This window comes from Diadema antillarum, unplaced genomic scaffold (genome assembly GCF_040938485.1).
Source record: "Diadema antillarum isolate AM-2024a unplaced genomic scaffold, OU_Dant_1.0 scf00000017, whole genome shotgun sequence".
Taxonomy (NCBI): Eukaryota; Metazoa; Echinodermata; class Echinoidea; order Diadematoida; family Diadematidae; genus Diadema; species Diadema antillarum.
The window spans coordinates 5931658-6003746 of NW_027270906.1; the positions used below are offsets into that span (position 1 = coordinate 5931658).

At 38.1% G+C, this 72089-nt stretch overlaps 2 protein-coding genes across 2 annotated transcripts; both read left to right on the forward strand.

Moving 5' to 3' along the window:
• Positions 1–20190: 20190 nt before the first annotated feature.
• On the forward strand, positions 20191–24726 carry LOC139725991 (uncharacterized). The gene is made up of 4 exons (XM_071637076.1): positions 20191–20380; positions 21246–21565; positions 22184–22319; positions 24554–24726. Exons 1-4 carry the CDS (start codon positions 20191–20193, stop codon positions 24724–24726), a joined length of 819 nt encoding a protein of 272 aa, XP_071493177.1.
• An 11379-nt stretch (positions 24727–36105) lies between these two features.
• LOC139726001 (uncharacterized) lies at positions 36106–48479 on the forward strand. Its single transcript, XM_071637086.1, has 4 exons — positions 36106–36295; positions 36854–37089; positions 43675–43755; positions 48339–48479. Exons 1-4 carry the CDS (start codon positions 36106–36108, stop codon positions 48477–48479), a joined length of 648 nt encoding a protein of 215 aa, XP_071493187.1.
• Positions 48480–72089: the final 23610 nt, after the last annotated feature.

The window sequence follows — 72089 nt, forward strand, 5'->3', positions numbered from 1 at the left end:
GTTTGGCAGAGACACTTAAACCTATTGCGTGACATCCATCAGAACAACACTGGCAGATTGATTATCAATAGCCGGTATTTACATAATACATTAACAATTAATTGGAACCGGTTCATGAAACCGCATTGCCTCCCTCCCATTCACACATACACTTTAATTTCTTGGTTGCCAGAAGAGACAGCCGTGCTTATCAGACTTCATAATAGTAATTTCCGTTTCTTTCAGGAATGTATAGATAAACATTTTTTTTTCTCTCTCTCATTGTAATCACATTCCATTCGTAATTCGTCTTCGTGAAATTTTGAAATTCCCTCTCTGGCAAAACATAACATTTTATTATTGATGTTCCCATCAGCCTGAGCTAAACTTACATGACAGCACAGGTTAGCTGTCTTCTTCTTTTAAAAACTACACAAATCCATGGACCAAGTGTGTATAGGTCTATTCAAACCTGTTTGCTTCTAGATGTAAGTGTGAAAGGGGTAAATATTTTAATTTGTTCCTTTTCTATAAAAGCAATAATGTCGGATTACCACGCGAGTGTCAGATTCTCTCGGACTATTCTCAACCAAAATTTGAGAAGACAGTGTGGGCGGGAAACCTGACCTTAATTAGTGCTAAATTTGTCATGTCACTTAAGTTTGGTAGATAGTTGAGAGCAGCTAGTATTTGGTGTTTTTTTTTTCTAGTATACGTGTGAAAATAAACCCCCACTTTTGCAGTTTCTTTCTTACTATACAATGTATGATTACTATAGGTCCTCAATTGTTATAGTCTTTTCATTTCACTATGTTCTACTTACCTTATTCTCTGTTATTAAATGAAGTGAAACGTATGTTTTGTCGAAAAATGTAATAAACTTTGAATTGAATTGAATTGAATTGAATTGAATTGAATTGAATTGAACTGAAGTAATGCATGCTAGTCATACAAATCTGACCGCAAGTGCATATCCACTGCGCGTTTTAATTGACTCAAATAAATAAGAATAATGTAACAAACAAAACAGTTGCAGGTTGATTTAAACCTGGCCAGATAACCATTTTGGAATTTATGAAGTTCCATGCAGGTGTCTTCATGACAGAAATGTAAATTAGATGAGTTGACGATGAAGTCTTCTTCTGACCTGCACAAAACTCTTCACTTCGGTTTCTTTTCTTTCAACTTTTCAACTTTCAACTTTATTTTTCAATCCCATTGAATAAACAGGAGAAAATATATATAATGCATAAACAAAACAAATTTGTAGTAATTTCAAAAAACGTACATTAACAAAATAAATGTGATGATGAGTAACAACGTAATTGCATTTATAAGGTATATACATAAGCATTTTACACGGATGGGAATGGAAATGGAGGGTCCCACTAAAAAGCCAAGCTTGTACGATATGGGACCCTCAGAAATACATAAAAAACGAATAATGACTTCATGAAACTACAGACAAATATATGAAACAAAATCAAAGAAACCAATGTCAACTGACATGAAATGAAGTAACAGGTAAGAACGAAAAAAAAAAGAAAAAAGGGAAACAAGAAAAAGAAAATGAAATTCTCTGCAACACACGCCATCCTTCTTGAAGGAGAACAAAGTACGTCCATGATATCAGATGGTTGTATGTAATATCAACCTCTGCTATAACGACCTCTAAATGTGGACGACGGACTGTATAGTTGCCAAATTATCGATCAAAAGCTTGCTTTCGCACAACAACGTGTGTTCTTGGCACCTGGACTCTGATATATCAGAACAGCACAATCATATCCTCGGCCATCTACACGTTCTGATATGGCAAAACACCGTAAGACTTCATGCAAGTTTCGCGATTATGTAGTCATTTGCAGGACAGCTGCAGTAACAGCATTAACCAAACATAAAATCATCAACATTTTTTAAAAGTTACAATTTAAAGTACCTCTGTATCCTCTGAACATGATCCTAAAGCAAAAATGCACGTTATATTAGATAAGTAACAAAAAAATCATAACAACCAACAAGACAAATGACCTTTGTTACACTTACACAAACAAGGGGGAAAAGAGACATTTCACACTCACACTCAAACGTACACGAGTTGCACATTTATACACAATCATGTTTTCTGCATACCTATATTCATTTGGTCTGGTTTTATGATTTTATTTATTAAATCTAATTCGTATTCATTCCCACTTCCACTTGTAAACATGACTCAAACTAAACGCATTGAAGTGTGTAAGGTAACTGGTAATGAATAACACATAAGAATACAGTTAGAAACCAAACAAATACAAGTTGATATTACTATTTTTAAAGAAAGTAAAAATACAGACTCAAAAACAAAATTATTTTTTGACAGCAATTCACATAAATCGCAGATATGTGCTGTTCTCCGAAATTCGAAAAGTGGGGTGTTTCTTAATAAGAAAAAAAAATCACGAAATTGGCAACTGAGGAGCAGCCATTTAACAACAGAAGTCCCTAAAACAAAGTATAACATCTTGTGAACTAACCTGGTGGATGTCGATCACACCATTTTGTACACTTCAACAGGCAACTTTTTAATAGTCGCAAAAAAAAATGAGACAAAGCTTACCCAGCGGTTGATTTGTGATAAGATGGATTAATGACATCACAGCAACAGCGAATTCCCCCAAACTGGCCATTTTCCGTGATCGGTTAGCTTAGGTTCGCCACTTGCACAGCTGTCTCAGCTGACGCAATTGAGCGCTGTTGGCGGAGGAGTCGTTTCACGTGACGACTAGTCGGACGTTCCCGGGACCTTTGGCGAACGGCTCTCGCAGCAACCAGGAACGACTATATCAAACTCCCGCGCGCTTGCGCATTTTGGGAAATTCGAGCCTGGTATACAACATTCCTGAGTTTCGGTGTGACTATTAAACTACATTTTGTATCTAATTTCGCTGTTTCCTTCACTTGGGTTCGATCTTGAACTTCCTCTTATCAGTGTCTTCTAAATTGCAGTTGTTCTGGCATGTTATGTTTCATTTTGGGGGGCAAAATTAATATGAAACAACGTATTCGGTTACTTGCTGTGAATGATAACATCAACATCAGTCACAATATATCTGAAGCATCCGGGAATTGACACAGCACAACTTGAAGTACCTCGGTGCACACACACACACACACACACACACACACACACACCAAACAGTTTGCTTGAACCATGAAATTGATTCCATTTTCCCCAGTAGGACTTAACTATTAGAATGGCTAGCTTATTTGTGTTCGAAGCTCAACGTGTGGTAACGTCCAATACTATTGTGACGGTTTCATTGACTGCGTGTTAACTGAAGCTTTCATATTGGTCAATCTTTGATAATCCTATATATAGTGCATGACATTCAAGTGCGCCATTTTTGACAGAGCAGATGCTCATCATCTGGAAATGACATGCCATATATACTTCAATTAACAAGACAACAACCTTAGGTGGAAACTTTGGTTGTGTATCTAAAATACACTTATTGTATGAAATTCAAAAGAAGAAAAAGGCACTATGCAAAATATTCGCAAACTCTTCAATTCCCATATCTCTATAGCGTACTCGTCTGGACAGCAACACAAAAACATTTGATAAGGTATTTGGGAAATTACGTGGGGCATTTCATGAAGCAATTTGTCCGACAAACTTGTCAGACAAATTTGCTCTCAGCCAATCAGATGCAAGGGTTTCAGCATATGCTTATAACAGTTTGTCAAAACGCTTCATGAAATGCCCCCCCCCCCCCCCGGAAAGGACAAGTGATGATGGGCTATAACAACAGTCATTGTACACTGTAGACCCCTCCCCTCCCCCCCCCCTACCTCACAAAAAAAGAAAATGAAAGAAACATCATATACCATTCATAAATATTTCTGTCAAGGCATGCAATTTTACAGCGACACAAGCGAAAGGTAGAAACGTTGAAATTGGGAGAGATCTTTTTCAGAGTAGATCTTGTAGGCCTATGTTACCTGCAACGACGATATGGACAGGATACAAGAACAAATAAAGATTTTTTTTTAAATAATAGATTATGATTTGACTTCCATGCGATTGCATAGATGGTATTCTATGAACCCATTGTTGTATCGTTACAAATGTTAACTACTGTGCTGTCTTTTCATTCGGACCTGATGTTACACAGCCTGGCCTTGGTCAGTCTATCTAACTTTAATTCTGTCCTTGTCCGTCCTCGTTCCATCCTTGCTATCGACCTCGCTTCCGACCCCGTCTCTGTCCTGAGAGCAGACCGCTGCATTGGCACTGATCGGTCTAGGGATTAGCCAGGATCTTCGTAGGCTCCTTGGCTTGGCCAGACCAGGGAGGTGGATCAACCTCTGCATAGTGTGTATCTTGATGACATGATCGCTTGCGACGTCAGTTACAAAAGCTTGTGGCCTTCGAATCCACTACTAACACGGGTGGTTTGTTCACCTGATGGGGTTGAAAAGAGCTAGGGATTCCAAAATTCTTCCACATGGGAGACTTTTATATTTCGTTGAACTCGCGCTTTCCCCAATAGAATACTAAAGTTTAGAGCAGCGCATAATACCCCCTAAAGGACCTATGATATTAGACATATTTTCAGCCTTTAGCAAAATGAACTATACGAATCGCACACTTAAGTCTGTTACTGTTGCCCCTTCTGTATACGCTTCCTCCCCCTCTCCTCACACTACAGTATACTCTAACTCCCTGAGCTTCGACTGACGTTACAGTATAACCACTTCTCAAACACGTTGTGTTCTATCACCAGAATCCTCTCTCATACCCTTGTCGGATCTTGTTATGCACTCCATGTGAATTTTCCTCTTTATTCTTTCCATACATGAAGTTTGAGTTAAAAAAAGGGGGGAGGAACATGCGAAGGGCTGACCTCGGTCGGGCGAGTGTTTTATTCAAGTCTCCGATTTGAGCTGTAATGGGGTCGAAACTCCCATTGAATAAGATCATTCACTCATGGCAGTAAATGATCTCGGCCATAGTAGGGTCTGCAGAGTTTAGTGGGATCGCAGGAAGGTGTTTTGATAATGCCAATCTGTACAGTCAAATCATCACGAGTCTTGTTAATCTTGGACCTACAGAGACATTCGTTTGCTCCAGTTCGAACGAGTAATAGTCAAGTTTGGCCGTGGAACTGCCATAAAGGCAGAGTGGCAGCTGTTTGCAAAGCCGCAAACTGTGACATCGCCATGTTACTAGTATTCAGATCGCTGACTTTGTAAGGATTTTTTTAAATCATACGGTGAACAGATTAATAAGACTAACCCTTATACTTGCACAAAAGTAACTGTTTCAGTAACTTTGCTTCTAATGTCAGTAGGCCTATACGTTGTTTGCGCAGACAAACTTATAGGCCTATATCAACTTTCAAAAGAGAAGGCTGTCCACGCATCACAAGTCGCGATGAACTCTTGGGATGCCGTCGGTGCCCGAACGTACTTGGATATCAGCGAGCAGAGAGGTGCTCAGGGTGATATAAGGAAGCTAGTGCTCAAAGATTTCGACTTCAGCCCCAACGACGAGATACTCGATGTCGGATGCGGACCAGGAAAGGCATGCGGGGAGATCGCACCACGTGTCAAATCTGTTACAGGTAGGTACACATCCACACATGCCGACGTCTATTGACTTCAGGGATGAAGAGTATAAACGCCATAACATTGATGCTGTCGTGATAACTCTGTCTTGAGCACATTGCCCTCTTTGGTTTAGAATGTGATTGATCCTAACAGTCGCATATGATCTGGTGCCGTTCAGGAGAGGCGAGGATGCATAGTATCCCAAATTTTTATGTTAGCTTCATATAATGTTCATAGAATACGTATTGATGTCTCTTGGATGTCCTATTTCTTGGATAGAACATAATTGATGACCCAGGTGTGACAGAGTTCTATGCAAATCATGTGCGTAAACGAACCCGCCTCATTCATTCATCGCGAAGAGCAGGGTGCATAACGATACCCCTTGAAGTGGTCACAACTCAAATTCAGTTGGACTCCATCATGGCAGTCCGGCTGTGATAGTGCAGCTGACTATAGGCCATTCAACTATCCTCTCAGTTGAAAAAAGTAAGCAAGCAAACAAACAAATAAACCTATACATGTAATACATATATATATATATGGTGCGCCAAAGTAAATAATGTTCGGTACTATAAAAACAATATGAAAATCAGGAATTCAGAACAAAATCAATGCAAACTGTTACTCTTATGTCAAAATCAAGGGCATCAGCGTCATTATATGAAGCCTTCGGGCTTTTTAAACAAAATTATTAGCGGGGAAGTGATATTGTAGCAGAACCAGACACGGTTACTTTTGGCGCACCATAACAAAATACAACAACACAGTGAGCTCCGTTGCCTCTCCCTCGCTTTTTCTACCACCCAGATTTTGCCACTGTCACTATCAGTGTCATTGTCACTTCCATTACTCAATTCAATCTCGATGTCAAACTCACAGTCTTTCCGTACAATATAAGGTAAAAATTAGACGTTTTATTGTTTCAGCCAAGAAAGCAGATGCGACTAAAGACAGGCCAGATATTGCATCCGCTCACCAAGAAATACGTGCTTTATGAATGGCGGCCTCGATGTCCCGCTGCGCACTCGTAAAGGGTTTTGTTCATTTCGTGACGTCATATTTTAGGGCTCAAAAAGACGACTGTTCTGGAGCGAAAATCGGTGAAGTAAATCGGTCAGTTTTAGCTCGCGATTTCTCAGTGGTGCGAATATCTTTTAATAAGTCACATTAGATATCTGTTTTAGGAGACATTTCCCTCTGCTTTGACACCTTCTTTTGTATGATTTTCTTGATTTTAATGTCTCGTTCACCATACTTTAAGTCATTCCTATATCAGCATACGATATAGTTACAATGTTTTAAGGGCTATGGTCGTAGCATCACACTGTATCTTATATTTTCTGATATCCTTTTTCATCCCTAAGGAATCGACCTATCTCCGGGTATGATTTCTGTGGCTAACCAGAAACACGCAGCCCCGAATGTCGACTTTGTCGTCGCTGACGCACATTACTTCGGTCAGGGATGGGAAGAGAAATTCGACAAGATCATCTGCCTCTGCGTGCTACACTGGTGCACAGATCAGCAAAAAGTTCTGCAGAATGTCTTCCGCTGCCTGAAACCAGGAGGGCGGTTCCTCCTCTGGTTTAACCTCCAGTGCCAACTGCTCAGCAAGAGGTGTAAATACGGAGAGACGGCCGATACGTGGTTGCGAGCTCATCCTAAATGGGGGCCATATCTCACGGTATATTTTGTCCAAGCTTATATCATGTGTTATTTCACACACAGACACAAATTCATCTATAGTATGTATACATAAAAATATACAGAGAGAGAGAGAGAGAGAGAGAGAGAGAGAGATGTATACAGTATGTACTACGTCTCTCAAATTCTTCGCTTGCGCAGAGATTTAGTTTACTGTCTTTTTGAAGAATTTTTCAGGCCTCCAATCTTGCCGGTACGTATCTGTCTGCAATTCATTGTGCTCTAACTGAATGAAACACAACCGCAAGTTCCTCTTTCTCAGCAAAAATAAGCAAGTCTTAACGATCTTTGTTTGCGCAGGTAAGTTAGAATACATTGGCCAGCTAAGATCCCATCTTCAACAAGAATGTGCGTTCAATGTGTAAATCGATACTCACAGATGATAATAAGCGTCAGATAGGAACATGTTATATAAAGGTATACCATGTTTGATATTATGTACAATGTTTGTCAAAATAAGATTTGATAAACGCTTTATCAATAAGTTCAAAGGAATCATTTGAATCTCAATACAATCACTGTATATGATTGTACACTCTCCAAGTAGAGAATAATGTATTTCTATCATCTTATCGATTTTTTTTTCCATAGGACTATGTCTACGAACAAACTGACTGGGCATGCGCAGACGATTTCTTGAAAATGTTTCAGTCAGTTGGATTCAAAGTTGTTTTCTCTCGAGGTGGTGACATCACGTGGCTCAAGTGGAATGCTGCTTTAATAAAAGGTATAATTCAAAGCATGCAGTTCATCAGTACTAATTAATTGGGATGTGTTGCTCCATACTACACTCAGCAAAAAAAAAAAGAAAGAAAGGAAACACTTTTTCAACTTCATCTTTCTCATAGATCATTTGGCTAATTTTAATGTTTTATATACCATGACAAAGGGGATTTAATTGGCTATCAACTTAGTAGGTCAGTAAAAAAGAGAAAATTTACGCATGAGTAAACACATTCATTTTTCTCTTCCAAGGCACAAATGTAAAAATTGCAAAAATGGACAAGTTGTTGTTCGAGCATAATTATGTGCTCTTCCATATAACAATGAGACGAAAAACAGATTCAACAAAATAAGAAATGCAAATTAATTAACAAAAATCAACGTATGATCTCTATAATGTCTTTGTATTCCTCCAAAGATAAGGAGAGGCAAAAATGATAGAGGAAAATAAAGACTCTTCCCTTAAATCCATATTCAAAAGACATAGAGAAGAATTAATGGTAACAAAGATGGTAGAAATTTGAAATGTTATTCCAAATTAAGAACATTTGAAATATTATTTGGTTCTTGAATTTTTCTAATGAATTATTAAAATTTCTTAATTAAAAAAAGGAAATGAAGATATATTTATGCTGTCTATTTTATCACCTTTGTGGCTTACTCCCTATATGTCATTTAAACTTTGAGTTGACAGAAAATTCCCATGTTCCCCCTTCAGAGTCCCCACTATGTTTTGTTTGAGAATAATTATAAAGAGAAATAAGAGAACGAAAACTTATTTCTGCTATTTCATTCATGTCTCTCATTGCGATAAATTGGTCTTTTGTTATTACTGCTATCTTGAAGGGCATTTGCATATTAATTTCATTATGTGAATTTGTGCAATGTTTACTTTTGTGCCTTGGAGGACAAAAACGAATGTATTCACTCATGCGTAAAACTTCCTTGTATAAACCTACCAGGGTGATAGCCAATTAAATAACCTTTAGTATGACCTTTAGTATGACAATGATTTTCCTCAAAATCTATGAAAAATATGAACTGAAAAAGGTGTTTACTTTCTTTTTCTTGCTGAGTGTATTCTTCTCTCGTTGTGTTTCGAGAGTGTTGTCTTTGATCGAACATAGAATCAATACGTACCTTACCAAAGAACGCAATATTTTGCCTTTTTTTTTTTTTTTTTTGAGTAGCACAGCGTTTATCATAATATGGGGTGCTGAGGTAAAGTGGATAAGACTCCCAACGTGCACAATCGGAGGACCCGAGTTATATCATTTCTGCCCAAATGCTTACGTCCATGGAGAAGATGTTTTTACCCACCACATTCCTCTCGACCCAGATGTATAAATAGGTACCTGGCAATACTGGGGTAATAATGGCAATGCCCTCTGGTAGAGCATATGAAAAACTGAAGAGGCTGCCCTGGATAAAGATAACGATATCGATAACATGTCACATCAATAATCACGTAATAGCGTCATAAAAGATTCATCATAGTGATGATAGCAGAGATTTTATCATCCTTTCCTTCTCCACAACCTCCACCACTACCATCACCATCAGCTTTATCATTTACCATGAATTTTGTTTCCTTTGTCTGCGCGGTCTGTTTGCTAAAAATAGAGAACACATCTTTTACATATAATCATGACGACATATACCCATGGGCGTCACCAGGGGAGGGGGGGTGCGTTGGGTGAGAACGCACCCCCCTTCAGATCCTTCAAAAAAAAAAAAAAAAAAAAAAAAAAAAAAACTTCAGTCTGCGAGCGACCTCAACTCCGGACGCTAAATATCTATTCTTTTCTATCTATCTTTCTTTTCTTTTCTTTTTTGCACCAAAATTTTCAAGAAATTTTCAAGCTCACTCGGTCTGCTCGCTCGCATTTAATTGTTATGCCATTCTCCTTATGTTACTGACAGTAATTACCAGCAGTTGCGCCCTGCGCGCCCTCCCTTAATTTCCAAAGCGAAGAAATATAGCTACAAACGGAAGTTCTTTTGACTGTAAAATGTCAAAAATTTTCAAGGTCGCTCGCTCCGCTCGCTTGCATTTAATCATTAACCCATTCTAGTGATGTTGTTGCCAGTAATTGCCAGCAGTTGCGCCCGGTGCGCCCTGCTTAATTTCCAAAGCGAAAAAAATATAGCTACAAACGGTAATTTTTTTACTGTAAAATTTCAACATTTTCAAGCTCGCTCGCATTTAATCGCTTTGCCATTCTCCTGGGGGGCGTTTCATCAACGAGTTCGTCTGATTTGCTATCAGCCAATCAGACGCAAGGATTTCAGTAGCTTTTAACAGTTGTCAGTGTTCACCGACCATGCAGTGATGTTACTGCCAGTAATTGCCAGCAGTTGCGCCCGGTGCGCCCCCCCCCCCCTTAATTTTCAAAGCGAAAAGATGTAGCTAAAAACGGCATTTTTTAAAACTGTGAAATGCCAAAATTTTCGAGGTCGCTCGCTTCGCTCGCTCGCATTTAATCCTTGTGCCATTCTCCTGACGTTGCTCCCAGTAATTGCCAGCAGTTGCGCCACCCCCCTTTAATCTCCATTTCATGAAGCGAAAAGATAGAGCTAAAACGGCAGTTTTTGGACTGTAATGTCAAAATTTTCAAGCTCGTTCGCTCCGCTCGCTCGCATTTAATCGTTATGCCATTATCCTCGTGTTGCTGCCAGTAATTGCCAGCAGTTGCGCCCGGTGCGCCCCTCTTCATTTCCAAAGCGAAAAAAATATAGCTACAAACCGCAGTTTGGGATTGTGAAATATCGAAATTTTCAAGCTCGCTCGCTCCATTCGCTCGCATTTCATTGTTTTGCAATTCTTCTTTTTTTTCTTTTTACAAAAAGTTATTCCGTGGGAGGGGTATCCCCCTCCTACACCCTCTCCCGCTTGGTGCTTCGCTCCGTCGCCGAGGATCTCACACCGTCACATAATGTACTCCCGTAATAGTCCTTCATAGTATTCTTATTTTCACTATGCTCTAATAACGCAACTTTTACACTCTTGTTTTTACAAAAAGTTCCTACCGTGGGGGGGGGGGGGGGGTATCCCCCTCCCACACCCTCCGCACTGAAGGAGTGGAATGGATCATCACCAAGGATCTCACACCGTCACATAATGTACCCCCGTATAGTCCTTCATATCGAAAGATTCGTGTATGTATACAATCACAAGTATAGTAATAATTATGTACAATATATAGAGTATGTGTAAATGTACATGATGACACAGGAGCCAATAAATCAAATAAAAAAAAAATCTCACAGTTTACATTTACTGTCAAAACGTTCCCTCCTTGAAAAAAAAAGCTGGTGACGCCCCTGATACCTCACTTTAGTACCTTACTAATTTCTTTTCTTTAGTACTTTTATGTTCCCGCATACCATTCCCAGTACAAGCACAATGAGCGCTGATTTGCCCTAACACCTTTGTGTATAATTATTGATATAACGATGTTACTCTGCAATGATAAAGTTTTTTTTTCCTTTTTACATCCAAAGAGATAACGATAATTTGGAGCTCATTTGCGTTCAGTTGCGTAGTCTTCAAATATGGCATTTCTCTTTCAATTATGATCAAACGGTTTCGTTGTGGTTGCATCTCTTTCTAAAACGTTCTCTACATATAAATTCTGTCTTCAGTATTTGCCTGTCAGAATTAGCTTGCTGCTATGCTGTTACCATTCATTCAATCAATGCCGTAAAGCTGGATACAAATGAATAGACAATATCCGCAATAGAATTACCATAAAAAAACAGGTCTGTATAAGGAGGATATAATTATGTACATACATATACTGTTTTTTTTTTTTAGGATCGAGGTCCAACTTAAAAAGGGTGAACCTTTCTAAGGGACTATCACTCTTCAGTTCCATTTGGACCTTCGGAAAGAAGTCTTACCTCTTTTTTCGGTTTTCGGTTTTCTGTTGTATTTCTCAAGCGGACATTGCTCACTAGCCCTCTCCTTTTCTATGCCACGTTCACACTTATTCCGAATCAGCACGAATCAAGCAGAACCGGTTGGAATGAAAGATTTTCAAAATTCTCGCCAAAATCGGGAGAGAATTTCAAATTCCTATAAATTTGCTGAGAATTCCGTTCTAGAACTAGCAATACGCTTCGAACCCGTCTCAAATCATTCCTGCACATTCCGGGTGCTTTGTCTCTTGAATGTAGCTAGGTGGAATGTACTTGGACCACAGTTAGAATATTATTAATGTTATTAAGATGCAGTCAGAATATTTAGAATGCACTTCGAATGCCATACGAGTGTCGATTGATTGTGGCTGTTTGAAGTCTGGTTTTAAGGCGTCTCGAACAATCTGAATTCACCTCAAATGCATTCAGGAGGCTCCCGGAATGCCTACCAAATGCGATTTGAATGTTCAAGAATTCCAACAGAAAACAAAGCAAATGTTTTATACTAAAAATGTACTGAGAATGTAACATGAATGTCCAGTTTGAATAGAGAATGCCACTGATAGGATCTGTGATATGAATGCTGATGAATCCAGCATTTTCATAAGTCAACCATGATAAAGTATGGACCCCTTGGACCATGTTGCTTTGCTACAGATTGCTGTATTCAGCACGACCTACGAGAGAGAGAGAGAGAGAGAGAGAGAGGTGGAGAAGGTCAGAAGAAGAAACATGTGGAGAATACCCAGAAGATAATTATCAGACTTGACCATGGCTGGAAGAGGGGAGGAGGAGGCTATCTAACATGGACATTATCCCAGGCTAATGGAGGAGCTCTAGAGGAGGTAATCCGCAATCCTTCGATCTTTAAATACCTCAGGAGGGAGCCTGCTATGTTCGATGAGTGGGTGCAGAGAGTGGGTTCAAGGATACAGAAGCAGGATACCAAGATGAGAAAGGCACTGTCTCCAGGCTTGAAGCTGGCAGGTGACAAAGTACCCCAGCCTCATGAGCAGCTCCATGTGGGAAGGAACATAATCAGCCTCACCATCCCTGTGGTCTGAAAAGCAATTGTGGAGAAATGCAGGGATGAGCTAGGTCATCACCTGCCCCACCACTACAGAATAAGGGACACCCATATGGGAGGTCTTCAGAAACAGATCAGGAAACCTGCCAAGAGCGGCTCCTTGTACGCAACTACAAGGGCCTTTTCTCTGTGGTCCTCATGGCCCTTGTGGATGGAGACAATACGTTCCTGCAGGTGGAAATCAGTGCACATTGGGGTTTGCCTGATCTTCAGATCTTCAACGGCTCAGAATTCAGGGACTGCCTTGAAGATGGAAACAGAATTTCCTAGTCCACCCCTTACCCCACGATGACATGCCTACAGGCCACGTTTCATCCTCAACTCTGATGCCTTCTGAATAAAGACCTTCTTGATGAAGCCATACGGTCACAGGAGTCTTCAGAGGGATGCGAAGATCTACAACTACTTGATCCCCAGGGGCTGATGTTTGGTGGATAATGCATTTTGAATCCTTCCCCAGAGATGGAAATCCTCCTCGCCACTATGCAGTAAAGCTCTTCCATTATGAAGGTCATAATTGAATACTGTGTCTGCCTTCTCAACTTAACGATGGTATACTTCCCAAGCCATGCAATGGAATGGTGGATAAAGAAGATGGTGCCAAGAGCTTGGAGAAAGCTTGCTCAGCTGGAAGATCTACAGCATGCTACAAGAGTTACTGAACACATTATACTATGGCCGGAAAGAGGAAGCTGCAGATCCTCAAGTCTCCTTCATACCCTTCTTCTTGTAGTTTGGGTTATTCTTGTTGAGAAGGCAATCTTGCTCCAGGGCTTGGAGCCAGTCAACCATCTCCTGCTCCTGCTCCTCGGTTATGTAACCTCTCGTGCCTCGTATTGGATGAAGCTCGTCATCACTATCTGAGGGTGACTGGGTTGCCTGTTGGACATCACCTACATTGGGAAGCGGGCAGCGGGCAGTGGATTCGTATTCATACTCTGGAGGTGGTGGGGTACCTTCAGAAATCGTAGCTCGTTCTTCAGAGGTGTCTTGAGATGCACCTCTGCCTGTCCATGACGGCTGCCAGTGGTGATTTCAGTGACCTTGGCTCCATTTTCCTGGCCGGCATTACGTGATGTTGACCTGGCAACTCCTCGATGTCAACCGATATTGCCACGTGTTTATGCGAATCGGCAGTATTCGAAATTACGTCCGGTCTTATTCGAGAGCTAATCGGAACGTTCCGTGGATATTCGAGGCGTATTTGAGCGGCAGTCGAAAGATTTGAAGTGCATTTCACCTAAATTCTTTCGATTTTTAGATTCCAACAGTAACTGAGATGTCTTCTAGGTGCATTGTGGCTCATTCAAGGATCATTTCAGATATTCTGGCAGGTTTTGAATTAGCATGGCATTCCGGTTTTCCCTGAAATGAGGTCAGAATGTTTCGAATGCTGTTGGGATGCCGTACGAATATTTAGAATAGAGTCAGAACACTATCAGAACACTCTTCGAATGCCGTTTGATATTTTTGCGCTTCGAATCCACCTCGAATGTTTAAAGCATGAGCATAACAATCGGACCAGCCACAAGAATGGGTCCGAATGTTTGGAACGCACTCAGAATGTAGTCAGAATTTTTAGAATGCTCTTCGAATGTCCAGGAATACAGGAAGAATTTTTTCATTCCGCCGGCATTCCGGCTCATATCATCTCTATAGTGTGCTGGGGTATTAGTTACGGATTGAATATAATGACGTCAAATATATCAATATATCGCCTCTGATATAATGTCGTGTCTTTTGCTGCATGCAGATCATATCGGAATTCTTGTCGGGCACCTTCGATGTATTCCGGACGATCTGAAGGACGAGTGCATCGACGACATCCACAGGTGGTTGGTCGATGTGACGCCGAAAACTTCCGAAGGAGATCCGATGGGCCCAGCTGGAAGAGTAGAGGAACTCCACATCGTAGCGACTAAATAGAGCCATAGCGCAAGACGGGAGTGGACCCTCTGATATACATGCAGCTCATGGGCCTATATTTTACTTTGGAGCAAGAGTTTAAAGTTTTCTACAGAGGGTTAAAATTTGACCAAAATCTGGAACTTAACATTAAAATTAACCACGGATTTAACAAAACTAATCCATGATTTCATATTCAAATCACCGCCAACTAAATTGTACACTATTCAGCTATTACTCACATCAATGACAGAGTTGTTTGTTTGTTTGTTTGATAGATACTTTATTTTCTGCAAATCAATATACATAAGTTACATAATCATGAAGATGCAGGAAATATACAAGGTAAATTCAACGCAGAGTCGTTTGACTTGCATAAACCACGATACATATAAGTACATAATCATGAACATGTAGGAAATATATAAAGTAAATTTAACACAGTCTTTTGACTTGCATAAACAACGATATGAAAGAGATTTAATATACAATATGCATGTCTATGCAGCAGTGATAAGAATAACATTTATAGTTAAGAAACGATTATGCAGAGGGCCGCCATTATAAGCATTGCTTGAAAAGATGGCCGGCCCGAGTGAAAAGATGGCCGGCCAGAGTGCTGACTGATGTATAGTTTTCGAACTATGAAAAGGATGAAAAGTGGGAAATGTTTTTGTAACACCTAGTAGTAGGTAATATGTTATTGATATTGTTGCATCATCCCTACTGGAAAGAACACAGTGTTCCACAATATGTCCACAGTGTGTCCACATACTAGTAGTCGATTAAGTGAAAACGCTCGAATTAAACAGAATTAAAAAGGTGCGACAGGGCCTAAACATGGCTGCGGGTAAAAAGGATTTGCGTACTGTCATGTGCAGGCCATCTGCGGGGACCTCCGGGTAGTAAAAATTGTTCTTCGCAAGTCGCACGCAAGGCTTGCCCGGAAAGGTGTGACCAAGCAGGTTCAAGAGAATGGAGTCACAACTGTCTTATTTCCTTTGCTAGATGTTCGATGCCGCCGCTCAAAAATATTTGAAGCATGTGCCAAACAGAACTGCCACGCAGAGTTGATGAAGACAATATGGCTCGTGTCTCATTGCATAATTACCAGCCACTTTCTAAGGAAGATATGTCTTTGTGCTGGTAATTACTTTCCGCTATCCCTTCTTATAAAAGGTAGGTGGTACAGACACGAGGTTGTGCGAATAGAAATTGCGCAAAAAATGCTGAAATAAACATGAAAATTACTCGACTGGGCATACCCGGGCACTAATCTAATATATCTATCAATAAAGAATTATATTTCAAGATTATTCCATGTTAGTTTTATTTGTCGGAATTAAGCGGAAAAGTGATAAAACCGGCTTTCCAGGATGGTACAGTTTTAAACATTTTCACATGATACAGCTCTGATTTACACTTTTGCACAAATTTCTGCACGGGATTGACTTTTGTTTTACATGCTTTATCATTTAGTGAAATTTCACTTCATTTCATAAATAAATAAGCAAAATATGGCCAATATTATTCTAACGTTCAAAATGAATCTTCAGATTGCTCAACAAGACGGCGGCTTCAAACACCGATTATCAAAGGCACAAATGCACCTGTGAAATTCTTTTGTACATCAATAAAAATCTGACAACTGTTTATATAATTACAGCCAGTTGGAACTCCAACTCTTAAACCTCCTTGGTGTGACACGGCCTTTACAGAATTAAGTTTCACATTCCATCATCCTCTTTGTTGACGTTGTGGTTCTGACATTATCATATCTTGATTACGGAATTTCAGCATGGGGAAGCGCCCATCAAACTTTATCAAATAAACTATTGTCATTACAAAAAGGCACTTCGTATAACTTGTTCCCATTCAGATCCGTTACTTACTAAAAATAAGATTTTAAAAATTAAAGATTTGTCTTTCTTTCAACTGGGTCATCTTTATGTTTTGTTAAAACGGAAATGGACTTCCCAATATTTGCAATTCATTATTCCCAAATTTGATTTATTTTTTTTGCAATCGAATGAGTTTAATTTACCCCTCCTGAGAACTTTATTCTGCTCAGAATTCATTTACATACACCGGCCCTAGATTTTGGAATTTGGATTTTCGAGTTTGAAATGAAAAAAAAGAAAATGTATTCTGTTTAACCCAAGTTGAAATTCTTTTTGTTACATTCTCGTTGAGATATTCATCATTCATTAGGTATTGGGTCTTAAGAACTGGTGCTGTTCGTTATTCCGAAGGTTCGCTATTCCGAAGGTTCGTTATTCCGAAGGTTCGTTAATCCGAAACACACAAATTCCCTATTATACCTAGAGGTTCGTTAAGCCGAAAATGAAAAAGGGTTCGTTAATCCGAACATTTGTGGCGTTATTCCGAAGGTTCGTTATTCCGGAGATTCGTTAATCCGAAAATGAAATTCGGAATAACGAATAACGAATCTTCGGACTGAAGAGCCTTCGGAATAACGAACCTTCGGAATAACGAGCTGTAAACCCTTAAAGGAGACCTCTGGATGATTTTCAGATTTTTACATTCTGATCAACTATAAATTAGTTATACTGAGGACAGAGTTTCAGAATTTGTGATAATTTGGATGAAGAATAAGAATATTTTTAAAATTCAGAACAAATTGCAATGAACAAGGATGATGACATGGCAGAGTCACCATAAGAATGCATGAGTTGGGGCTCAAGGAAGCAGAACAAAAGAAGAAGGCATGCATAGATTATACACAGGTGAACTCGCAAGCAAGCGGTATTGTAATAGGATTACACTGCTTTATTTCTGAAATATGTGAACCTCCTATGTCATCATCCTTGTTCAGTGTAATTTGTTCAAGATTTTTCAAAGTATTGTTTCTCTGCTCAAGAACCACAATAAATTCCACACATCTATACATGGAGTTGTCGATTTATGTACTACATAATGTGAAATTATGAAAATCGTCTGGAATGTCCCTTTAAGAACATCAAGGTTCATCAACAATCAATGAATTCATCATTGCGTACAATGAAATACGCCATCTTATTTGCATATCAAAATCCTTGCTCAGCTGCGTGCAGCCACCAGCTGTCCGAAGCACGTCATCAATTCCCTCTTCCGTTTTCCTTGTTCTGCGTGTAGGCATTCTCTTTCTTTCTTTCCTTTCTTTCCATATATTCTGTTTTTACCACATTCCTTCGATTGGTATTGTCTTTTAAAAGTCAAGTCTTGTCATGTTTTATTGTCTCTCCTGTTTTGTTCCGTCCTGTCTTAAATTATTTTTGTGCTTGGTATTTGTGAATAAGTATTTTCATATGAATCTTTTGAGTGCTAGTCTTAAGCATTTTTGGTGGACCTCTCAATGCTAAATTCTCTAAACACAATTTTGCCGGTATGCATGTATATCTTTATTCATAACTATCATTTATCCTTTGCACAGGCGAATGCGTGATATAATTTATGATTTATTCTGTGTTATGTCTTGTTGGAAAAAAAAAGAAAAAAGTAATGACTTAGCTTGAATTTAATTTAACAGAAGTATCACCAGTTAGCAAATGAGCAGTCTCTTTTTTTTCTGATTTTACCTATGACATGCATTTTGATTTCAATATTGCTATCGTAAATGATATAATCTTTCCATTGTTCGTGATATTATGAGATATTGCAGTCGTACATTTCTTTTCTCTTTGTCACTAGTCACTGCATTCGAAAAAAAAAAAGTGATGATTAGTATAGTAAGGTAGTGTAATAGTGTAAGTACATGACGTCTACTAGTATTCAGAAAGCCATCCACAGTATCTGAAGTAAATAGTATGTCGACCTTTTCATTATTCCTGCCACGGGCCAAATAATTCTGAAAAATGAGTAAGATAACAAGAGCCTCAACTGATACCCCATGTATGGAGATGTGTGGTATAGACTGGAGTCCTATATACTATTATGCTCTTTTGACAACCTTGAATGATTTGTAAGTGCAATTGTTTCGTTGAATGCTTTGCCGAGCCTAAGTGTCGAAAGGTCACTGTGGATTTGCTGAGCGCTTTGACCAAAAAAAAACAAACAAACAAACAAACAAAATGGTGCACACAGACACGACGATGACCACAGAGATTTGGAAAATGGCAGAAAGGAACGAATAGACATAGTATCAATATGGACATTTGAAGAGAGCATTACATTAACGTGTGAAATTTCATTATCCCTATCAATGTCGTTGTACTTACACTTGAAGAATTTGCCGTTCCATTGCTTGGTCAGCCGGAGCAATGGTCTACCGTCAGCTGACCGTTTGTCTTGAAGACATGATCGCGTACGACCTGTTACAAATGCTTGTGGCCTTCGAATCCAATACTAATATGGGTGGTTTGTTCACCTAATGGGGTTATACGAGGGACTCCAAAATCCCCCTCACATGAGAGACAAATTTCCTTGAACTCGCGCATTTGCTGACAAAGTAGCAAAGCGTATGATAGAGCAGCATAATCATCCCCTAGAGGACCTATATATGATGTCTGGACAAATTTTCAGCCTTTGGAAAAATAAACTCCGAATCGCACAAAGCCTGTTACTGTTGTACCTTCTGTATATGCCTCTTCCCTAGCTCAGACGTACGTTGGTAATATAATCACTTTTCAAATACATGTACATTGTATTTTATAATCTGAACGCTCTGTGTCCTTGTCGGATTATGTTTTACACTTCATGTGAATTTTATACTACTTTCCTGGGAGGAAGATTAAACAAAAAACGGCCTACGAATTAGCGCTCACCTGTAGGTCGGGTGAGTGTTATTCAAGTCTCCGAATCAAGCTGGTATGGGGTCGAAACTGATTCCCATTGAATAAGATCATTCACTCATGGCAGTGAATGATCGGGTGGCCACTAGGGCGGAGTTTAGCGACCTCGCAGGAAGGTGTCTTGATAATTATGCCAATCTGTATACTATACAGTCAAATTATCACGAGTCTCTTTAATCTTGCATTTACCAACAGCGACATTGGTTTGTTCCCGTTCGAACGGGTAAAAGTCCTGTTCGGCCGTAGAACTGCCTGAATGCACAGAGTGGCAACTGTATGAAAGTTGCAAAACGTGACTTTGCCGTGTTAGTCCTATCGCTGACTTTGTAAAGATTTTAAGATCATACGGTGAATAGATCGATAAGGCTAACTCTTAAGTAGCTGTAGCAGTAACTTTACGTTTAATCAGTAAACGTTGCGCAGCGAAACTTGCGGGCCTACCAACTTTGGAAAGAGAAGGTTGTTCCCACCTCACAAGTGGCAATGAACTCTTGGAATGACACCGGTGCCCAAACGTACCTGGATATCAGCGAGGAGAGCGGTGCTCAGGGTGATATTAGGAAGCTCGTGCTCAAAGATTTCGACTTCAGCCCCAGCGACGAGGTGCTCGATGTCGGGTGCGGACCGGGGAAGGCGTGCGGGGATATCGCACCACGTGTCAAATCTGTTACAGGTACACATCCACATTCCGACGTCGTTGAAGAGATGAAGAGTCTATAATGGTGAAGCTGTCGTGATGACTCTGTCTTGAGTATATCTATTGCCCTCTTTGGTTTAGAATCTGATCTTTACAGTCGTATAATAAGATCTGCATGCTGCCATTCAGGAGGGGCGGGGATGCTATGGTATCCCAATTAAATCTTTATGTTATGCGTCATGTAACGTCATATTCATCAAGTACACCTTGATGTCACTTGGATAGGACACAAAATGGAGGTCCCACGTGTGAGAGAAATATATAAAACTGAAGCACGTAAAAAGACCCCGCTTCACTCATTCATCGCAAAGAGCAGGGTGCATAACCCGATGAAGTGGTTCCAACTCAAATTCAGTTGGACCCCATGGTAAACCCGCTTTAAGGCAGTTGAATAGAGGTTATCCAACTATCTTCTCTGATGGAAAATTAAACCAACAAACGTTTATATATATATATATTTATATTCATATATTTATATATTATATATTTATATTTATATTATATTTATATAATTATATATGTCCATCTTGGTCATTCAGCGTTTTGCAATTTCCGTGATTTATTCCTACTTGCCGTCAGAAATCATTGAAATTTACTGTCTATTAACAGGATAGGCCTATTTATATACACTGTAACTGTAGTTGCATACGTGTTTCGGTTTATTTTTCGTTTGCTTGTTTGTTTGTTGGTGGGTTTTTTTTCTATCGGAAGTCTTTCCTATCAACATAAAATATAATTATATTGTGTAGAAGGGCTATAGGGCTATATGGTTGTAGCATCATCCTATTATCCATATTTTCTGATATCATCTATATTTCTTAATATCTTCCTCATCCCGAAGGATTCGACTTATCTCCAGGTATGATCTCTGTGGCCAACCAAAAACACGCCGCCTCGAATGTCGACTTTGTCGTCGCCGACGCACATTCCTTCGGTCAGGGATGGGAGGAGAAATTCGACAAGATCATCTGCCTCTGCATGCTGCACTGGTGCAAAGATCAGCAAAAAGTTCTGCAGAATGTTTTCCGCTGCCTGAAACCAGGAGGACGTTTCCTCCTGTGGTTCGCTCTCCAATCTCAGCTGCTCAGCAAGAAGTGTAAATACGGAGAGACAGCCGATACGTGGCTGCGAGATCACCCGAAATGGGGGCCGTATCTCAAGGTATATTAATTTTTTCCAAGCTTATGTATGTGGATTATACATTATATACAAGTATATATATATATATGCAAGTATATATATATATATATATATATATATATATTATGTACATATATATACATATATATAATATATATTATACAGAGAGAGAGAGAGATGTTTGTACAGTATGCATTACCTCTTTTAAATTCTCTGATTGTATTGATACTTAGTTTATTGTCTTTTTTAAGAACTGCAAAGCCTCCATTTCTGCCGGTATGTATTTGTCTGCCACTCCTTGTGCTCTACCTGAATAAAGCACAACTCGGCATAAAGAAGCAGGTCTCAACGATACTTCCTTACACAGGTACGTTAGAATACCGTGAACAGCTAGGTTAAGATCCCATCATCAATCAAAATGTGCGTTCGATGGGTAAATCAAATAGGAACTTGTTATATAAAGGTAGAACATAATATGTTTGATATGTATAATTTTCGTCAAATAAGATTTGATTAGCGTTTTAACAAGAGGTTCAAAGGAACCATTAATCTCAATTATGACGGTACACTCTTGTACAATTAAGTAGAGCTTAATGAGTTTCTTTTATCTCATTGAACTCTTTTTTTTTTCATCCATAGGACTATCTCTACGAACAAACTGACTGGCTTTGCGCAGACGATTTCATGGAAATGTTTCAGTCAGTGGGATTCAAAGTTGTTTTCTCTCGAGCTGGTGACATCACGTGGCTCAAATGGAATGCTACTTTCATAAAAGGTATAATTCAAAACATGCAGTTCATCAGTATTCTAATTAGTTAGGATGTGTTGCTCCATACTATCATTCTCTCGTTGTGTTACCAGAGTGTTGTCTTCTTTTATAGCACAACGTTTATCACAATATAGTGTGCTGCAGAGGCATGCAAAGTAGATAAGAGTCCCAATGTGCCCAATCGGAGGATCTGAGTTAGATTTCTGCCCAATGCTTACGTCCGTAGTTTTACCCACCATGTCCCTCTCTATCCAGATGTATAAATGGGTATACATGTATTTGGCAACGCTTTAGTGAAATCGTAGGGCCCTGTATGGTAGAGCAGTGGTTTGTTTGTTTGTTTGAATTCTGTATTTCACGCTCAAAATACGCAGGGCAATACAAAAATCCTTCATGAATCAAAGAAAGATTACAAAATGGATGGATTGTCCATTTCAAATTCATTATTATGATACTTTTGTTCTTCCATGGGGGTCCAGTGGAAACAATGAAAAGGTTACCCTGGATAAAGAAGGCCTTATCATTACCGTTATTATTGTCATTATCAATGTTTCGATTATCATCAATAATTATCACCATAATTTTCATATTCTATCATCATTGTCATCATTATTGCAATTATTATTAGCAAAAAATATTGATAATGACTCTGACGATTTTTTTTTCGGGTTGATATGACACATCAAAATAACGTTATGATTTCTTAACAAAAATCGATGATAGTAATGCCATTAAAGGTTTTATTACAATCTCCACTGCCATAACAACCACCGTCATCATCACTTTTATCATCCCCGTGAATTAGTTTCCTTGGTCTGCATAATATTATTTTCTTTACCAGAAATGGACAAGGCCTCTTTAACATCCTTATTCATGACGACATACCTTACTTTAGTACCTTACTTACATTTTTTTTTTGATTCAGTACTTGTGTTCCCGCATACCACTCCGAGCACGAGCACGGCTTTGTCCTTAACACCTTTATGGAATTAATATAACTATGATGCTCTGCAACAATACAGTTTCTTACATTCAAAGAGATAACGATTATTTAGAGCTTATTTGCGTTCATTGTGTAGCCTTCAGTTATGGCATTTCTCTTTCAATTATGATCAAACGGTTTCGTTGTGGTTGTATCTCTGTCTAAAACGTTCTCTACATTTAAATTATGTCTTCAGCATTTTGCTTGTCAGAATTAGCTTGCTTCTGTGCTTTTGCCATTCATTTTGATGGTCGTTAAAGCTGGATAAAATTAATATATAACATAGCATTTTTTGTTTGTAGAATTACCATGAAAACCAGGCCTGTACAGGGAGGATTTTTTTTTTCCTTAGGGGGTCCAACTTTAAAAAGGTGAATCTTTCCAAGGGACCAGCACTCTTCTGATGCATTTGTACGTTCGGAAAGAAGTCGTACCTCTTTTTTCGGTTTCGGTTTTCGTTTTGTATCTCAAGTGGTCCCTGCCCGACTGGTCGTCTCCTCCTATTATTTACGGGAATGAATATACTGACGTGAAATAATATGTGACCCTGTATCACAAAACAAACAGAAAGTCGCTAAACATGAAATTTAAGTTAAGAACATTTTCTGAAAGAGCGGACTCTAAGCTTTAGAGTGATGTATAACTCAAATCAAATAGACTCTCCTAACCTATCTAAATATTAGAAAGAAAGCACACACTCAGGAAAAGTGTGAACTCAAAAAAGAAGCTCTGAACTACAGTGTCTATTCAAGCGCTTAATATTCACCAAGCCATGCTGGCTGTGCAATGAATGGGACAAAAAACAGGATGTAAACCGCCGGAGTAACAACAATGAAGGGATTATCAAATTAATCTGAAATTGAGCATGCCTTATTAACACATTCTGTCCATAACTAATGCCAACTTTCAAAGCAGTAGCATTATTTTTTTTTCAAAAGTTATTAGAGTTGAAAGTGAAGAGTGTGTACAAGGTTTTTAAGAAATGAAAAGTGGACTCTAAAGACACACCTAATCACACTATTCTACCAAAAAAAAAAATGTTCGAGATAAACTGCTAAAAAAAACACATGTTCCTGCCCATTATATGAACCCAAATTTTAGTATAATGTTGAAGAAGAATTGCTCTTTTAGAAAATATGAAAAAGTCAAGATCGGCTAGGTTGACCCATTTCACCTATTTTTAGTCCTCAGTCCTCGTTTTGTGATGCACGGTCACATATTGCCTGTAATATAATATCGTGTCTTTTGCTGCATGCAGATCATATCAGAATTCTTGTCGGGCACCTTCGGTGCATTCCAGACGACGACAAGGACGAATGCATCGACGACATCCACAGGTGGTTGGTCGATGTGACGCCGAAGACGTCTGAAGGAGAACCGATGGGCCCAGCCGGAAGGGTAGAGGAACTCCACATCGTAGCTACTAAATAGATCCATCGCGCAAGACAGTAATACATGCAGCTCATAGGCCTATTTACCTTTGTTTCGGATTCTTGCGCCTTGTTCTCGTGAGCTGTATGACTCGCGGAATGCCCCCCTTGTTTGGCGCCTAGTATGTGCCTGCAGATGGTCAGTTTTTAATGCCAAGTCATGGTCGGTCATATAGTTTCGTAAGATATTGAGTGCGGCAATATTTACAAAAAAAGGAAGTTTATGTACATTACACATGCATATACATAATTATGATAGAGCTTTGATACCCAGAGAGCTTTATTGTTTTTACAGCATTCCTTATTAGGCAATACATAGCCAACGAAAATAGACAAGAAATGTCATAAGGAGTACAGTTACAAATATCCCGTCCGGCGTGTAGATTTCGGCACCATCATCGTTTCAGGACTGTGAAAATGAAATTTGTGACATTCTCTTTTAGGATACGAGTGTATGTCCTCGTTCGACTGAAATAAAGAGGAAAAAAACCGAATACGGTATTTGACCGTTATTTAAGCGAAACATAAAGAGTGAATTCCCCAAAGGGAATTCCCAAAAGGATATATGTGATTTACCTTGAGTGTTTTTAATCAGGCGAATCTGAATAATCCTGGAAACCTGTAATGCAAGTAAGTTCAGCTTTCTTGTGTAAAAGTGTTACCATTGTGACGTTTTGAGGTTGCCCAAACAATGTTTCAATAGGAGATGTACGATAGTGTCGAAGAGTAATAAAGCATGAATGAAATTGAATAAAATGGAGTATTTGGAATAAAAATCGTGTTTAATTGAATACGAAACTTTAGCTTATGAAGTATACCTACATTTAAATCTTATCGCACATGAACGTTCCATTTTCAATTTTCATTTATACCAATCCAAAAAAATGTAATACTTTCTTTTTGTTCTAACAATTTAATATCCACCATGAAATTGCGATATGCATATCATTTTGTTTGTCAGATCTGAACACATCACAGTTTTTACGACTTGTCGCACCAAATCGAAGCATCTTTGTGCTGTCTGTCGTTCGTGTTTGATTATGGTCAAAAAGACAATTTCTTATCACCATACCGTTCTGTCCTTTTATTTTATTTTATTTTATTTCATTATTATTATTATTATTATTATTGCTGCTGTGATTTTTTGCCGTGTCATGGTCAAATGATCATGAACGGTGGGTTATAACACCTTCATGATGCCCTTAATTTGTCATCTGGGTTGATTGACTTACTTTTTTATCTTCTCCCTCTTGAGAAAAATTAAACGTAAGCGTATCTTTTGATAACTTTTTTCAAAAAGAAAAAACTGTTTTCAAAGGGATAATTAAAAAATATATTTTGATGATTATGATATGCTAAAATTAATAGATAAGCCAGTTAAAAATTGAAAATCCCCTAAACTTCCATGGATTTCAAATCTCCTCTTTGCTCAATTAGTAGGAAAAAAAAACAATATCATAAATTTCAAATGAAAGAAACCTGAGAGTCAAAAAATAAACACACATGGTATGAATTGGGATTAAAGTATTTTTACTCATTCAGACGGAAAAAAAGGAAATATTACACGATTAAGTTAGATAGATAAAATCATGACATAAAGAATATAATATGGAAGGTATCAAAAGAGGCCATTAATATATTTAAAAAAAATCAAATATTAAAGAAAGTAAGATTTAATTATTTGAAAAAAAAAAAAACTTTAGCAGATCCCCGTGATTTATGGCAAATGTTTTTTTTTCAATGATTTCATAGAATCTAGCAAAAGAAGTACCACAGTCTCAATACGCATTTTTCAAAATTCTAGTATAGGTCAATCCAATTGTAGGTCTTTTTTTTTTTTTTTTTTGGCTCCAACTGCGAAAATGAAAGACAAGATTGTGACTGCAATGAATAATAAACGAAGTGCCGGTTATGAAGATAAAAACAATTTTATTTTAAAGTGGGTTATATCTTTAATTGAGGATCCACTTTCACATATTTTAGTAAATTCATATCAGGTGGTGTTTTTTATGTGGCTCTTATGAAAACAGGTAAGTTTTACCCTTTATCTAAAAAAGGAGATGATTCTGATATGTTATGTAATTACTGACCCATTTCTATGCTTTCGTCCTTACCTAAACTTTAGAAAAGTTGATATTCACAAGAACAATTAATTTTCCTATTTTCATGTTCATGCAAATTCTCAATTTGGGTTTCGTCTGAAACATATCACCATTCACGCTCTTTTGAAGTTTGATACCAAAGATAATCATTCTCATATTACTGGTATCTTCCCTGACTTTTCCAAGGCCTTCGATACAACTAATTCTGAAAGTTTACTTCTAAAATTGTCTCACTTTTGGTATACCAGGGAAGGCCTTGGAGTGGTTCAAGAGTTACCTGCAAAACCGGAAACAAGACGCTTCTCTGACTGAGAACAACTCAAGTTTCGAATTTTATAAATGTGGCGTTCCACTTGCGGGGTAGCCTATTAGGACCTTTACTTTTCATTATTCATGTTTATTGCTTTTGAGGATCATCTGACATACTCTTATTCATACTTTTTGCTGATGATTCAAATATTTTCTTTGCCCACAAAACCCAGTTACCCTCGTACACACTGTTGATTCCAAATTGACAAAAAGTGACTCGGTGGATAAGGGTTAATGATTATCAGTCTACAGCGTATCTTCAAAAAAAAAATAAGTATAACAATGCCACAGAAGCTGTACGCACAGATATTATTTTGATGACACTCAGCTATAACGTGTATCTCATTTAAAATTTATCGGTATCATAGTAGACGATGAACATTCACGGAGGCCTCATATCATTAACATTAGTAAAATAATTTCACGCGATATTGGTATCATTAACAGATGAAAGTTTCACATTCCGTTCCTCTCTTTGTTGACATTATTTTGTGATATACTACCTTATCTTAATTACGGAATTTTAGCATGGGAGAACGCCCATCAAACTTTACTAGATAAACTATTATCTTTACAAAAGGGCACTTCGTATCATTCTTCCCAGTCAGATCCATTATTACTAAATATACTCTCTTAAAAAAATTCGGTGAAAATGTTTACATTTGAAGGAGTAATTAACAGAAAGAATGAATTTAGAGTGAACTTGGAGTGAATTATTAGTGAAAGTGTTCATTTTCGCTCATTTTAGAGTGACCTCAGGGATCACTCGAGGACTTTGGAGTGATCGCTGAGGTCACTCCACTACGCAATCTAATGAGTTTCATTTACCCTTCCTGAGAACTTCAGTGGCTCAGAATACCCTTACGAAAAAGTCCTGTGGTACTCCTGTGGTAATTACCACAGGAGGGTACCACAGGACAGTACCACAGGAAAGTACCACAGGACAGTACCACAGGAATTGTCCTGTGGTATTTTGGGACGTACCACAGGACAGTACCACAGGAATTCCTGTGGTATTTTAGGACGTACCACAGGGCAGTACCACAGGAAAGTACCACAGGACCGGTACCACAGAACAGTACCACAGGACAGTACCACAGGAATTCCTGTGGTATTTTGGGACGTACCACAGGGCAGTACCACAGGGAAGTACCACAGGACTAGTACCACAGAACAGTACCACAGGAACTGTCCTGTGGTATTTTGGGACAGTACACAGGACAGTGCCACAGGTTGATCATTACCACACAGCATTACCACAGGGCAGTACCACACAGTATTACCATGGTACCACAGGAGAGTACCACACAGGATAGATCGAAAAAAAAAAATCTGGGAGAATTTTAGCCACATATCAAGGTATATTCCTGATAGGTTAGTGATGGGTTTCAGGACAAACATGACCCTACTTAATAACCTATCCTACTCCTAAACCTCAAACGAAAGTCTAATGGCCAAGTGCCATTGTAGTCCTATAATAGATCTATATAGTCATATCCTAGCTATTCCTAGGTAGCCATCGACCGTATGTCCGTCTATCCTTAAAGCATTAAGGCATGGTTACTAACTAGATTATACTTTATCATCAAGATATGAAATTACACTTTCATAACAATATCTATGATATTGGGAATAACATAACATAATTAGACAATCTTTCATAAAGTTCAAAGTAAGTCCCATCATTAATACTTTGACTTTTTAAGTCATTAATGTATTTTCTAAAATCTAGAGTGCTTTTTATGAATATTCATGAGCTATGTAAAAATTTGTACCACAGGAGTACCACAGGAGTACCACAGGAGTACCACAGAAGTCCTTATGAAATTTCTCACGCTTTACATTAGCACTTTCACTAAATAGGTAATACTGTAGGAGTATAGGACAGGTTAAGTAATGGCAAACTAATTGCTATAATTCACAGCATAACTCATTTATAGATTAATTTAGTAATATTAACATGTGCTTTTTTGTTTATATTTTTATTATTTCAGTTGGTTCTGCCTTAAAATGTTCCTGTGTGGTACTCCTGTGTGGTACTGCTGTTTGATATTCTCCTGATGTGATAGTCCTCTGGTATAAAATGTCAAGAAAAAAAAATATCCTGTGGTATTTTTCTGTGGTACTTCCTATTGCATATGTGTGGTATTGTTGTGTGGTATTGCTATGGGGCACGACTGTGTGATATTACGCATTTAATTTGCTGTGTGGTACTTCTGTGTGGAACAGTACCATATGATCTTCCTGTGGTACCGTTCGTCACCTGAGGTATACGTCGAAAATTACCACAGGATTTCCTGTCGTACTGTCTTGTGGTACGTCCCAAAATTCCACAGGACAATTCGTGTGGTACTGTCCTGTGGTACGTCCCAAAATACCACAGGACAAGTCGTGTGGTACTGTCCTGTGGTACTATCCTGTGGTACTTTCCTGTGGCACTGTCCTGTGGTACTGTCCTGTGGTACGTCCCAAAATACCACAGGACAATTCCTGTGGTACTGTCCTGTGGTATGTCCCAAAATACCACAGGACAAGTCGTGTGGTACTGTTCTGTGGTACTGTCCTGTGGTACTGCCCTGTGGTACGTCCCCAAATTCCACAGGATAAGTCGTGTGGTACTGTGCTGTGGTACTTTCCTGTGGTACTGTCCTGTGGTACTGTCCTGTGGTATGTCCCAAAATACCACAGGACAAGTCGTGTTGTACTGTTCTGTGGTACTATCCTGTGGTACTGTCCTGTGGTACTGTCCTGTGGTACGTCCCAAAATACCACAGGATAATTCCTGTGGTACTGTCCTGTGGTATGTCCCAAAATACCACAGGACAAGTCGTGTGGTACTGTCCTGTGGTACTTTCCTGTGGTACTGTCCTGTGGTACTGCCCTGTGGTACTGTCCTGTGGTATGTCCCAAAATACCACAGGATAAGTCGTGTTGTACTGTTCTGTGGTACTATCCTGTGGTACTGTCCTGTGGTACTGTCCTGTGGTACGTCCCAAAATACCACAGGATAATTCCTGTGGTACTGTCCTGTGGTATGTCCCAAAATACCACAGGACAAGTGGTGTGGTACTGTCCTGTGGTACTATCCTGTTGTACTTTCCTGTGGTACTGTCCTGTGGTACTGTCCTGTGGTACTGCCCTGTGGTACTGTCCTGTGGTACGTCCCAAAATACCACAGAACAAGTCGTGTGGTACGTCCCAAAATACCACAGGACAATTCATGTGGTACTGTCCTGTGGTATACGTCCCAAAATACCACAGGGCAGCTCCTGTGTTACTGTCCTGTGGTACGTCTCAAAATACCACAGGACAATTCGTGTGGTACTGTTTTGTGGCACTGTCTTGTGGTACTTTCATGTGGTAATGTCCTGAGGTACTGCCCTGTGGTACATCCCAGAGTACCACACGAGCCTGTGACACAGTACCACACAGTTTCTGTGTTAACATATATTTGTGTGGTACATTGTGTGGTACCGACCAGTACCACAGGGAGTACCACATGAGCCTGTAAAACAGTACCACACAGTTCCTGTGGTAACATTTATTTATGTGGAACATTGTGTGGTACTGACAAGTACTACAGGGAGTACCCTACAAGCCTGTGGTACAGTACCACACAGTTCCTGTGGTTACATTACAAGTGTGTGGTACATTGTGTGGTACCGACAAGTACCACAGGGAGTACCACAGGACTTTTTTGTTAGGGTACATTATATACACTGGCCCTAGATTTGGGAATTTAGGATTTGGAAACGAAAACAAATAATCTTGTAAGCGCAGGTTGAAATTCTTTTTGTTAAATTCTCGCTGAAATGTTCATTATTCATAAGCCATGCCGTCAATCCCTCGTTTGAGGCGAGACCCCACTTTAACGAAGCTGATGGGGTGCTATACCCCCTAACGATTCTTCGTTTGAGAGTTAGGAGTCGAAGTATTTGTCCATTGCAAATTAACTTTCTGCTCAGGCGTGACAAACCTGGAGGCCAAGCCAGGGTTTAATGACTACAGCAGCTGTCGTATTACGTAAGAGCATGATAAGGATATCTGCCTCACTATCGGGTCTAAAGAACCTCAAGGTTCATCATCAATCATTGAATTTATTATTGCGTAATGAAATAGGCCATCTTATTTGCATAATCCTTGCTCAGCTGCGTGCAGCGACCAGCTGTCCGAAGCACCTAGCTTGGGCATTCGTGTAGGCGTTCTCTTTCTTTCTTTCTTTCTTTCTTTCGTTTCTCTCCATTTATTCTGTTTTGCCACATTTCTTTCAATGGCATACCACTTAGTCAAGTCATGTAATTTTGTTGTGTTTCTCCTCTTTTGTTCCGTCCTATCTTAGATTATTATTTTTTCTGCTAAGTATTTGTAAATAAGTATTTTCATAAGAATCTTTTGAGTGGTTCATAGTACATGTATGCAAGGATGATTTTTGGTGGACCTCTCACTTCTTTTCTTCTCGAAACACAATTTTGTATTTTTCCGGTATGCATGCTTATCTTTATTTGTTTATCGATCCCTTTCTAAGAGCACCAGGTACTGTTCAGAGCTATCTACACAGAGAGCTAGGCATTAATGCAGTGATCCGATCTTGCGCAATGCCCTAAGCACGTAGGCCTAAATGTAGGCGCAAGTACGCACAGGCGGGTGAGAGCGAGAACACGTACATTACATGTAGACCTACATTGCTACATGTGCGTTGTACGCGATCTATAGGGTACTGGTACATAAAGTACTGTAGTACTCGGTCATGACTTCCAAATGTGCATTCTTTATATATATTTATACAAAGCAAAAGGTGAAATATTGTTATATATGTGCTTTCATATCATATACAAATAATTTCCGATTCATTGATTGGTCGAGAGCATTAAAAGTGACAAAACATAGTTCCACTTTAAAAGTCCTTTTCTTGTCAATTTCCATTATTTTTCTAGTTGTAATAGCAAATATGATTAACAAGTAATATGACAGTCTGGCAATAAGACTTCTCAGGAGAACGCAACCTTGATATATTCCAGGAATGATAATGAAACCCCAAATAAACTCAGACAGCCACAAAACAAACCAAACAAAACCTGAACAGTGTCTTGCTTGCTGTACAGCTGCAGTGACATAATAGATTATAGCTACTATGTCCAGCGAGATTTAGGTTCAATTAAAGAGTGTGAAGAAGTCAGCCTTGCCATTTGTATACCTCTACCTCGTGATTTCCGAATTCGTGATCTCCGTTTGAGGTGAATTCTACCCTCATAGAAAGGCCCCCCGTGTTACTGATACATGTATAAGTAAGTGTTCATGAATGTTTGATCTTAAAATTTTTAGTGATGCTATAGGAAAGAAATTTAGGTGGCGTTGTACAAACTTCTTCAAAATATGCTCATGTGAAAATTAACTGTGCCAGCATTTGAAACTCTTTGTGTACACACGCGTAAGCCTGTGTGTATGGTATATGTATGTGTTTGTGTGTGTGTGTGTGTGTGTGTGTGTTTGCATGTGTGTGCGTGTGGTCTCCCATGCCTGCACTGAATTTCATTCTAAAGTACAATAATATAAGAAGTTCTGGTTGTGAAGACATATTGATGATATACATTTTAAAAATATGAATTTTATTTTGTTGGACATCTGTTTTATATTTTCAATCAACTAATGTTACAAGGGCAGGTACCGGATGGTATGAAAGTTTCAAAAAAGTTCCAATGTTAGTTAAAAGAAATACATAATCAAGAAAATTTGAACAATTATTCACCTATTTCACTTTTGCATATCATCTCAAATATTAGAAAAGATAACATACCATTGAGTTATAGAATTTATCCAATAAGAACGATATTTGGTCAAAATATCTATTTGGATTCCCCCCCCCCCCAAAAAAAAAAAACAAACAAACAAACAGATGCAATACATGTACTATCTTATACTGAAAAAGTTTCTCGGGCCATTGATAAGTTCCACCATACTGGAGACATCTTTCTTGACCTCTCCAAGGCCTTCGACACGAATAAATATGACATTCTTCTTTATGTAAACTTAACCATTATGGCGGAAAGGCCTTGAAGTGGTTCATAAATTATTTGAAAGACAGAAAACAGGTCTTTTTAACAACAAATATAGTTACTTTTTATTATTTATATGAATGATTTTAAAGTTCCTCAATGTTCTCTCCTTTATGTTATTTGCAGGTGATTCTAATCTTTTCTTCTCTCATTCAAAAATTCCAATCCATTAGTTGGTATAATAAATGTAGAACTGAATAAAATAACTCAATGGTAAAGAGCAAACAGATCTTTTGGATAGAATATTTCTTTGACAAAAAGGCCTCTTATGAATAATTAAAGATATATTAATATAAAAAATGATCTCATCATACAAAGAAATTGGATGTGGCGCGACGTCGGCCCACTCCCGTGGTCATCTTGAATAGTGCATGCGCGTTCCCGATTTTTAGTACGCGAAAGAGGTACATTTTCGGGGTTCAGCTCGTTGAAAAAAAAAATCCCCCAAAACTTCCTTGAAATATGGGTCTTTTTCTTTTCTCCAAAATATCTTTAACTGTGGGTAGTTAACAATATTTCCCAAACAATTCTGTAATAGCTATATCAAAAGAAAAGATAGATAAATAAAGATGCGCGCATGCTATGCTGCAAAGCATGCAAGGCTCCAGAAAGCTTTTTCCTTGATTTGAGTTGGGAGCCATACCATGGATGCTGGCTGTCCTGACTTTGTCCGAGACGCTCTGTGCTGCTATATAGCTACTTACAGTCAGGTGGGGCAATGCTGGACAAGCGTATCCGGGCAAATACCCCCAGAGGGCAATTACACCCCCCCCCCCCCGGCAAAATACTGGTTAGTGGTGAGGTTAGAGTAAAGATTAGGGTTAGGCTTAGGTTTATAGGGTTAGGAATTTGGGTTAGGGTTAGGATTAGGTTCAGGATTAAGATTAGGGCCAGGGGAAGGGTCCGGGGTAATTACCCAGGGGGCAATTGCCCTAGACCCCTGGACAAGACATTTAGACTGTTAACATTAGTCGGCTTGAGATCGCTAGAGATGATTCTACAAACCTGTCACACTGGTATACAAGGGTTCCCCTTTAATCCAAAGACACAAGAACAGTGAATAGATAAGCGAATAAGCCAATTTTTGCCAAAATGTGCGTCAAGGATTACCTTTATTTCTATAATATGTAGACTAGCAAAATTGTTTTTCCTGAGATAACCAACCCCCCCCCCCCACACACACACACAGACACACCCATGACAGCTTATACGACATATTGTACACATTCCGTAGTTATACAGCTCGACAGTGGGTAGGGCATATATGCGACAGTAATCACTCACTTTTAACTTAGGACAAACAGTGAGCATGGCACCAAATTAGACTACCAGAGACCCCTGACAGAATATGATGTATATTATGTATATGACATAAATGCGTACATGTATACAGCATGCACGAGTTAGTGGACTTGTTAATCGCGACTTTCGAACAACTGTTGCTCTATTAAAGGTAGTTTCACAGCCGAATATCACTTATGTACCCTCGAACAGGCGGAAACCAATGTTATCAACAGTGGGAAATGACAGATTGTTGAGAATCAGGATAATTTTACGATTGGCATGATAAATATACGTCTTTCTACGGCGTCACGATACGAATATCAGACCCCATGCACCCCTAAAAACTACCAGAAATGAATTACTCTATAAAGTGACAATCAGTTGCAACCTCTCTCTCCTGTATCATCCGAGAGGATACCTCAGTATCTACGTTCGTTTATGACGAAATCATGCTCTCCTTCATCAAGACAAAATTTTTACGAAACTACCTACCAGGAGATATAGAAATTCTTGTGATGTGTCTACTAAAGGCCTTATGCACTAAACATTGTAATATCATTTACTCAGTTCCCTATTTATAGGAAAGACATTTAAAAAGCAGAATAAATAATGGTAAGGGACGGCGTCGACCGTCTTCATACCGATCGATCGTACAGTAGGCCGCCGAACAAGCGGCAGATTTATCAGATTTATCGGTCTCAAAGACATTTAAAAAGCAGAATAAATAATGGTAAGGGACGGCGTCGACCGTCTTCATACCGATCGATCGTACAGTAGGCCGCCGAACAAGCGGCAGATTTATCGGTCTAGTCTGGATTTTTCTGTATAGTAGGATACAAAACAAATATGCCATGTACTCTTTTCTAGGTTCTAGTTGAAATTATGGATTGTGAGATGACCAAGCATTGCACTATTTTCTGAGAGGTGCAGGGCATTGTATATTTGATTTTATTGTGATGTAACTACTTGTGGATTTATCTAGTGTCTGTACATGCGTTCTATGCTGGCACAGAGAGGAGGCCTTGAGTTACGTAATATGCACTGATATGCGTGTATTCATTATATTTGTATATGTTTATTGTCAGAGCATAATCACAGTTATCAGAGTTGAAGACCTGGAGGTTGTCTCCTATCTAGCTGTACGTATGTAGATGGACTTGAGTATTGGATGGGTGAGTTCAAACAAATATAGCTATTCTATGAAATCAATGTTTGCAGGAATGTTTTCCACATACTCTAAAGACTACTTCAACCAAATTAGGTGTTCTGCTGGATGCACATGTATTAAAAAAGAATGTATTTTTGCACAAATTATGCCAATTAAGGCTTATTTGCATAGATACCGAGTGTCTCTTTGATGAAAATTATTCAATTGCCATAAGGAACATCTATGCAAAGTAGGACATTTGTACTAAAAAAAAGCAGCGTTTACCCCCTTAATTAAGGCGAATCATGGCAGAATCATTCTTCAGGTCCTTGACTGAATAAAAGTAGTTGCTGCAGTCATTTTGCCATTGATTACTTAACGCTGTTTGTGTAGCCAAACTTGTATCAACGAAGGAGACGTCACAAATACATTCTTTTATCACTAGCTTTCCGACAGAGAAGGTTGTCCACTCATCAGAAGTCGCAATGAACTCTTGGGATTCCACCGGTGGTCAAGCGTACCTGGATAACAGCGAGAAAGGTGGTGCTCAGAGTGATATTAGGAAGTTCGTGCTCAAAGATTTCGACTTCAGCCTCAGCGACGAGGTGCTTGATGTCGGGTGCGGGCCGGGAACGGCGTGCGGGGAGATCGCATCTCGTGTCAAATCTGTCACAGGTATACGTATGCACGTCGTTTATGGTAACAACTTTGGTGAGAGAACAGTACAGTGCCAACTCTGTCTCACGAGGGTCTTGCTTGGTTTTTGATCCTGATCGATCATTAGCCGCTACGATTTATATTGGTAGGAGGAGCGGCGATGCATAATAATGGAATCCAAAATATTTTTTCTGAGCTTCATATCATGTCATGTTAAAACAAAAAAAAAATGCAAAATTAACAAAACTATTTAATTTCGGTCTTGTAATTTTTGCAGTATTCTGCGGGCGGGTCCTAATTGCCGTAAGATCATCAAAATTTACTCTCCATTTAGAGACTAACTACCCTTGCCCAAACTTTGACTGCAATCATTTTCGACAACGAATCCGTAATTTTAGTCATACTGACCGAGTGAGATCTTTATTGTAATTATGTAAACGTATCCATGGGTTTGTTTTTCAGTTGGGTTTTCCTTGCTTGAGTTATTTCTATGAACATAGGATAATTGTGATGTATAAGGGCTGTAATGGTTGACGCATTACAATATCTATTTGTCGTGATATACTCATCCTGAAGGAATCGACCTATCGCCAGGTATGATTTCTGTGGCCAACCAGAAACACACAGTCCCAAATGTCGACTTTGTCATCGCTGACGCACATTCCTTCGGTCAGGGATGGGAGGAGAAATTCGACAAGATCATCAGCCTTTGCATGCTGCACTGGTGCGGAGATCAGCGAAAAGTTCTGCAGAATATTTTCCGCTGCCTGAAACCAGGAGGGCGTTTCCTCCTCTGGTGTGACCTCCAGTCGGCGCATTTTTTTATTTACACGCAAGCCTGTGGCTTTTGGCAATTAAATTCAATGAAACCGCTCCTGATGCGTCTATGCTTATTCCGCTCGGGTTGTGTGTTGCGTAGAGTTCTGTGAGTATTTCCAGGGAGGTCACCTCCCTGGTATTTCTGTGGTACTCTAGTACCCTCCGCTCGCGACGATTCGATTCGTACACGTTCATCAGTGAGTGTGTACACGCGCTGTGAAAGTTTTGCTCGCCGTAATATAGACCCTCATCCAATTACTAGTATAGTACATGTATAAATACGTATAAAAACGGGTGAAAGTGCGAAAAACAAGACAATACCAAAAAAAAAAAAAAAATTGACAAGAAGGAGAGGGGGAGAGAGAGAATCATAAGGAAAGAGATAAAAAACAATGAATATTTTGTGATAGATCACCAATCATGCACAACAGTGATCAATATAATTGCGGGTTCCATGGAAGACCACAACTTTATTGGTGTATGATGGGGATGAGTAGGCCCCTAATGTGAGGAGGGGCGGGGGGGATTGAAGATCAATGAAGCCAATCCTGCCTACCGCCACCCCACACCCCCTCCCCAATATTGAAACGCATATCGACCAATAGGCCTACACATGACGAGTAATGTATAATGTAACACTTTTTCGATCTCCGTTGATTGGTGATTGAAATATTGACAGGAAGATTGAAGGGAAAAGGAGTGGAGAAGAAGCGCATGGATGGAAAGCTTGAAGGGAGAGTAGTTGAAAGTTATGGAATAAAATACAATGGTACATGTACATGCATAAGAGTTGTGAAATAACATGATCGCTTAAATCTACATTGTATGTATATAATGTACATGTATTTATTTCTCAGCCCCCAACCCCCTCTGTTATATCTGTTGCTACTAAAGGCCCCTAAATTTGTCTTCATGCTGATGGTATATCATTTTGTTTCTCAAACCTGCCCCCCTTTTCTTCATACTAGTTTCAAAGACTCACTCTGCATATTCATTTTCCGACCTCTCTCGACCTCCTCCTTTTTTCAAATGCAAGACTCGTGTATTTTTTCCCTTCCTCGATCACTGCTTGAATTCTCATACAATTTATCTGTTTCTCATACTCTCTCTGTCTCTCCCCTTCTCTTTTTCTCATTTTAAAACTATACAATGTTTGTTTACAAGACCACTTTCTACTCTCTACATTGATCAGTTTGTGGTACAGTCACGTGCAAATATGTACGAAGGAAAATTACACCACTATTGCATGAATTCATTATGCATTTTATTCACTTCTTTATGTTCAAGCACTTTTTTTCATGAAGGTATACTGAGTATACAGATGTAATCTGATCCTCCAATATTCAAGAAGTATTGTAATATATACAAACTAGAACTATCACTCAATGTTGTACTTTAACACAGTTACTGACATTTGCCACATCTCAAGTAAAGTGCTCAAAACCTGAGTGAGTAAGTAAATGAATCAAAAATTTCTATGATTTTCATTAAAAATACTGTTACCATGGCAACACAATGTTTGACATTAAGAAAAAAATGAAGTTTGCACAGCTCTATAGCTGTCACATGTGCCAAATTCCAAGTCAAATGCTCAAAAACTGAGGGAGTTAAGGACAAGTTCACCCTCATAGACATGTGGGTTGAGTGAATACAGCAATTTTAGTAGAGCACATCATTGAGAGTTTGAGGAAAATCGGACAATCCGTTCAAAAGTTGAATTTTTGAAGTTTCTGCTCACTCAAGACTGGATGAGAAGACTATACTATAGCTTGTGATGTCACATGAGTACAACGATATAAAGAAAGAATAAAGAAAATTTAACATATTTTCACTTTCCTCGCATAACAAAAGAACACTTGACTTCTCCCTTTCACAAGGCAGGGGGAATAATATTACCCTTAACATATTATGTCAGTAACAAGTCGCACTTTATCCAAAAAGTAAAGTTCTGTGAAATTCTCTTTTTATTTTTCTTTATATTATGGTTGTACGCATATGACATCATACACTGTAGTAGTCTTCTCATCCAGCAGTGACTACGCGGATACTTTAAAAATTCATAACTTTTGAAACGGATTGTCAGATTTCCCCCATTCTTTCACTGTTGTGTTCTATTATTGCTGCATTCACTCAATCCACTTGTATATGAAGGTGGACTTGTCCTTTAAGTGAATTCACAATATCATTGTATGATTTTCATTCAAAATAAAATTATGCTGTCACCATATTGTGTCGAGCCGATCAATGTCAACAATATTCGACCACTAATGTGGCTGTCGTATCTTTAAGCTATATGCTTTTGACGACAGTCTTCTGCATTTACACTCCCGATCTTGTGCCATAATTCAGTGAGATCATTTATTCCAAAAATGGTTCCCAATCGACGTGTTCTCTTACTCTTTTCATTAATTTGTACACGTATATCTCAGTTTTATATTCGAATGTACACACTGTATGTTCCATTCTCCTGTAAACAACAAGAAATGACTATTTTATTATCGTAATATAATAATATGATCGATGCAGAAAATTCCTAATTAATTTGAATTTATATCGTGTAATGTTATAACAACCACTTATGTCATAAGACGTAGACGACAAATTTCATTTCGACCGCTAATGTCATAATACGTCGACGACAAATTTCATAACGACCTCGCAATGTCATTACACGTCGACGACAAATGTCATAATGACCACTAATTGCATAACATGTCGAAGACAATTGTCAAAATCGGATTAACCTCAAATGTCATAACACGTCGACGACAAATGTCAAAATATCCATTTTTACTGCAAATGTCATAACACGTCGACGACAAATTTCATAACGACAACTAATGTCATAACACGTCGACGACTAATATCAAAATCGGATTAACCACAAATGTCTTAACACGTCGACAACAAATGTCAAAATGTCCGTTTTTACTGCAAATGCCATGCCTCGTCGACGACAAATGTTAAAATCGAATTAATCACAAATGTCATAACACATCGACTACAAAAATTTGTCTAAATCTCCAAATTTACTGCAAATGTCATAACGCGTCATAGGGGAGGATCCAGGAATTCCGTAAAGGGGAGACGCCTTTACAAAATCAAAGGCTGGCGCAACCCCCTCCCCTTTCTTAATTTTATTTCTTTTGTTTTAGCAAATGTATTAGAGACGGGGAGGGGCGCCACGCCCCCTCTAGATCCGCGACTGCGTCGTCAAAATTTCCATTTTTACTGCAAATGTCATAACACGATGTGTTACACGACCACAAAAACGTTAATGGCAAAACCAATGCTACATTATACAGGGGCGGATCATACGGAATTCCGTAAAGGCGAGGCGCCTTTGCAAAAGTAAAGACTGCCGCACCCACTCCTTTCTTCTCTTTCTTTTTTCGTTTAAACAAAAGAAATGAGAGGAAAAAAATAAGGGGGAGGGGGTTGCGCCATAGCAGCCTTTCATTTTGAAAAGGTGTCTCCCCTTTACGGATTTCCTGGATCTGCCCATGAAATGCAAGCAATGAGTTTTGACATTTGTGGATGACGAAATCGCGGGTTGAGAGGGGGCGCACCCCTTTTGATGACCCTTTCTGTTTTTGTTAAAACAACAGAAATAAAAAGAAAAAATAGGGGGTTGCGCCAGCTTGTATAGTTTTGAAAAGTCGCCTCCTTGTAATGCAAGCATTGGGTTTTGCCATTAACCTGTGGCTGACGCAGTCGCTGATCTAAAGGGGGCGCAGCACCCCTCCCCGTCTCTATTTTTGATAAATTCAAAAAAGGAGGAGGTTGCGCCAACCTTTGATTTTGTAAAGATGCCTCCCCTTTACGGAATTCCTGGATCCTCCCCTGTGACGCATTATGACATTTGCAGTAAATTTGGAAATTCTGACATTTGTGGTTAATTCGATTTTAACATTTGTCGTCGACGTGTTATGACATTTGCAGTAAAAACAGAAATTTTGACATTTGTTGTCGACGTGTTATGATATTTGTGGTTAATCCGACTTTGATATTTGTCCCATGTTATGACATTTGTGGTCATTATGACATTCGTCGTCTACGTGTTAAGACATTAATGGTCGTTATGACATTTTGTCGTCGACATGTTATGACATTTGCAGTAAAAATTGATATTTTGACCTTTGTCATCGACGTGTTATGTCATATGACATTTATTTTTGTGGTTAATCCGATTTTGACATTTGTCGTCGACATGTTATGACATCAGTGGTCGTTATGACATTAAATGTCGTCGACGTGTTATCACATTTGCAATAAAAATAGAAATTTTGACATTTTTGGTCGACGTGTTATGACATTTGTGGTTAATCCGATTTTGACATTTATCGTCGACGTGTTATGACATTTGTGGTTAATCCGATTTTGACATTTATCGTCGACATGTTATGACATTATAGTGGTCATTATTCTATGACATCTGTCGTCGACGTGTTATGACATTAGTGGTCATTATGACATTTGTCGTCTACGTCTTATGACATAATAGTGGTTGTTATGACATTACACGATCCAAATTTAAATTAATTTATTAGGAATTTTCTGCATCGATCATATTACAAAAACGAAATAGTCATTTCTTGTTGTTTACAAGAGAATGGAACATACAGTGTGTACATTCGAATATAAAACTGAGATATACGTGTACAGATTAATGAAAAGAGTAAGAGAACACGTCGATTGGGAACCATTCGGAATAAATGATCTCACTGAATTATGGCACAAGATCGGGAGTGTAAATGCAGAAGACTGTCGTCAAATAAGCAAATAGCTTAAAGATACGACAGCCACATTAGTGGTCGAATATTATTGACATTAGTGAGCTCGACACAATATGGTGACAGCATAATTTTATTTTGAATTTAAATCATACAATAATATTGTGAATTAAATTAACTCCCTCAGTTTTTGAGCATTTGACTTGAAATTTGGCACATGTGACAGCTATGATAGAGCTGGGCAAACTTCATTTTTTTCTTAATGTCAAACATTGTGTTGCCATGGTAACAGTATTTTTAATGAAAATCATAGAAATTGTTGATCTATTTACATACTCACTCAGGTTTTGAGCAATTGACTTGAGATATGGCAAATATCAGTAACTGTGTTAGTACAACATTGAGTGACAGTTCTAATTTGTATTGCAATATACTTCTTGGATATTGGAGGATCAGATTACATCTGTATACTCAGTATACCTTCATAAAAAAGTGCTTGAACATAAAGAAGTGAATAAAATGCATAATGAATTCATGCAATAGTGGTGTAATTTTCCTTCATACATATTTGCCCTGACTAAACATGTTTCTAGACAAACTGATCAATGTAGAGACTATAGAGAATGTGGTCTTGTAAACAAACATTGTATAGTTTTAAAGTGAGAAAAAGAGAAGGGGAGAGACAGAGAGAGTATGAGAAACAGATAAATTGTATGAGAATTCAAGCAGTGATCGAGGAAGGGAAAAAATACACGAGTCATATACATTTGAAAAAGGAGGACCGGGAGGTCGAGAGAGGTCGGAAAATGAATATGCAGTGTGAGTCTTTGAAAGTAGTATGAAGAAAAGAGGGGCAGGTTTGAGAAACAAAACAATATACCATCAGTATGAAGATAAATTTAGGGGCCTTTAATAGCAACAGATATAACAGAGGGGGTTGGAGGCTGAGAAATAAATACATGTACATACAATGTATATAGATTTATAAGCGATCATGTTATTTCACAACTTTCTGATACATGTACATGTACCATTGTATAGCCTATTCCATAACTTTCAACTACTCTCCCTTCAAGCTTTCCATCCATAAAATGCGCTTCTTCTCCACTCCTTTTCCCTTCAATCTTCCTGTCAATATTTCAATCACCAATCAACGGAGATCGAAAAAGTGTTACATTATACATTACTCGTCATGTGTAGGCCTATTGGTCGATATGCGTTTCAATATCGGTGGGGAGGGGGGGGGGAGGGCAGGATTGGCTTCACCTTCAGTCCCCCCCCCCCCCCCCCACATATATTGTAGCCAATACGTGAATTCGCAACATGTTTGGACTTATGGACTATATACAACATAATCTTTGGTCACTGTAGCCCATTAGGAGCCTACTCATCCCCATCATTATAAACCAATAAAGTTGTGGTCTTCCATGGAACCCGCAATAATATTGATCACTGTTGGGCATGATTGGTGATCTATCACAAAATATTCATTGTTTTTTTTTAATCTCTTTCCTTATGATTCTCTCTCTCCTCCTCTTCTTCTTGTCAGATTTTTTTTTTTTTTGGTATGTCTTGTTTTTCGCACTCTCACCCGTTTTTATACGTATTTATACATGTACTATACTAGTAATTGGATGAGGGTCTACCACGGCGAGCAAAACTTTCACAGCGCGTGTACACACTCACAGATGAACGTGTACGAATCGAATCGTCGCGAGCGGAGGATACTATTGTAACACAGAAATACTAAGTACAAACTGTACTCACAGAACTCTTCGCAACAAACAACCCGAGCGGAGTAAGCATAGACGCATCTGGAGCGGTTTCATTGAATTTGATTGCCAGCTACTCGGCAAGAGGTGTAAATACGGAGAGACGGCCGATACGTGGTTGCGAGGCCACCCGAAATGGGGGCCATATCTCACGGTACTTTTTAGAAGCTTACAATACATTTTCCACACAGAAACAAATATAATGTAATATAATATAATATAATATGATATAATATAATATAATATAATATAACATAATATAATATAATAGAGTAGAGTAGAATAGAATATGACTTAATATAATGTGATATAATATAATGTAATATAATCTAATATAATAAATATGTATATATATGTTTTTAATTGTATAGATGATTTATTGCCTTATTTAAGAACTGCAAGGTCTCCCTTACTTCATGTGTGTCCATACCTGCCATCGATTATTATCTATTTCAATAAAGTACAGCTTCCAGTTTTTTCTTTCTCGGCATGAATAATCAAGGCTTCTGGTGGGTTGAGTGAATGCAGCAATATAAGTAGAACACATCAGTGAGAGTTTGAGCAAAATCAGACAATCCGTTAAAAGTTATGAATTTTTGAAGTTTCTGCTCAGCCGCGGCTGGATGAAAAGACTACTATAGCTTGTGATGTCATATGAGTACAACGATATAAAGAAAGAATAAAGAAAATTCAGCATATTTCCATTTTTCTCCCATAAAAAAAGAACACTCGACTTCTCTCTTTCAGAAGGCAAGGGGAATAATATTACCCTTCACATACGTCAGTAGCAAGTCGAAGAACTGTGCACTTTATTCAAAAAGTAAAGTTTTGTGAAATTCTCTTTTTATTTTCCTTATATAGTTGTACGTATGTGACATCATGCACTCTAGTAGTCTTCTCTTCCAGCAGTGACTGCGAAAATACTTAAAATATTCGTAACTTTTGAACGGATTGTCCAACTTTCCTCAAACTTTCACTGATGTGTTCTTCTAATATTGCTGCATTCTCTCTTAACTTGCTTGGGCACCACAGCAACAACAATCGTTCGCACAGGCATGTTATTCTTAGGATGACCAAGATCCCTTCAGTACTCAAAGATGATACTAAGCGTCAGAAAGAAACATGTTATATTCAGATAAAGGCATTAGAGAACGAAATTCTCCAAAATTACATTTAATGTACATTTTACCGACAAATAACCATTGTATCTCAATTTATACTCAAAGTGTATTTTTACAATACGTCTTACACAAAGAAACACACGCATATATAATTACATACATGTATTACATCTTTTTTTTGTTAACTGTATAGATGATTTATTGTATTATTTAAGAACTGCGAGGTCTCCATTCCTTCATGTGCGTCTACCTGCCATCGATCATCATCTAATTGAATAAAGTGCAACTTCCAGTTTCTTCTTTCTCGGCATGGATAAGCAAGTCGTCCGGTTAACTTGCTTGGGCACCACAGCAACAACAATCGTTTGCACAGGCACGTTATTCTTAGGATGACCAAGATCCCTTCAGTACTCACAGATGATACTAAGCGTCAGAAAGGAACATGTTGTATTCAGATAAAGGTATTAGAGAACGAAATTCTCCAAAATTACATTTAATGTACATTTTACCGACAAATAATCATTGAATTTCAATTTATACTCAAAGTGATTGTACACGCTCGCACAATAATTAAGAGATTAATACATTTCCATTTTCTCACTGAATTCGTTCTTTCTTCAGGACTATGAACATGAACAAACTGACTGGCCATGCGAAGAGGATTTCTTGAAAATGTTTCAATCAGTCGGATTTAAAGTTGTTTCCTCTCGAGCTGGTGACCTCACGTGGATGAAATGGAATGAAGATATCATAAAAGGTATTTAAGCCGTTCATCAGTCGCGGGATCAGTCATGTCAGTTTTTCATTAGGGTCTCCTTCTCTGTCCAATTCCTAATTGCTGCATTCAATTTAGCAAAATTTAGCGTAGATGACATGTTCGGTAGTTCAATTTTATGATCTCTTCATTCAAATTCATTTTGGAGCATTCAAATTACCTTTAGCGTCATTCTAATTAACACTTTTTCAATTGAAATTCGTAAAACTAGCACCATTTCGTTATTCGTTCATTCAATTTAGAATGATATAGTCACGTGATCACGGACATGCCGCACTCGTTCATTCAAATTCATTTTTGGGCATCCAATTTAACATCTTTTGCAGTCAATTTAGCACGCATGTTTATGCTTTGGTTCTTTCTTTATTTTTTTTTTGTCAACACAGTTACTATTTTGCAAGCGTCATTACATTTCATATTTTCGTACTTATTTGAAAGATTTTGGCAACAGGTTTTTTTTTTTTCTTCAATGTGCTTAGTGATTCTTCCAGTCCGAAGATTTAGTGCATCATGTAGCCACAACTTATCTGGCCGTTGAGTGCTTTATTCCGAGTGTGTCGGCCAGTTCTAGGAAGTCAAGGTTATGATCATCAAATGTTTCTATAATTCTTTTTCTGTCTTCTTGAGAAATACGTCTGTATCTAATTTGTGCTGTCATGACTGTAAGAAGATGAAGTTAGTATAGGAACATGTGGGCCTAAAATGACATGTATGAAAGAAAAGGGGCGTTACAGAACAACAAACCCGAGTTATGTATGGTAAAAAATATGATACTTTTACTGCTTAACAGTGCGTGGATGAAACAAAAAGTCACATAGAAATACGCGTTTAAATGTTATCACCTTTTCAAAAGAGAAATAACATGACGTTAATTTGAATGAACATGTTAGGAATTTGCCTGCCCATACGCGAAATTGAATGACTGAAATACCCCTTTCGGCCAGTGTTGGCGAATTTGAATGACTGAAGAGCACGTGACAATTTGAATGCTCGTTTTACGAATTCGAATGGCACATGTGCAAATTTCATTGATCGAAATGCTAAATTGAACGACCAACTTGCAATTTTGAATGACAGAATGGGCAGTGAAGAGGATTTTCGCTAAATTGAATGAACCTTTTATCAAATGGACTGACAAAAGTGCGAAATTGGCCGGGAAAACCTACTATTATTCTCACAGTGTTGTCTTCGATCGAACGAAGAGTGTACAACACGAGAAACAAGACAAAAGCTGAAGGCTCGTTCCAGAGAAGGAGGTGTAATTTTATTTGTGTGAGTGTGTGTGTGTGTGTGTTTGTGTGTGTGTGTGTGGTGTTGGGGGTTCTTTCGCGAAAAATTATTAATGACAGGGCCGCGTTGTTGAAATACATTCCAGAGGTATCGCGCAGAAGCCAGTTCAAATTTGTACGTTACTGGGCTTTTTTTTTCTTTAGTTGCATGTTCGTTTCTGTTGGAGTAATAAAGAATGCAATACTGGAAGTGAGAATGTCTTTCAAATCAAAGCCAGAAACAAGCTACCATTTCTACTCATCTTTATTATCATGAAGTATAAGCATATAATTTATTTGATGATTCTGATGATATCATGATAAAGAATGTGATACACTGTATAACGTATCACATCAAAAATAACGTAATAATCCCGTCATAAAATACTGTAATCATAGTAATCTTTTTTTTTTCCACAGATCGTATTATTGTTATCATGTCCACCACACCACAATTATCATCATCCTTATCATTTTAGAATGAGAAGGATGGTGATAATCATCATCATAAAATGATGTTTTTTTTCTACTTTGTGTTACGTGCGGAAAACACCTTTTTCTCTTTCACAGCCTTATATTCATAATTGTTATACTGGCATATCTGACTTTATTACCTTGATTACATTTTTATTCAATAAAGTATATAGAATTGAATTATTCTTGCATATCACTCCGAACTTTAGTCGATTTTGTCCTCAACGTCTTTCTAGTTTCCACGTTCAAATTCTTTCTTTAGCACTGTCACTAAACACTAAAACAGTATATGAAAGCTTTACATAATATGAAAAAGCACATATGTTCATTTAGAGTCATACAAGCTTATTCAGGCTGAAAAAGGGGATAAAGAAAACGTTATAATAATGTAAGGGCTCAATAGTAATTTCGATTGCCTATAGAGTTGGGCCCTAAAAGAGTTCATTCTGATTTGATAAAATTTTGTCACTCTGCAATGCTACAGTTTCTTTAACCTGAAGGGGTAACGACTATCGGAGCTAATTTGCATTCAACTTGCTATAGTGTTCTAAAATTAACGCGATATGTAACTAACAATTATTATCAAACTGTTTCGTTGTAGCTGTTTCTCTTTCTATGAAGGCTCTATACATATCATAAATCCTGACTTGAACATTTTGCTTGGCAGCGTTAGTTTGCTGGTATAATGTTGCCATTCATTTTAACTCTTATTAGTGCCATAAAACTGTGACAAAAGGAAAAAAAGTGTACAGTGATTGTATAATCATTTTCAGAGCTATTACAATGAACAGCACGCCTATAACTGGAGTGTTGTTTGTTTGTTTGTTTGTTTGTTTTGGGAATTCAACTTGAAAAGGAAACTGTAAAAGAAAGTCAAACTCTTATGTTGCATTTGTACTTTGTTGAAAGAGGTCTTCACCTTTTTTTTTTTTTTTTCGTTTTCTGGTTTTGCTTTCTTACTCAAGTTGACCCTGATCGCCAGCCCTCCCCTCCTCGTTACGGGGCTGAATATCATGACTTCAATAGTTGCTATGACTGTAAAGGGTCGTGTCATTTACTGCATGCAGATCATATCAGAATTCTTATCGGGCACCTTCAGTATATTCCGGACGATCTGAAGGACGAATGTATCGACGACATCCACAGGTGGTTGGTCGATGTGACGCCGAAGACTTCCGAAGGACTTCCGATGGGCCCGATTGGAAGGATAATGGAACTCCATGTTGTAGCGACAAAATAGCGCCATGACGGAAGAGCTGGTTCTTACTTTTTGTTATGGTTGTTGTTTGTGTATTGTTGATTTTAAAGACCTTTCTTTTTAAAGATATCAAAGACCTATTTTGCCTATGACTATTCTTCTGCTTCAGTATAGTGAGCTTGGAGCCCTATAAAGCAAAGCAGGTTTATTCTCTCGTCATGTCTACTCTATCAAATATATGGTCAATTTGCGAATGAAGAATCAGCAATTTGAAACGATCATTCAAAAAACCGTTCGCGGAGAAAACTTTTCTGTTCAAATTGCTTGAGAAAGAGCCGACACCGCATACACGCACTGCGCATGACTGAAATACTTGTTTAAAGCTAAAACATAGTATCCGACAGGATTTTAACATTCATCTTGCACCATTTGGAACTTGCTTGCTATATATCGCAAAGATCAACCAAGAAATTTATCTGGCTGAGGAGATTTGCCAGGATATCGAGTTGTCTTTTTGTATATAGAGAGATCAAAAAGTGTGACATTATATACTAACTTGTATTTTAGAAACGCCCTCCTCCATTCAGTAGTGGGTGTGTAGAACACTGGAAGTACGTGATGATCCATTCGTGTCATAAGAGTACTACCACTAAAACTCAAAGTAGCAGGGCCTAGATTCCTGTGAACCTTTCATGGTTAATATTTTGTATTTTCATCATGACCAAACGGTAATTGTGATGTTATCATGGGGCTCTTTCACACATTTGGTATGCAAAGTGTACAGATTAGAGCAAAAATCGACATTCTGTTCTGCAAGCACACGAGATGTATATGTTTGGCTTTAAACCTTTATTGTAGCGAACTGTTCAGCATATGTATCTATGCCTCACGTAAACTGGAAATACATGTTTCTTCCGGGTGGCCCAAAAAAAGCGGAACGGTGGATTTTCAGTACCTTGCGTTCTAAAAGTGTTTGCTACTTATGAGATAATAATTTGGGTGCGACTCGCGTTCCATACGGTGAATTGTGTAAGCTCGTTGATCCATGTCAACAAAAGATAACGCTTTCATATTGGGAGCGCGCGCGCACACACACACACAAACACACACACACACACACACTGTTTTTTTCCTGGCCCGTGCCCCATGTGAAAGCTGTATCTTTTGTTGACATGGATCACCGAGCTTACACAATATTCACCGTATGGATCGCGTGTCGCACTCAAATTATTATCTCATAAGTCGCAAAAATCCGGCGAAATTTGACAATGGCTGCATTTTCAGAAATTGGCATAGAATAAAAAGTACTGAACCAAATCTAATGATTTTGGTATCATAGTCTTCTGCGGAAGATGCTTTTTCTAATGATGTCATAGGATATATAACTTTTAGACCGCAAGGTACTGAAAATCCACCGTTCCGCTTTTTTTGGGACACCCGGTATATTGATATGCTTCCCAATAAAACCGAATTCTATTTTCTTTGTCTCGAGGGAAATTCTAGTAGTGTGGTGAATATCGCATTCTCCTGGATTTTTCTGAGTTTATGTATAATGCTTTTTAATTTCAACATTGATATAATTTGATTAATATCTAAATTGATTATACATGTATATTCTTTGTACATTATGTATTCATATGTGATATTGCATTTTAATATTTCTTCTTTTTTCACTTTTAATTGTCACTGGCGGGGAAAAAAAGGTTTGTCTAATAAAAGCAATCATGATAACTTTCGCCTTCATTATCAGCAAGTCAACTGATCGCCTGTTCTTTGTGGTAATTGGCTACAGAATGTCGTCTGCATTCATTCATGTACATTGTATTGCAACTAGGACTAATAGGTTTTCCCGGTCAATTTCATACTTTTGTCATTCAAGTTCCTATTTCAAGCATTCGATTTCACGCATTCCACGCTCGCAGCACTGAATCAGCAATCATATTCAAAATCCGGTCATTCGAATTCACTATTCAAGCATTCAAATTCACTGTCGGAGCATTCAAATTCACCACGGAACATTCAAATTCACCATCGGAACATTCAAATTCACTATCGGAGCATTCAAATTTAAGAGAGGAGCACGCATTTCATCAATGAGCATTCAAATTCATGTCAAGCAGGCGACGGAATCTCGTCGGTCATTCAAATTCGTGAATAGGCAACCATGTTCCAAATAACTGCATTCAGTTTATAAGAAGTCCTAAATTTAGTTTGGGGCCGTGTATGCATGTGTTTCTCATTTGACTTGGATTTATGATGATTGTTTATTTTGCAGTAGAGGTCCACCTGTTCATTGACAATTTTGAACTCGCGCTTAGCAAAAAGGAATATACAGGCACATGTACCTTGGATTGGACATAAAATGGAGGTCCCGTGCATGTGTGAGAGAGTCACAGCTCATGCACGTAAAAGATCCCATTTCATTTATTCATCGCAAAGAGCAGAACATCCAACTGGACCCACTATGGAAGACAAGCTATTGCAGCTGAATATGGGTTATCCAGCCATCTTCTTTAATGGGAAATGAAACTAACAAACATTAGGCACTGTGTCACAGGGGACTTTCCTCTGAATGTGGGGAACGAAAGTCCTCCCTGCGACTGGGATCTTTTCTATAGTCAAAGGTTGACTTTCTCTAAATACAGCAGATTGTTAGCAGACCATTCATTCAATCAACTCTTTTGACTTGCGCAACGAATGTGCCTCGAAATACGTAGCCAATCACACAGTATTCTTACAATATAACAATCAATAAGACTTATTATACTGGTTTCAAATTGTGGTCGTTTACAACAATAACATAGTACAAACTTGAATACAGATATCCAATTCCACTTGATCTTGAGCTTGGTTGCTCTGCTCGGTGGTTTATTCTAGAAGCTCCCGTGCTTGGTTGCTCTAGGTTGTCGACGATGCCCTACCTGATGTAGCGGGTCGTCTCCCCTTACTTCTGGTCCTCTCTGGAACCGCAAACTGTGGCTCTCTCTGGAACCCTAAACTTGGTCCTCGCTGGAACCCTAAACGGTGGCTCTCTCCCTGGAACCCTAAACACCCTGTTAATTTAATAACATGATACCTCCCTTATAATTTGTGGTCTTTAGTTATTCCTGATTCTATTCATATAACTTCAACAAAACATATAATTATATATTCCATCATATTAACATTGATTAGCCACACATAATTTCCATATTAAAGTTTCACCATGGATCATTATCTTTCAATGTTGAGTAAGGGATGATTAATCAGCCCATTAAAATCCAAGCGTTGTTCTAATTCTCTATTTCTTTTACAATGCAAATAAAATTCGGTTTGACATACAAACATCGCACATACATGGCATATCGGAAATTACATAGAAACTTACAAGGCACAAACAACTTCAATTAAATGATCGTGTACTTACAACAGTTGTTGGTGTTTACACTCGAATCCTCCTAGATTCTCTGCTGGACGGTCAGGCTGTCCAAGCCGAAATGCAACAATCCCTGAATCACACTGATTCCAAATAACACTCTGCTACTCTCTAACTTCGCAATTCTCGAAGTACCGTAGCCTGGTCATGAGTGTTCCGCAAATTATATGGCATCTGAATTTTATGCCCAAACACTGCATATTTATACATTTGTTGGACCATAGGTCTCCATGTAAAATTAATTAAATGAAGTGACTTCCTAGAAAGTTTTCATAGAAGTCCTGCCCCCTTTTCTTATTGGTTTGCGTTTTCTGTCTGTCAAAACTTTCCTGAGTATCTCATTTTGCATTGGTCAAGCCCCTGCTTGACGTCATCACTTCCTGTCCACGGAAACCAAAATTCTTTGAAGTGGTCCTGTTTTGACCTAGCTAGAAACTTGTGTTTGACGTCGTGAATGACGTCCACATACCAGTTAGTATGAGGCATACTACCAGGGATACCCTTTCCTCGTATTTTGACGTCATGTAGGGTTTACTCATCCCCAAAACATTTAATTCCAAATCACTCTCTTTTACTTTGATTGTGCATCGCAACATCTCCTAATACATGTTATATGGTTATTTTGATGCAAGCTTTTGTCTTTAAAGCTGCACTTCTTTTGTAACCATTGCGATAACATCAATTTCTTACATGAGCTACCTAATAAACAGTAGTACAATGAGACAAATTATTACGTGACAAATACAAAATATGTCATATCATGACACACTGTATAGGCCTACATGCACTCAAGCATAATACGGAGGGTTGGTTGACAAATTGGTTGAAAAATCGACTACATTGAAACTGATACATGAACACTTTATACGTGTTGTTTCTTGTGTATTGCTGTCTTATTGGTTAACTTTTGGGGGACTATGTGAGATCATTGTGTGTCAGTTTGTCTTTAAATTGGTGAATTGTCATTATGTGGTTGGTGTTGGGGCGTTGTCAGCATGCAGTATCATCAAGAAATATGATTAAATTGCCGTTGTGTTGTTTGGATGCACTGATTGGACATTACAATTTGAAATTTATTGAGATGAAAAACAAAGAATACATGAACAGAGAACAATGTAGAACCTGTCTGTAAACAATCATGATTACACTATATGCAAGCCTTCATTGGTTGTGTTGGCCCTTTTTCCTTTTTTAAAAGTCTACTCCATTTTCCTCGTTAAATTGATTGCACGAAATAGGATCTTGATCGCTTAAAAATGAATCTGACCGCTCCAAACAAGCTCATTGGGACTATCACATGTGGATCTCATGAATTCGAATGCACGAGTAGGAAAGTCGGTGCTCGCATTTTGAAATTGAATGCCCAATCGTGAATTTGATTTCACGAAAACGAAATAGAACGCCCATAAATGAAATTGATCGCTCGGATTCTGAATTTGAATGCCCAAATGTTTTCGCGTGCGTGCGCTGTGTGAATTTGAATGCACAATGATGAATTTGAGTGACAAAAGTATGAAATTGACCAGGAAAACCTATAGTAATACCCAATACGATATGAATTTACAACTACTGAACAATGGTTCAGTGAAATAACATTACCTGGAGTAATTTCTATACGAATATTTGGATATGTATCGGCAATATGAACAACCAAGAATAAACAAATATAGGCTATACCTTTAAAAGATGCATGGTAATGTCTATACAGGCACAATGGAACATAATGTGCACTTCACAATTTCAAAGTGCAAAAAAAGACGCATGGATATATAAGTCTAGAAGGATTTCTGGGAAAGGGCTATCTCCGATTTTATGGTCCTGTCGGCATTTTTGTTTTGTTACGTGAAAGTTTGGAACCATACCCTGTTACTTAAAGGGTGTGTACAGGTCTGGTCGAGGTGAGGATTTAGCTTTTAACGTTTTTGCGAGATATTCAGAAACCACTCTATGAGATGTCAAAGAGCATGCAATTCTAAGGGGTATGAAAAGCTTATTTGATGAAACCGGTTTTGAAATGGCTGAGATATCCAAAATCAAGGTAAAACAAAGAGATCCTAATAAAAGGTGTGGCCTGTAGTCTTTTATCATTATCACTTTTTTGGATATCTCAGCCATTTGAAAGCCAATTTTCATCAAATAAACTTTGAATCCTTTTTAAACTTACATGATCTTTCATAATTCATAAGAGGTTTCTCATTATCTCACTTAGGAATGCAAAAACATGAATCCCCACCTCCACCAGTACTGTACAGCCCCTTTAAATGGACTATACTGACTCCGACTCAGTGAATAAGAGCTAATAAATTATCAATCCTTTTTCAGAAACTAAGTACAACATATAGCAATTCCATAGAAGCTTTAAAGACATCATTTACCATTTGCAGATGAAACAAAAACGTTAAAACCTATAAGTGCTTCAAAATAGTTCAGGAATATGAGTTAGGGATAGAAACAACCAATGTTAAAAAAAAAAATCTGATCAGTATAAGCAATGTTAAGTTTTGTGAGATATACAAAATGTAAACAATAGTTATAATAAAATTGTTTCTAGACTAAACCGTCTACAGTTAATATTTAGTGCAAAATAAGTGAAATCTCACTTGATTATGGCGGCTTTATTGCAATTTTGTATGACAGGATGTTTTGTGATACAACTGACCTACACAAATGCATGAAAATAAAAATGTGATAACTTGAACATGTTTTTAAATCACTGCTCCCAATGGTATAAACAGTAACTGTAAGCCCAAATATTACATTGAATGACACTCAACTAGAAGTATATAACATTTCTTGGTATCACAGACTACAACAAAGTTTCGCGGAGACCTCACATCTTTAACATTTGTAAAATAACTTCATGTGATATTGGTATCATTAACAGACTTGAATTTCACATTCCATTGTCCTCCTTGTTGACGTTGTACTACATGTATGTTTTTATATTACCTTACCTCAATCACGGAATTTAGCATGAGGTAAATCCCTTGAAACTTTGTTAAGCAAACTATTGTAAAAAAAAAAAAAAAAACTTCTTACTCCTTGTTCCCATTCAGATCCACTGTTTACCACAAAAAGGCTTGAAAATTAAATATTTTTTTTCCTTCACCTGCGTCCGTTTATGTTTAATTACAATGTATTTTCAATTCAATTTTTCGACAATTTTTTTATAATTATTCCACTATAGGCAGTCTATTGACCTAGAATGCATTTACATACCGCAGCCCCAGATTTTGGATTTTGGATTTTGAAATAAAAAATTCCCCATCTTTGTATTCATTTAAGCACAAGTTGAAATTCTTTTCGTTAAAATCTCGCTGAAATGTTCATTATTCATTAGCTATCGGGTCTCAACAATCTCAAGGTTCATCATCTATCATTGAATTCATCATTGCATAATGAAATATGCCATCTTATTTGCATAATCCTTGCTTAGCTGCGAGCAGCCACTATAACTGTCCTAAGCATGGCACTCCCCTCCCCCCCCCCCCCAATTCTCCCTTCAGTTTCCTTTGTTCAGCGTGTTGGCATTCCTTTCTTTCGATTTATTCTGCTTTGCCACATTCCTTTCGATGTTTTTCCCCTAGTCAAGTCGTGTCATATTTTTGTGTTTCTCCTGTTTTGTTCCGTCCCGTCTCAAATCATTTTTGTGCTTAGGATTTGTATATAAAAATGTAATTTCATAGGAATCTTTTGAGTGGTACGTTCACGGTTTACAAGCATGTTTTTAGTGGACCTCTGAATTCTTTTTTCTCTGAACAAAAACTTGTGTTTTGCTGATATGCATGTATATCTGTATTTCTTAACTATCATTTATCTTTTGCACAGTCGAATGTATGCCAGTAATTCCTGATGTATTTTATGTTATGTTCTGTTGGGGGGGGGGGGCAGAATGAAAATAAGTGACTTAGCTGGCTGCTGATACTAGAAGTATCAGCAGCCAGCTAATGATTCGTGGGCGTCACCGGGGAGGTGGCGTTGCGCATCCCCCTTCACACCCTCAAAAAAGTTTTACTTATCTCATATGCACGCACAATTTAAATCTCCACCCCTCCCCCCCCCCCCATCAAGACCCTCCCCCGGGCTCGCTTATACGGGCAACCAGAAATAAAAACGCACCCCCCCCCCCCCCTCAGCTCTTGAAAAAGGCTTGTGACGCCCCTGTGATGGCAGTCTCATTTTTTTCTTCAGATTTTACCCATGACATGCTATTTGATTTCAATATTAATATATAAAATGATATAATCTTTCCACATTGTTCATATCAGATATTGCAGTGGCACATGTCTTTTCTCTTTGTCCCTAATCATTGCATTTGAAAAAAAAAAATGTGTAAGTATATAATGTCTATTCACAAAGCCATCCACTATATCTCAAGTAAATAATGTCGACGTTTTCATTGATACTGCCACGGGGCATATAATTCTGAAAAATGATAGGATAACAAGCATCAACGGATACCCCTCTACTTGCATGGAGATGTGTGGTATAGACTGGAGTCCTATATACTATTATGCTCTTTTGACAACCTTGAATGATTTGTAAGTGCAATTGTTTCGTTGAATGCTTTGCCCAGCCTAAGTGTCGAAAGGTCACCGTGGATTTGCTGAGCGCTTTGACCACAAAAAATGGTGCACACAGATAGGACAATGACCACAGATATTTGAAAACTGGCAAAAACGAATGAAAAGATATAGTGTGCGTAGACACCTGAGGAGAACGCCACATTACGTGTGAAATTTCAGTATCCCTATCAGTGTCATATACACTTGAAAAAAAAATTGTCTTTCTATTGCTAGCATATTCACGCAGGCCTATGAGTGTCACTGACAAGCACCCTACAAAGCAAGAATTAACATTTTGCTCAGAACATACGTACCAAAATCAGAAACTTTCTAGTTTAATACCCAGATGCCTCGTAGTCCGTACATATCATATACATGTGTATATATATATATATATATATATATATATATATATATATTCCTCTAGTGGTTACATTAACTATACTCGATCATGACTTCAAATTAACATGCATTTTAAAAAAAATTATACAATACAAAAGCTAGATGAAATATTCTTATGCATCTACTTTTATATCAGTTACACATTGTTTCCTGTTCATTGATTGTTCGAGAAAATTGAAAGTGAAAAACATAGTTCAACTATGAAAATTTTTATCTTGTCAATTTCCATTATTTTCCCTGTAGTATATATACGAAGTAATATGAGAGTCTGGCAATAAGACTACTCAGGAGAACGCAACCTTGATATTATATATACTTATGGGAATGATAAACGCCAAATATATTCAAACAACCACTAAATAAACAAAACAAAACCCTGACCCGCGTCCCGCTTGCTGTGTACAGTGTCATGTGGCTGTATCCAAGCTAGATTTCCGGTCAGAGAGCAGTCCAAGCAAGTACCCTGTGAGGGATAAACCTGAAATACCCTCTCAGGGCTATTTAGCGGCTCAACGAAGCGTTGCGATCGTTATCTCTGTTCTCATTGCCGGTCGTTCCGATTTATGACTGGAAATTCTGCGGATTTTGCTGGCTCGTGCGAGCGCTGCACGCTCGCCGTGAGCTGGGTGGCCTTGTACACCCACATGCAGGCCGGACAAGTCGCAGCGTCACGTACCAGCGTCACGTACCAGCCGGGGAGATACCAAGGAGGTACTAGGCTCGCCTAGTACCTCCTTGGAGATACCACACACAGTCTTCACATCCACCAAGTATAGTAACCCGCGCTAAGATGGGTTTAACAATTTGCACAAATCGAAAACTACACTAAGTGCACATAGTCGCTGCAGGATGATAACAAATAATAAAATAAAGATAAAAATAAACAAAATACATCGTCCCCCACACTCACGTACGCACACAAGCACAAGCACCCACAGCAAAAGCAACAAGGGTGTAAACAACATCAAAAGCAAAAACAAAACAAAAACTGGCATCATTCAGAACGTGTTGAATTCGGAGTATCAAGATACAGTTGTGACTTATATCTTGAGAAGAACGTATAACCATTTTTTCTTTTCAAATCATGTTCATGATGTATCAATTATTAAATCTGTATATAATAGTCACATCCAGTATCAAACCGTATCACTCTGTGACTGAGAAAACAGCCATCTGCAGTGTGGACATATTAATATATACGCATCTATGATATAAGAGTAAGAACATCTTCTATAGACGATCAAACGCAATTTCAAAACCCAGTTTTGGCAACTGAATGGATTTCGTTCTCCTACCTGCCCGTGGCCGGTACACTTGCCGAACTGTAAAGACGATGGTATCACACATCTCCTCAACTGGAACTACAGCTGTATTTTCAGTTATGATTCTATCACAGTCCCAAGTAGATATAACGCAAAACGCCATCTTAGTCTCCAAAAAATGTTATCGATGCAGTCATGGCAACGTATATTCCATACCATCAGGGAGGTGGAAAGAGAATTGAATAATTATGCCTAGTTAGTGCACAGGGATAAACTGTACCGTGCTAATGGTCTCAGTGGCAGCTGACTGGAATCCAGGAAACCCGACTAAGGAATTAAGATAAAAACACAAAAACAACATCACTCCCCCACCCCCACCGAAGAACCCTGGATGGTATGTGTATGTGTTTCACAGTGATTTTCCACAGCAGACACTCTGCCGAGCGAGACTGCCTTTTCAATGTCACAGCACTTTCCCAAGATCAACGCAGGGACGTGATCAATGCACATTTGATTTTTCTGATAAACTGCGTTGATACCATCTTTTAATGTCTCCTGAAGATCATACTATAAAGATGTAAGCATCGATTTCATCCTACATAATGTATTTCCAAAATTTACAGTTGTGATTACATGTACATTATATCAAATGTGAGATGAGTGAGGTTCCTTCGTACAGCAGGCCCAAAACCACTTTTTCGGCACAATTGGACAATCACAAAACGGGAAAATTAAAGTTGTTAGAACAGGTTTCATTTTTATACCAATCCACGAGACAAATATTCAATTTTGTAGTTTAAAAATATGAACACATAATTTTGCTTTATTTTTGTGGTGTGATAATTTCTTTCATGAGGCGTAAATTTCATCATGTAACATACGTTACCAATGTCATTCTATTTCAAATGCTTTAAGATTGGTGACTACAGTCTATGGTTGAGATAATTATATAACTATATAACAATAATCACATTTGTGGCACAGACACTATGGGGCCAGGTATGCCAAGAAAATTGAACAGAAAGGAAGATATGCAATCGGCCACAAAAAACATAACGACAACAATAACAACACAAAACACAGAAATAACAGAACTTGAGGAAATGCACTCAGACAGATACTAGACAACGAAGAACGAGGAAAGAGGAGCAGGGAAGAATAGAGAAGGAAAAGGAGAGGGAAAAGGAGAGGGATGGAAAAGGTCTATGGACACACTATACAAAATCTCAAGGACAAGTGAAACATGACGGGTTTTTTCATTAGACAAAATTAACTGGTATGTTTAGAAAGCAAATACTTTTTTTAAGTTTATACTTAAATGTAATTAACTTCACAGATTCTTTTAAATCATTATCCAAGCTATTCCAAAATCTGGGTCCGGCGTAAACAAATGTATTTTGAGTGTGTACAGTTCTCACTAAGGGAAGATGAAATTCTTTAGATTGTCTCGTGGGATAATTATGTACGTGGCTGTTACGGTGCAATAAAGAATACAATATTTTGGGTAAATGGATGCAGTTATAATTAAACATGAATTGACCAAGTTGAAACAAATACAACTCTTTTATTTCTACCCCATAACACAACAGTGAGACAGGCTCCCAACGTTGGTTTTTTTTTTTAACTTTCTGGTTCAGCGCGTTCATTGTTCTCGAAGAGCAGAGAATGACTCCACGATTGTATTGCAGCCCTTTGTCGAGGCCGATGTGACTTTTGTTAGAATCACGGCCTGGTCCACTTCTCAAAGTCGAATGTAGGCTATGTACATAGTGACTGCAGATCCCTTTTCGAGGCGTGGGAAAATACGTTCTAGGTGCTTCAGCGAACGATAGCCCACGAAAGCGGCAACCAAGCAAGCAAGGCGAGCCAGAGAGCAATACGATCGCCATTCCACGTGGGCTAACTGCACGGAGGCACGCGGTGTGTGCGCGTTTTTCTCTGTTTCAGTAGCGATAGCCTGACAAATTCAGGCCGGATTGAATGAGGCTAAGTGGACAAAATTTTCGAACATGTTGTGCTATGACAGAGAGCGTGTGAATTTTGCTCACCGCGGATTATCCTGCAAAAGGGTCTATGAAAGGAAAGACTAATAATCTTCACTCTGAGGGAAAACGAGCGCAAGCCGCGGTGAGCAAAATACACGCATGTCGAAGCGGTTTTGCCGGTTCCCATAGACTTTACACGTGAAGGCGATTCGCTTGGCACTGAGCCAAGTTCGGCGAGCTCGCTCGGTCCTCCCCTTTTATCCTCTGGCTCTATAGGGTATTTCGGCGTTATCCTTCACAGGGTATTTGCTTGGACTGGAGAGTGTGAAGCAGTCTTGCCGTCACCTCTACTTCGTCCTCTTCGGTTGCAGTGAATTCTACCCTCACAGAAAGGACCTCCCGTATTACTCTTAATAAGTAAGTGTTCATGAATGTATGATCTTCAGATTTTGATTTCTTTATTGATGCTATGACAAGCAGGGAAAAAAATTTGGGTAGGCATTGTATCATACAAACTTCATCAAAATTACGCTCATTATTGTGAAAGTTAGCTGTGCCTGCATTTGAAACCATTTGCTCTACACACGCCTAAGCTTGTGTATGGTATGTGTGTGTGTGTGTGTGTGTGTGTGTACGTGTGTGTGTCAGGCCTGCACTGAACTGCATTTGTTGTACAATGTTGATAATGCTGGATGCACAATTTAATTCACATTTTCTACTACTGGTCTGAACCTTTCTGAAAACATTCCGTTGTCTTTCAATAAATTTTATGATTGGGAGGAGACAAATCATTTTTTCCTCCCCTGTAACAGAATAATTTATGAAATAGATTTATTTTATGACAAAGTTCGGATCATAGTGATAATGATAATATACTGTTAAGAATATGATATATTATATTGTTGAACATCTGCTTTAGACCTACATTTTCAATCTATCAATGTCACAAGGGCAGGTAGCAGATGCTTTGAAAGTTATAGAATATGTAATAAGGAAGTTTTGAATGATAATAGAATTATTAAATCGTCGGTGAAAAGATGAACCGACGTATCTGAGAAATTTTTTCAATTTTATCGAAAATTAGATTTTTGCCTTATTCCACTGTTCTCACTTGCACCTATCATCGTAGCAAGTTGTGGACTTCAAATTACAGCCAAAAGCTGTGATTTACGCACACGCCATACATTATTTTGTCACTGCTGTTGTCGCACTGACTGCATGAAGTGACGCATCCGCATACGTCTGTTCATGAACTAGCGCGTATTTTAGTGGAGCGGCATAGCTTGAAAAATTAGAGGAATTGTGCATTTTATGATAAAAGCACCAAATTTTGCACACATGTTGAATATGACATTTGACATAAATTCAGATATTGGGCCATCGTAAATAGCGCCCTCAGCGGCCATGGCAGCCATTTTCCAAAATGGCCGCCATAAATGCCATTTTTCGTGAAAATTTACAAATTTCAGAAGGGAAAATCAATCAGATTTAGCAAACGAGTAGGAAATAGCATTCACAATAAATCTAGATATTGGGCCACCGCAAATTAAGCCCTCAACGGCCATGGCAGGGATTTTTCAAAATGGCCGCCATAAATGCCATTTTTCGCGAAAAATTGAAAATTTCAGAAGGGAAAATCAGTAAGATTTTGCAAACGAGTGGGAAATGATATTCAAAATGAATTCAAATATTGGGCCATCGTGAATAGCGCCCTCAACGGCCATAGCAGCCATTTTTTCAAAATGGCCGCCGTAAATGCCAGTTTTCGTAAAATTTTACGAATTTCAGAAGGGAAAATCAATAAGATTTTGCAAACGAGTGGGAAATAACATTTAAGATAAATTTAGATATTAGGCCGTCGCAAATTGCGCTCTCAACGGCCATGGCAGCCATTTTTTCAAAATGGCCGCCATAAATGCCAGTTTTTGTAAAATTTTACAAATTTCAGAAGGGAAAATCAATAAGATTTTGCAAACGAGTGGGATATAACATTTAAAATAAATTTAGATGTTGGTCCATCGCAAATTGCGCCCTCAACGCCAATGGCGGCCATGTTATAATTGGCTGCCATAAATACCACCTTGTTCTCTGAATTTACTTATTCTAGAAGGAAAAGTCAATAAGATTTTGCAATCAATTAAAAAATGCTGTTTGAAATATATCTTGCGCTTATTTATTACATTATTGTAAATAGCGCCCTCAATGGCCATTGCAGCCATTTTTCAAATTGGCCACCATGGATTCCATTATTTCTTATTTCCTGATTTCACAAAAGGCAAAGTCAAAAAGATTTTGCACACAATTTGAAAATTATGTTAGAAATAAATATTTGTATTAGATTATTATAATACTGCCCTCAACGGCCATGGCAGCCATATTCCAAAATGGCTGCCATTGTCATAATCATCTGGTTTTTAAAAAATGGTAATTTCAGAAAGAAAAGTCAACAAATGTGTACATAAATTGAAAAATCATGCTTAAAATCAAACAATATATCTACATTGCATTAACTCTACAAATTGTTCCTTCGCAAATTTTTCAAAAAGAAAAAAAAAATGCTAATAACGGTAATTCCAGCCATTTTCCAAAATGGCTGTCATAGATGCCATTTTTCTTTTATGAAGATGTCCTGATGCCGGAAGAAGAAAATAAACATTTTTTTTTTTTTTTTTTTTGCGCAAGTTGACAATTACATACAAAGAAGTTTAGACATTGAGCTGTGTTCTCAATTGTTATTTCAGCTATTTGTCAAATTGGCTACAATACACTCTTCTTCTTTTTTTTGTCTTGAATATTTGCTTTACTTCAGAAGAAGACAGTAGAATACTCACAGAGACATTAAAGAATCTGAAATATGACGTGTATCTATTCTAAAATGTAACTTCCTAAATATTTTTAAGACAGATACGAAAAAATGGCCTTTCATTTTATGAAAAAAAGTTAATTTACTTGCTGTGCTTCCATAAAAACACATACCTTTGATATCCATACTGTTAGCCATCACACGCGAAATACTGCAATTAGAACCAAACTGAAAACATGAATTTAGAACTAACCCATCAATGAAACCTTTTATTAAATTTAAATTTCTTTGAACACTAGATTGCATTAGATATAATGGCTGTTTAGCAGCATGCTATTGCTTTCTCCTGGAAAAAGCAAGGAGTGTGTGGAAGCCGTTTTGACAAAGAGCTGCCATAGCCGTTGGGGACGATGTTTAAATGGTGGCTCAATATCTTCATTTCAAATTCAAATTCAAATTCAAACTTTAATTTATTTGAATGTCTTTTGTCAATTTGCACAAGAAATTGTATTGTCTTCTTCTGGCATTATCATATTTTCAAGAAATAAATAGCATCTATAGTGGCCATTTGGAAAATGGCTACCATGGTCGTTGATGGTGCCATTTGTAATGACCTCATATATTATTTTCTTTTGAATATGATTTTCAATATATGTACAAATTTCATTAATTTCTCTCTTAAATTAGCAAATCTTTTTTTAAAAAAAAGAAGCAGACATTCATGGCGGTCAGCATGGCCCTTGAGGGCGCCTTCTAAGAAGACCTTATACTTAAATTTATTTTTGAGCATAATTTTCAACTTGTTTGCACAGTCTTATTGACTTTTCCTTCTGACATCAGCAAATTTTTGCCAAAAAAAAAAGGGGGGGCATCCATGGCAGCTGTTTTGAAACTTGGCTGCTATGGCTGTTGAGGGTGCACTTTTGGATGGCCTATTATCAAATTCAGTTTGAATGTAATTTTTCGCCTTTGTGGAAATTCTGATAGACGTTTGCAACACTTTACGAAAAAAGACATTCATGGTGGCCATTTTGAAAAATGGCTGGAATGGCCATTGAGGGGGAAATTTGCAATGGCCCAATAAGTTTACTTTTGAATGTAATTTCCCACCTGTTTGCAAAATCTCGTCGGCTTTCCCTTCTGATTTCAGTAAATCTTTTCGAAAATACAGCATTTATGGCGGCCATTTTGAAAAAAATGGCTGTCATGACCGTTGAGAGCGAAATTTCCGATGGCCCAATATCGAGATTTATTTAAAATGTCATTTCCCATCTATAACCAAAATTTCATTGACTTTTCCTTTCGAAATTAGCATTTTTTAAAATGAAAAAGTGGCACTTATGGTGCCCATTTAAAAAAAAAAATGGCTGCCATAGCCAATGAGAGCACAATTTTTAATTGCCCAGTTTCTGTATTCAAATTGGATATAATTTCCCGCTTGTCTGCAAAAAAGAAAAAAAAATGGCTTTCTCTTCTAAAATTTGCATTCTTTAACATAAAAAGGCTTTTATGGCGGCCATTTTGAAAAAAAATGGCTACCATGGTCGTTGAGGGCGCAATTTCCGATGGCCCAATATCTAGATTTATTTTGAATGTAATTAACATTTATGAGCAAAATCTTACTAACTTTTCCCATCTGAAATTTGCAAAATCATCGAAAAAGTGGCACATAAGACAGCCATTTTGAAAAATGTCTGTCATGGACGTTGAGGGCGCCATTGACAATGGCCAAATATTTAGATTCATTTTGAATGTAATTTCCCACTTGTTTGCAAAATCTTACTGGCTTTCCCTTCTGAGGTTAACAAATATTTTGAAAAAATGACATTTATGGCGGCCATTTTGAAAAATAGCTGCCATGGCCGTTGAGGGCGCTATTTCCGATTGCCAGATATCTAGATTTATTTTGAATGTAATTTCCCATTTGTAACCAAAATCTTATTGACTTTTCTCTCCTAGACTTAGCAAATTTTACGAAAACATGGCATTTATGGCAGCCATTTTGAAAAATGGCTGCCATGGACGTTGAGGGCGCTATTTACGATGGCCCAGAGCGGGAAGCGTTTTTTTTTAAGACGGCACAGATTGGGGCATGGCGCGTGTTAAACCTATGGGAAAAACGTTGGGTTAGGGTTTTTGGTTATGGTTATGGTTAGGGTTAGGGTTAGGGTTGGGGTTAGGGTTAGGGTTAGGGTTGGGGTTAGGGTTTGATGGTTAGGGTTAGGATTAGGATTAGGGTCAGGTTTAGGGATAGGGTCCCCGATAGATTTTTAGTTTCCCCAATCTGTGCCGTCTAAAAAAAACACGCGAGCGGGTTGATAGATAGAGTTGCGACACTGGGGTACAAAGGTCACGTCAAATAGTTCCCCCTGGTCGTCGATGTCGACGAATTATTTCTACAGGGTTTTCACATAGGCGCGCAGTACCCGGACCCAGCGGCAGTGTGAGATACCATTGTTGCTTGCGACGGGAGTGTGACTTGTTGAGAAAAATGTCCTGTTTTTACGGCAATCATGTAAACTTAATGAAGTAGAGAAAGGAGTACTTACTGTCGAAGTCAAGGAAACGGATGCAAACAACCGGAAAGGATGAAATATTTTTAGAGTTGTTTTAACGCTCCTGGATGATGTTGATGGGCGAACGTCAAAATGTAAGGACGGAAATATCATGTAGTCCCACTCCTTTACAATTATTGTTGTAATTCAAAATCCCGGGTTGTGGGTCTTTGTTGTTGTTATGACGACGAGGGGAAGCTATTTTGCACTCTCGCGCAAAACCCATGCGCGGAGCGCGTAACTCTACTTTGCGCGAGCCACGGAGCAAAATAACAATGAATGCATTGTTTGCGTCATAATAGGGTACGCGGTTTTCTAAGGTCTTATCGACATCATACGACCAGGGGGAACTATTTTTAGGGATTGACCAATCAGCGCGAACTTCCGGTGTCGCAACTCTATCTATCAACCCGCTCTGCGATGGCCCAATATCTAAATTTAATCAGAACGTGGTTGTCAACCTGTGTATGAAATTTGGTGCTTTTATCACAAAATGCACAATTGTTCGGCTATGCCGCTCCACTATTTTGCATGTGCGTGAATGAACCGACGCATCGCATAGGATCGCTCGTTATAACTTCGGGGGAGAAACGCCGGTCCTCTGCTTTCATCGAATCCTTATTGAATGGATGAAGTGGCGTATTGTCAGTGATCAAGATGACAAACAGGTAGGCCTAAAGAAGAATAAATTTCTGCTAAAATTCACTTATGAGGTGTATATCACAGCCTATTTCACATTCACATTTGTTTTTGGAGGCCTATGTCGTGGAAATATAACCAAGTTTGTAATTTTCATAGTTTTATGTAACCTAAAAAACCTAGTTGCCGTCTCAATTATTGTAGTCCCATTCATTAGTAACCGTGTAAGAACAATCAGCAAGAGTTTGATTCTTTGTGTTCTTTGTAGCCTTTATCTAACAGATTCTGTATCTGAGCACCTCTCACTAAAACTTATTTTCGCTTTAGAATTCCCTAAAACTCTCCTATTAATTGCGTTAGAAAAATTTTCCGTTCATGTAGATATCTACAAAAGACACATAGAGCTACAATTATTTTAATTGTACTTTCTATTTGTATCAATGTAGGAAACTAGGATATATAGAGGTTCTAGGCATCTACTCTAGATATCAAAACACTGTCCAGCCTAGCCTAGGCTAGTTGTAGTAGCAGTAGTTCTACTAGGTTGGTAGGAGCCTAGTACTTGTACTACGCCTATTTTATGGCTATGTTGTTGTTGTTTTTTCCCTCCAAGTCCAAGCCCCCCAAAAAGGGAAAAAAATCCACTCATATTAATCAGATTTTAGGACTGAAATGGCTCTTCTTGGGACATTGCCTGAGCAAGCAATACAACGAAATGCTGTCCGCTGTCACATGGAAATAAACATGGACTCTGATGGAGGCATTTGAAAACATGCAAAGTCTATGGTAGAGTGATTTTTGCAAAGCTGATATTTGGTGTGTGCAGTACTATACTAACAAGAGAGGGAGGAAGAGAGAGAGAACAGTGCGTGTAAAAGAAATGTACCGGTATCTCTAGTCATGGTGAGTGGTTATTGCAAAAAACCACAACTGCTAAGATTGAGAGACATTGTTCAGATTCTAGAGTTATCAAGTTGTATGAAAAGATTGATGGTCTGGTTGGACCCTAAAATCAATCAGGGTATTGTCATTTAACTTGTTTGCATTCAAGATCATACAATTTACAGAGGTCCATTTGAATAAGAAATATGTAGATTACAACTTCAGTGTCATTGTAGTTCATACAGTCAAATAATTTATGTAGGAAGAAAATATCAACGATCAGAATTTGGTTTAGTAATGGGTTTTATCTTAATGATGATGTTAGGTATTTATCTTTAGATATCTTGCGCTGTTCTAGTGTCAGTATACTTACATAAATGGATATAGATTATTACAAAACTTGTACTCTTAGGCCTTAATTCACGAAGGTGGTTTAAATTTAGACCATGGTTTATGCAATTCCCTCTGCGTAAATGCATGTGACAGCTTGCATACACTGGCAGATGCTCAATAACAATCGCTCGTTGATGTGCACTTGTCAAAGGTACACCCATTTTACGCTTATTTTGCACCATGGTCTAAATTTAATCCACCTTAGTGAATTTGGGCCTTAGAGCCAAAAATCAACTTTTCTATCAAAATGAAAGAGCACTTGACTAACCACATTCAGAAAGCAGGAGAATAATTGCTACCCATAACATATGTCAGTATAAAGTTGATGGAATGTGTTATTTTCATTTTTTTTTTGATGAATTTTTGTAGTAGTCCCTTATATTTTCTTGATATTGTTATCCACATATATCATAAATTACATGTACATGTATAACATTCAGGCTCTTTCTGCATGGGATTATACTATTTGTACAGCTTGTGCAAGCCGAACAGACCAGGGGCAGAGCAGCCAGTCAGAGGCAACAACAACACCAATCGGCAACTGCCATGGCACTGGTTTTCAAGACCACAGTGCTCCTTCAATACCAACACTTGGTCCCCACCGTGATACTTGTCTGCAAGGGCACAGCACCCCGTCAATGGCAGGAACAGTGCCACTTGCTCCCTACCATGGTACTCTGCAAGGGCACAGCACCCCTCCACTGGCAGTGACAATGCCACTTGTTCCCAAGCAAGGTACTAGTCTTCAAGGGCAGAGCACCCCTTCAATGACAGCAACAGCATCATCATGTAATTTCCACTATGGCACTGGTCTACAAGGGCAGAGCACCCCTTCAATTTCAGGAATAGTACCACAAAAGGTATCCACCCAGATTCTATGGCAACAACTGCAGAAAAGAAAAAAAAATGATTTAGTGCTTCAAAAGAATTCTTAAATGTGAGCTAGGGATGAAAATCATGAACATTAAATGTTTATCTGTATTTATTTCATGTTAAGTATTGGGTATTGTAAATGTAAAAAATGTGGACAATAGTTTTATCAAAATTGTTACTAGAATAAACCATCATTGGGACAATATTGCAAATTATTTAAATGCTAGGGTGTTTTGCAATGCAACTGAAGCATACTTGTGCATCAAATGTGATGATTTTAGCATATTTTTAATCACTGCGCCCAATGTTAAAAAGTGACTTTAATTGTTCCACTCAAGGTACTGGTCTTCATGTGGAGAGAACCCCTTCAATGGCAGCTACAGCACCACTTTGTCCCCACCATGGCACTGGTCTGCAAGGGCAGAGCACCCCTTCAATGGCAGGAATAGTACCACTTGGTATCCACCCAGGTACTGTGTTTTTTTCATGTACAGAGCACCTCTTCAATGGCACTTACAGCAACACTTAAAACACCTTGCTAACATTTGCAGATGAAGAAAACAAACTGTTGCCGTGCTTCAAAGTAGTTTCTAACTATGAGTCAGGGATAAAAATCACCAACATGAAAATATTAATCTCTATTCAATCAGTGTTAAGTACAGGGTATTGTAAGATAAACAAACAGTTAACAATAGTGGAATAAAAACTGTTTCTAGAATAAACTGTCACTGTGACAGTTTAATGAGAAAATTACCGTAGTACTATCTCCTTATGTTTGTGCTTTTGTTGCAAAATTTTTGTTGCTAAGGTGTTTCGTGACACAAATGAACCATACACGTGCGATAATATGAGCATTTCTTTTTGATCACTGCTCCCAATGTTAATAAAGTGGCTGTAATTGTCCCTCCAAAGGAACTGCAAGGGTACCACTCTACCCAAGGATACCACATTGTCAGGTGTCATCTGTTCCTGCATTCACTTTTTTTTTTTCATGTTATAGGTCAATTGCAATTATAGTGAGAATGGACAAATATGACATTGTCAAGATATGATGTGTAGCAGATGTGAACAGCAGGGCTTAATTGGCAGATTCACAAGAATGCACTCATCATGAATCCATGTCAATATTCTTATGATCAATGCAGTGATATTTTTTATTAGCCTTATTCTTCATTCAAATTCTTGTATTTTCAATTTCTCTCACAGCATAAGCATTTTGTTTATCTGCCATAAATCTCAGAAACCAAGAAATAAGTTGAGAATATCAAACCAGCCCTTGAGTTGTCTTTAATGATTCTCATCTTCATCTATTCCATGCCTGTCAATTTATCATATCAGCATAACACACCTGACTTTTTTCCCCCAAATTTCATCCATGCTTTTAATTTCTCATTTGCTGCATAGCTGCCAGCTTTCCAGAATTTTCTTTAATTAAGTAGTAGTGTTGAGCCTGGAAATATAATTCTGGTTCTCCTTTACTCTAAATATCATAATGTTGTTTTAAATAGGAAATGTACGTTGTAATTGAAAGTGTACAAGTGGATTTCTACCTAGAGTTTGGTACAGTGTTGTTTTGATTGGTTCATGTTGACAGCTGTGCTATTGTACAAATGTCACTGTTGCTAAGATACAATATAACCCAACATTCTTTCTTTCTTTTCCTTTCTACCCTTGCCTTGTTGAACTTATTGTGACTCATCATGTTTTTTTTTTTATTCATTTGTGTATGTGTGTGAAATTTCCCTATTCCCCACATGCACACAGCCAAATACTAGTAAGGCTAAGAACACACATAAAATGCATTGCAGCTCAGTACTGTAAAAATTTCTAAGAAATCCATGTAGGAATTAGAAGCTTTAGTAATTCATTTCTTGTGACTCTGTGGCCATCAAGGAATACATTCCACTGGTGGATTTCAATTAAGTGCATTATGTTCTATTGAAAGATTTGTGTGTTATCAAATTCATTCTGGAAGGGAAGCTAGTGTGTTTTTGCTCCCTGGACATGAATGTACTAATTACCAGAAGTGGTTGTTGTTGTTGTTTTCGTCTTGCCTGCATAGCAGAAGCAAGACATAGGTGTCACTTTTCAGTCGTTGTTGTCATTGTCGTCAACTCATTAAAGGTCAAAGGTCCATAAACTTATGTTGAAATGTACTCAACTCACAAACTGCAGTATGCAGGTGAGATCAGTGTTGCATGACATTTGCCTTATTTTTTAAGTCAAAATATGCCATGATACCACATGCTGAAATGGACACTTCTATTTGACTCTACTGCATGCTTTTGTTGTGACATGCTGTTGTACTGTGGCTAAGACTTGCTTTTGCAATGCAATGATGCTGCATTTGCTGGATTTCTACTAAACAATAAGACAGTTTCAGGATTGCAAACTGGTTGTAAATCTTGATTTGTCAGAGGCATCATCTTTATAGATGAGATCAAGTAATACATATCTTGACCACTATACATGTTTAACGTGAATTGATTTTGAATGTAAAAAAAAAAATGAGTTTGCTTTTGTGTTGTCTCTATCAATTTTTCCATATGGTACTCAAGTGGCAACTGAATGCTCACCATAACTTGTAAGCATTATACGTGTTTTTTTTTTTAATTTTAGAAAATTTTCCAATTGTTGTTTAAGAAAAAAAAAAATGCCACCCCACTTTTATCATTATTATTTTTTTTTTTTACTTGGAGGATGCATAGGAATACATAGGGTGTCGCAACTATGCCCCTAATGTTTTTTCTTTTTTTTCTTTTTTTTTACCACGGTAGTGGAACTAGAAAAAGATGAAACCCAAAGTATGAGCGTGATAGGTCCTTTTTTCCCCTGCTGAAGGCTTTCTGATATTTACTATTATTTTTTTTTTTTTGCATGTTAGTTGATGTAACACGGAAGTGGCAACAAACGAATAAAGTGTCCCATTTTTTATTTTATTATCACTATTATTTTTTTTATTTATTTATTATTATTTTTTTTTGGGGGGGGGGGGGAGCTTGGCACCGGCGATGTAAAATCCCGAAATTGGCGTAATTTGGCACTATTTTACAAGGTTGATAGCAGCAAGAAATAAGAGATGCATAATTTTCTTTACAATGTAGACAAAATTTCAGTACAGTTGTACACACTGGTACAAGTCACCTCACATAAGCACTTGAAAAATAAAGGTCAATATTGCATAAAGTAAAAGTAATCGTTTGCTTCATTTAGCGATGTCACTCATTTATAGTGCTTGCCAGGGCAATCAGTCAAATTCTTAGTGTAATTTGTTTGGCACTAAGTGGACTGCTATAAAATATGAAAAGTCATAGGTATGTACACCGTACATTCAAATCACAAACATGTTGAATTTTTCAGTTAGAAAACAGTAAATACAAGTGTATTTGTAATACGCAAAAACCCAACCAACGTGTGCATTCGAGTCTGCAGAAAAGTTCGTTGACCCATATTGAGCGCCTGTGTAAGCATACCCATATGAGACGGTGCTTGCGCTACGCGTTCACCTACTGTGCGCGGATGAAGCGACGTATCTAAGCGTATACGTCTGTTTACAACCAGACGCGCAATAGACTTGATTGCATGAACCGACGCAAACCTCCTCGCGCGCTGTAACGGGCAGAAAATCACTGTCCGAAATTTCAACCTAATTTTCCCCACGTCAATACTCACTGCATGCAGATAATCATGTTATAAATTTACAATGGTTAGAAAGAACAGGTCTTGGGCGTTCTTGTGGTGTAAAGTTTGTCTAGATTAACAGTCGATAACTACGTGATTTCATCCGTTGAAAAAGTCCATATTTTCAAACGCGTTTTTCTCCGATTCACATTTGCGCACTTGCGGGTCGGAAACGTCGGTTCATGTTTTCACCGACG

Coding starts and splice junctions, on each gene's coding strand:
- LOC139725991 (XM_071637076.1), top strand. CDS start 20,191: ATGAACTCTTGGAATGACACCGGTGCCCAAACGTACCTGGATATCAGC. Junction 21,566..22,183: donor AATGGGGGCCGTATCTCAAG/GTATATTAATTT, acceptor TTTCATCCATAG/GACTATCTCTACGAACAAAC. Junction 22,320..24,553: donor GAATGCTACTTTCATAAAAG/GTATAATTCAAA, acceptor TGCTGCATGCAG/ATCATATCAGAATTCTTGTC.
- LOC139726001 (XM_071637086.1), top strand. CDS start 36,106: ATGAACTCTTGGGATTCCACCGGTGGTCAAGCGTACCTGGATAACAGC. Junction 36,296..36,853: donor TCGTGTCAAATCTGTCACAG/GTATACGTATGC, acceptor CTCATCCTGAAG/GAATCGACCTATCGCCAGGT. Junction 37,090..43,674: donor TCTGGTGTGACCTCCAGTCG/GCGCATTTTTTT, acceptor TTTGATTGCCAG/CTACTCGGCAAGAGGTGTAA.